The 72,089-nt window shown below is 43.3% G+C and overlaps 1 protein-coding gene, 1 long non-coding RNA gene and 1 pseudogene across 3 annotated transcripts; all 3 read right to left on the bottom strand.

The window, feature by feature from the left end:
* Positions 1-38,522: 38,522 nt before the first annotated feature.
* Positions 38,523-40,549, bottom strand: LOC140481966 (ADP-ribosylation factor-like protein 4C). Its single transcript, XM_072578737.1, has one exon. It carries the CDS (start codon positions 40,086-40,088, stop codon positions 39,510-39,512), a length of 579 nt encoding a protein of 192 aa, XP_072434838.1. The 5' UTR covers positions 40,089-40,549; the 3' UTR covers positions 38,523-39,509.
* Positions 40,550-47,040: 6,491 nt separating this feature from the next.
* On the bottom strand, positions 47,041-57,682 carry LOC140481965 (uncharacterized). 2 transcript variants are annotated; one of them, XR_011961640.1, is made up of 4 exons: positions 57,423-57,682; positions 56,303-56,432; positions 54,755-54,930; positions 47,041-49,812 (listed from the first exon to the last, which is right to left on the bottom strand). It is a non-coding gene; the product is annotated as an uncharacterized lncRNA (long non-coding RNA). The 2 variants fall into 2 exon arrangements; XR_011961641.1 differs by lacking the exon at positions 54,755-54,930.
* A 3,655-nt stretch (positions 57,683-61,337) lies between these two features.
* LOC140482527 (5S ribosomal RNA) lies at positions 61,338-61,456 on the bottom strand (annotated as a pseudogene).
* Between the last annotated feature and the right edge of the window lie 10,633 nt (positions 61,457-72,089).

Below are 72,089 nucleotides of genomic sequence, written 5' to 3'. Positions count from 1 at the left end.
CACCAAAAACATCTTCCCCTCCCCACCCCTCTCTGCCTTTTACAAGGATCTTTCCCTTCAACAGTCCTTGTTTGGCATTACTCTTCCCACCAACCACGCCCCCCCCCAAACACCCAGGTACCTTCCCCTGCAACCAGAAAAGATGCAAAACCTTCTGGTACACCACCCCCCTCACCTCCATCCAGGGCCCCAAACAGTCCTTCCAAGTGAAACAAAGGTTCACCTGCCTCTCCTCCAACCTAGTTTACTGCATTAGGTGATCCTGATGTGGTCTTCGCTACATCAGGGAAACCAAGTGTAAACTTAGGAAATGGTTCACCGAGCATCTCAGCCAGGCCTGGATGCGGCCAACCACACTTCCCAGTTACCACCCATTTCAATTCCCCTTCCCACTCCCTTTCTGACATGACCATCCTTGGCCACCTCCATTGTCATAACGAACCAAACCGCAAATTGGAGGAACAACACCTCATCTTCCATCTGGGCAGTCTACAGGCTGGAGATCTCAACATTGAGTTTTCTAATTTCAAATAATCTCCCTTCACATCCCCTAACTCCCTTTTCAGCCTCTCCCACTCCCTTCTACTCCTCCCAGCCACCTACCAGATTCACTACTCCCATTGACGATTCAGGTCATACCCTCTACCTGCCTTCACCTATCCCCACCTCACTACTCTGTCACTGCCACCCCCTTAATCTGCAGCTCCTCCCACACCCACCCCCAGTCATGAAGAAGGGTTCCACCCAAAACATCGACTTCTCCACCTCCTGATGCTGCTTGGCTTGCTGTATTCTCCCAGCCTCCTGCTTGTCTCCTTACCTTTCATAAAACCAAGTCTGTTTGATTAAGTCTGTTTGATTAAGTATTTCTAAATGCTCTAAGATTACATATTTTATAATAAACTCTAATATGTTAAGCTAACTGGGCTATCATTAACTGCTTTGTCTCCTTCCCTTTTCACATAAAGGCAGTCTTCTCTTCCTCTGGGACATTTCCAGAATCTAATGATTCCTAGAAGATCACTACAAGCACACCAATATCTCTGTAGCTACTTCCTTTAAAATCCTAGGATGCATCCTAGGTTGCATCCTAGGTGGCACGGTGGCACAGTGGTTAGCACTGTTGCCTTACAGTGCTAGAGTCCTGCATTCAATTCCCACCTCAGGCAACTGTCTGTGTGGAGTTTGCACATTCTCCCCGTGTCTGCATGGGTGTGCTCTGGTTTCCTCCCACAGTCCAAAGATGTGCAGGTTAGGCGAATTGGCCATGCTAAATTGCCCATAGTGTTAGGTGAAGGGGTAAATGTAGGGGATTGAGTCTGGGTGGGTTGCTCTTCGGAGGGTCGGTGTGGACTTGTTGGGCCGAAGGGCCTGTTTCCACACTGGAAGTAACTTAAGTATCTTCTCAAGTCTAGGGTATGTATCTTTAGCCCTATAAGTTTCTCCAGCATATTTTCTCTCGTGATAGTTATGGTATTTATTTTCTGTCTGTTTGCCCCCGGAATATTCAGTAATTTTGGAATGCTATTGGTTTCTTCTACTGCAAAAACTGATGTATCCAACTACTCCACTATTTTGTGATTCGCCATTAATAAGCAGGCCTCATTGTCTAAGGAGAAAGTGAGGACTGCAGATGCCTGAAGAAGGGCTCATGCCCGAAACGTCGATTCTCCTGCTCCTCGGATGCTGCCTGTCCTGCTGTGTTTTTCCAGCAACACATTTTTTGACTTATTGTCTAAGGAGCCTGCATTCACTTTGGCTTCTCTTTTCTTTTTTTATATTTTTAAAGAAGCTCTTGCTGGCCATCTTAATATTATTTGAAAGTTTACCCTCAAAGCTTTTCCCTCTTTATTATTTTTGGGGTAGCCATTTGTTGGTTTTTAAAACTTCCCCAACCTCTGGCTTGCCCCTAGTCTTTGCCAAATTGTATGTTTCTTTCTTTCAATCTGATGCTATCCTAAAGTTCCCCCGGTTAAACATTGTTGGCTTATTCCCTTCCTAGAATCCTTTTCTCACACTGCAACATGCCTTTAGTGAGCCATTAACTAATTTTTAAACGTATGCCATGTTTTTGTAATTGAACTCATCCCAGTCCACTCCAGCTGGATCTGTCTGATTTATTTGTAATTACTCTGATTTAGGTTTAATACCGTTGTTTCCAAACCAAGTTCCTCACTCAAACTGAAAGCTAAATTCTTCCATTTTATAGTCACTCTTTCCGAGGGGATCTTATACTCTGACATCGCTTATTAACCCTCCCTCATTACACATCAACAGATCCAAGTTAGCCTGATTGATGGTGGGATCCACAACATAATGTTCCAGGAAACACTTCATCTAATTTCTTTATCCGGTTGGAAGACCCAAAACCGTTTTCCCTCCCTACATTTCTGTGATAAGCAGATCAAGCTATACTATTCATTTTGAAAGACCATTGCTTGTGTGAATGGAGACTAAACAAAACAGAATTTGTTAAGTCATTCACACCCAAGTTACAAAAACTGTCAGAACAAACTCCCACTCCCCTAAAGGAAACAACAAGTAGACTTAAGGTAATATATGAAAATACAGACTTCCCCTTGGGACTCCTGATTGCAGTGGACCTGGAACAGGGTCTCCAGGCGGTGGAGCTAGGGACTCCTGGTTGCAGTAGTCCCTGAACAGGGACTCCTGGTTACTGACGTGGTGATTACGGCAGCTCCTGGTTGCAGTAGGCCCAAAGCCTGGGTCTGCTGGTTGTCAGCGAGGCAGCTCCTGGTTACGGGGCAAGTGTGGACATGTGATGAAGAAATGGTGCCTGAAGAGCGATGACCCGGACATTGGTGGGTTCAGAGCAGATAGCGACATAGCTGTCGTTGGTCAGCTGGTTCATGGTTCGGGATTCATGTTGGAGGTGACGGAACAAGGATGGGCTTTCTTTCAGCATTTTCCTTTTATTCTTGGAGTATTCAAATGGTGCTGGATTATGGTGACAGTTGAAGCTTTTCACTGCACTTTACTATGTTGTTCACTGTAGAATACAAGTGACAATAAATCATCATTGATTCACCTCAACCCTGATTGTTGGTCTCAGACTGAATACATGATTTGGAGATGGCAGTGGACTATAACCTGCTGTTGTGTGATTTTTAACAAAGACTGAAGACACATCTTTAGAGAGATTGAATCTGTAACATTCCATTTTTCTCACAAAATGATTCCACGAACCCAGGAATTTTAGAAATTAAATCTTTTGTTCTGTTAAAGAAGTGACCTTGCCTGTAAGGTGTGAAAACAGCTACCTTTCAAGTGCAGTTGGACCTGAGCTAATTGTCACTTAACGCTGCAGCTTAGTCATAATCCATTATTTGAATTGCAGGGATAATAAAAACAGTGTGACAGCTGCAGTGATGGATTTTGAGATTTTTCGAAGGAATTGTGATGTAAGTCCTGAAGAATTGTTAAGATTTATTAAGATATTAAAAGTTATTTATGGGGCTTTGGGAGAAATTCCACTGCCTCTCAAGGGGAGGGGGTTGGGGGGTTCCAACTTTTGATTTCTTGTGCGTCTTGGAGACATTTTCACAGAATTCATATTCTAGATCACGTAAGATAGGCATGCCTCATACAGAATCAATTTCACCAACCTTACGAAGGTAACAAGGCATTCAATGAGTCCTGCATCTACTCTCTGTGCCCAAGGCAAAAATGAAACATGAGTAGTTGGCATGTAATTGTCAGCTCAATGGTTGTACATGATACATTGCTCTCCCAGCATATCAATCACTGTTACAGATCTCACTTTGAAAGATTTTACATCTCTTAGTCTCTACAGTACAGGTTGAGTGATCAATCTTGGCAATATAACATGCCTCCACATACTGTGCTGAGTGCCCCTTTATTCAAGTCAGCCACGTCATCACATCAGCACACATGCATACAGGTCTGCACACATGTAGAAGATATTTGCAATGTGGAATCCTCAGGGTACGGTGGAAATTAATCACTTCTTCAGCAAATACTGAGAAGCCATTATCACTTCTGAGGCATTCAGCAGTTGGCATGAGAAGTCAGTATTTAATGTATATGGAGTCACAGGCCATTTAAAACTAAGAACGGGAGCAATGATACACTATAGGACCAAATACACTAATATAATCAAAATATCCCATCACCTTTACCATGGCTGACACAGCTTGCAATAACACATGAACTTTCAAGCATTTTATATGACAGCAATTGTCCTGATAAAATAGTCTGCAATAAACCAGACACTGTGGCACTGCCATCTTTGAGTCAAAGGTCACCGGTTCAAATCAACTCCAGCAACTGGAGCACAATGTTCTTGGCTGACGTTCCAGTGCAGTGCTATAGGAGTGCTGAGCTGTCAGAGGAGCTACCTTTCGAATGAGTCTTTAAACAAAGGCTATTCCTTCCTTTTTAATTGATAGAACAGGTTTGACGACATATTTTAGAGAAGAACAGGGCAGTTCATCCTCATGTCCTGGCCATTATTTATTCCCATTCTAAATCAGTAAAACTAAACGATGTTGGTCATTATTACATTGACGTTTGTGGGAGCTTGCTGTGTTAAAATTAACTGCTATGTTTGCTATAATGTGAGAGCGACTGCACTTTAAAAGTATTTCATGAATTTTAAAGTGTTTTGGGTGTCCTGAGGAGAGGCATTGCTTAAATATAAGTCATGATTTGGAGATGCCGGTGTTGGACTGGGGTGTACAAAATTAAAAATCACACAACACCAGGTTATCGTCCAGCAGTTTAATTGGAAGCACTAGCTTTTGGAAGCCGCTCCTTCATCCACAACCGTCTGATGAAGGAGCAGTGCTCCGAAAGCTAGTGCTTCCAATTAAACCTGTTGGACTATAACCTGGTGTTGTGTGATTTTTAACTTAAATATGAGTCGTTCCTTCCTTGCACCTCACAGTAATCTCCTGATCATCAGTCACTGGGTCCAGATCCTGGAACTGCCTCCTTCACAGCACTATAGGTTGTGGACTGTAGCAGATCAGGAAGATAGCTCAGTACCACCTTCTCATGAGCAATTAAGCATGGGCAATAAATATTTTCCAGCAATACCCACATTCTGTGAAGTAAATGCTGGAAAATATTAAATGTGTGTAATAAAAGCTTCCGGGTATAAAAGGTGAAGTAGGTTCATGAACCTATATCCAAAACAGCAATCTCCCTAGCCCAAAAAAGTTGCTGAATGAATAATTACTTTTATTTTAGTTTATGTGGTGTATTAGTCTCTCACTGTCAAAATGCAAATTCTACACAACTAATGAAAACCCAATGGCAGCTTCACTAAGACTGACATCTGCGAAGAATTGGATGCCTTCCTATCTGCAACTGCCCTTGTACTGTCTCTGTAGAGAAGAAAGTGAGGATTGCAGATGCTGGAGATCAGAATTGAGAGTGTGGTGCTGGAAAAGCACAGCAGGTCAGGTAGCATCCGAGCAGCAGGAAAATCAACGTTTCAGGCAACAGCCTGATGAAGGGCTTTTGCCTGAAACGTCAATTTTTATGGTCCTTGGATGCTGCCTCACCTGCTATGCTTTTCCAGCACCACACTCGTGCTGTCTCAGTATGTCCATTAAAAATAATATTTTTGTTTTGGCCTGCGTATGCCAGAAGGTATGGTGGTGGCTATGGGACCTTGACTTCTGACTATGCCACTGTGTAAACACACATATTCTACATGACAGAACTGGTACCGGGGTCACCCCGGGACAATGGCAGGGTGATGTGGAAAGTTCAAACCCACACTAAATTGACAGATGGCATAGCATACTTATTAGTTTTGGAAGCCAAAGTGTCAAGATGCTACGTGCTGACGTACACAGAACTTACAGCCTGGAAACATTTGTCACAATGACTCTGACTCAGTATTTACCCTCCTTGAGAGCAAATAACTCTGCTGGCATTTATTTTATTGTGGGAAGCCTTCTGCTCACAATCCCTTAAGGGTTAGTCTTGTATCTATGGCCCTTTGCTTTCTACCCTTTAAACTGCTGCAAACAGTCAACTTCTGTCTCCAATCGTTCCAGCTTTTTATAATGTTAAAACTTCTATTATTCTGATCTGTACTCCCTGTTCTCCAAGTGAAGGAAAGCCAGCTTTCAAAGTCCTTCTTTGTATGTGTCAGTTAGTATTTGTGCGATCTGCTGGCAACCCCTGGTCTTAGGAAAGGTCAGAGGTTGAGAGCTGCAATTCCCCATCTTTATAGCAACGTATAGGAGCAGATGTTGTGCAGCGAGATACAGAGTGAGTCTTTTTGTTGGGAGTGCCTTTGAAATCACTTCTGTCAATTGGACTTTCAACCCTCGCCTGAAAAGATGTCATGTCAGCCCTTCCCAGGACTCTCCACCAAAAAAATTGCTCTTAAAACAAGTAATAAACAGACAGCTTCTGAAAGCACTTGTCAGTAATGGGTTTAGTTGAACTCAGTGAAAGCTTAATGTAGGAAAAGTAAGGCAAGACAACATTAATATCTCAGATAGAATCAGTAATCTATATTTAACTGCATAATGTACTCCACACAGGGCACAGTCATACATTATTCTAGCTCCTCCCTTGACAAAGTGAAGTACCAAGGTACCTCTTGTGAGTTACTAAAAGGAATAATTTTTTCCCTCAGGTAAAACAGGGCCTTTAATGTACATCAGATTGAAATCTATCTTCCCTGCAAATATTTTTTTCTGAGAAAAAATAATAAGATTTTGAATTTGGGCCGTACAAGATTCCTTTCAAAAAGCCTCTTGGTTGGTTTGATAGATGGTATAAATTATCAAGTGCAGGAGTTAGCTTCTGGGATTGTTATCACTGGTTTGTTCTTCACCAAAGTGGATTCAGGAAAGAGATAAGTATTGTGTTTTAAAGTAGTGCATTTTCACAAGACTAAGAAAGCTGTAGCCTCCTGAATGGAAGGGATGATGGATTAGTGAATCAGCTACCTCTATTGTTCTTCACAGTGGCTATGGATATTAGCCAATTGTTATCTCAACTCTGACAAAACAAGGCCAAGAGCCTAGGAATATTGTTACCCACATGAACCCAGCAGAAGAAAATACAATTGAGAAGGTGTCATCAGTTTGTTATAAGCACAATGATAGAAATCCCTAGGAGTTGCAGAAAGCACCCTTCCATTTCCTGTGTAACCTAAAAAAAAGTGGCTGGATATGCTGAATAGTAGTTAAACCAGGAGAATATATGATACATGCCTGGGCTTAAACTAGAAACTGAGACACAGGAGACAAGGTATTGTAAAAAAGATGTTACTTAGAAAGGAAGGCTTGTAAATTGAATCCACATCACTTTCAGACTTCAGTAAGGCATTCGATAAGGTTCCCCATGGGAGGCTGGATTGCAAGGTTTGGTCTCATAGAATACAAGGCGAACTAGCCATTTCGATACAGAAGTGGCTCAAAGGTAGAAGACAGAGGGTGATGGTGGAGGGTTGCTTTTCAGACTGGAGGCCTGTGCCCAGTGGAATGCCACAAGGATTGGTGCTGGGTCCACTACTTTTCGTTATTTACGTAAGTGATTTGGATGTGAACATAGGAGCTGTAGTTAGTAAGTTGCAGATGACACCAAAATTGGAGGTATAGTGGACAGCGATGAAGGTTATTTCAGAGTACAATGGGATCTTGATCAATTAGGCAATTGGGCTGAGGAGTGGCAGATGGAGTTTTATTTTAAAAAATGCAAAGTGCTGCATTTCGGAAAAGCAAATCAGAGCAGGACTTATACACTTAATGGTAAGGTTGTAGGGAGTGTTGCTGAACAAAGAGACCTTGGAGTGCAGGTTCGTAGCACCTTGAAAGTAGAGTTGCAGGTAGATAAAATAGTGAAGTTTGGTATGTTTTCTTTTATTGGTCAGAGTATTGAGTAGAGGAATTAGGAGGTCATTTTGTAGCTGTACAGGACTTTGGTTAGGCCACTTTTGGAATATGGCAGGCAATTCTGGTTTCCTGTCTATCGGAAGGATGTTGTGAAACTTGAAAGGGTTCAGAAAAGATTTACAAGAATGTTGCCAGGGTTGGCGGATTTGAGCTGTAGGGAGAGGTTGAATAGGCTGGGGCTGCTTTCCCTGGGGTGTCAGAGGCTGAGAGGTGACCTGATAGATGTTTATTAAGTCATGAGGGACATGGATAGGATAAATAGAGAAAGTCTTTTCCCTGAGGTGAGGGAGTCCAGAACTAGAGGGCATATGTTCCGGGTCAGGGGTGGGGGGAAAGATATAAAAGAGACTTAAGGAACAACTTTTTCACGCAGAGGATGGTGCATGAATGGAATGAGCTGCCAGATGAAGTGGTGGAAGCTGGTACAATTACAGCATTTAAAAGGCATCTGAATAGGTACATGAATAGGAAGGATTTGGAGGGATATGGGCCAACTGCTGGCAAATGGAATTAGATTAGGTTAGGATAACTGGTCAGCGTGGACAAGTTGGACTGAAGGGTCTGTTTCCATGCTGTACATCTCTACAACTCTATGAATATGCTTATTACTCTATATTGTACTGGGCTATTTGATAGACTTGCTGCCATCATCCTTTTTCCTGGCAGGAACACACAGAGCTTGCTTGGTCAAGTATGGTGCAGGAAAGCCACTTGGCAATCAAACAGGAAGAAGCTCTTGTCTTAAAGAAGAAGGAGTTCATTTCATGATAGCCATTAGGTTCAAAGTGATTGCCTTACTTCTGATAGCCTTTGTTACAAAGAGGAGGAACTGGATGTTGATTTCAACTCCTTCAAGATCCCCACTAAATTTACATGTAAATTTATAGCGGGGGTACTAAAGGCATTCATCAGCATTAACTCTTTCAAACCTTTATTTCTTTATCCAACAAAAGGCAGTGCCAAAACCAAGCAAGTCAAACAAACCCTGAACATGAAGTTTGTTGTTATTTTTCATATTACCAAGGATCAAAGCAAAATTAAATGAGCGAAATGAGGGCTTTGTACAGCTGATCATCTGTTCATTCATCAAATGTATAATAGAGAGATATGCATTTGTATAGCACCCTTCACCTTGAAATATCCTAAAACATTTTACAGGCAAGAAATGGCTTTGGAAGTAAAAACAGAATATGCTGGAGAAACTCAACAGGTCTGGCAACATCTGCAGAGAGAGAAACAGAGTTAACATTTTGAAGCCAAGTTGGGGACTTTTTCACTGAAGCGTAGGAGGTTGAGAGGTGACCTTATAGAGATTTATAAAATCGTGAGGTGTATAGTTAGGTTTGATGGTATGTTAGTGGAGACCATATTTTTAAGGTAAAAGAAGAGGGATTTAAAAAAGACATGCGGGGAAAATTTTTTACACAGAGGATGATTCACAGGTGGAATGAATTTTCTGAGGGAACGGTGGATGCGGACACTGTCACAATGTTGAAAAGGTACTTAGATAAGTACATGAATCGGAAAGGTTTGGTGGGATCTGGGCCATGAGCAGGTACGTAGAACAAGTTTCGTTTGGGATTATGTTTGGCGTGGACAATTGGACTGAAGTGTCTGTTTCCATGCTGTATGACTCTATTAACTCTTCTTAAGAACTGGAAGTGTAGTCCCTGTTGTAAAACAGTATAGGATGCACAGCAGCCATTTTGTGCACTTTCAATTCCCACAAGCAACAACCTGACAACAAACAGATCTTGTGATTTATTTTAATGAAATTGGCTGAGGGATAGATGTTGTCCACAGATGCTTAAAGAGAGAATTTACGGATTAGATAGCTCAATGATTTGCAATTGGCTACACCTTATTAAATATCATCAGTGCATGCGTGAAAAGGTTAGAGAAACATGTGATGCAAGTACAATGGATAAGAGAGTATTTTGATGTTTTAAAACTTTTAATTCCAAGATATGTTTTTAAAAAGAGAGCTTCTACAAACAATAAAAGAATGTGGGTGTAAATTCAATGCTGTCTGGCAAAGTTTGATATGAGGCCCATGAAATGTTGCACTAATAATACCTCATGGAATCTTTAATGGAGAGAGAGAAACGTAACAGGAACAAATAACAAATGGGCTGATAATCTCCTCCCTGGCAGCAGAAAGCCACCTCATTGCAAATTTTTTTTTAAGTTTTGTTCTTTTTAAAACAAAGTAATTAAAGCTAAGTGCAACCCAGGGCTATGTATGCTTCTTGAAGATCTACTAGTGGTAAAAGATATGCTGGTGAACTGAAACACCTGTGTACAAGCCAGTGTACCAGTGGGTTGTGAAGTTCATACTTGATGAATAACCCACTAGTCACCCCTGCATTGTAATTATTCTCTCGTACTGTAAATGCTATAAGCCAACTAGTCAGAAAACCAGTTGGAAGGAAAGAGGACTGGAAGGTCTCACTTACCCTGGGAGCTGCCAGTCAACCAGTATCAAAAGGAAATGGGACAAGAGAATTTTAGTTAACATGAAAAAAATCCAAAAATACCGACAACAAATGTTTAACTATCAATATTTACTTCCCAAACAACCCAGGGAGCCTGATCCAGACATGTTTTAACTTGCAAATCTTTCTGGCCTCACTTCTTGTTCCTAATCCATCTGTGTGTTGTATTCTGAAATAACTAAAAAACTCACTCTCCCGTTTACTCTAGAAAGCCTGGTCAAATTAATTTCTGCTAAAACATAAATGAATTCAGTATGGGAGAAACCTGTTCATGAGGGAGAAATTCTTTTCAAATGAGTCTTGTTGTGACCAACTGATGGTGCAGGGAAATAAAGAAGGTAAGCCAGTTCATCCCTCCTCACCCAGGGGCTTATTAACTTGGGGTATCTATATGAAACTGGAATAACTTGTGGAACATTTCTTCAGCTCTGGGCATAACTAAATACGTTGAATCCAATTTGGGTCACATGTGAGACCTACTGTTACATCCTTGCATTATGTTATTGTGTTATTAAATAATGGCAGTATCTTTTTTCTGAGTCACCAGTATTATTGTATCTATGGGATCATTAAAAGGCAGATCCCAACTTGAAGAAGTGAATTTTACGAAATTCCAAATAGAAATAGATTCAATTGGATAGAGGTCAGCACAAAAAGGTTTCATTATTAGAATAACTTTTCCTTTACACATAGCTATCTCGCTGTTTAAAATTTATTCCTCAAATTGTTGTATCGCTAGATAGGCCAACATTTGTTACCCATTTCTAATTACCAGTGAGAAGGTAGAGGTAAACCATCTTTTGGAATTACTGCAGTCCACATGATGTTTGTGCAGCCACTGTGTCATTAGGAAGAGAGTCCCAGGATTTTGACCCAATGACAGTAAAGGAGCAGCAACATGGTTGCAAGTCAGGATGGTGTGTGGCTTGAGGTGGTGCATGTGGTGGTGTTCCCATGAGTCTACTGGCCTCATTGATCTGGTTGGTAGTGGAGGTTTAGGGTGCTGTCACACAACCCTGTTGTGTTGCTGCAGTGATCTATGTAGATAATACATTTATGCTGTCACTGTGTGCCATCGATAAATTTGGTGACAGTCAAGTGGCCTGCTTTGTCCTGAATGATGTTTAACTTCCTGAGTATGAATGGGAGTTGCATTAATCCAGACAACTGGAGAGTATCCCATCATGTTACTGACTTGAGCTTTGTAGATGATAGATTAGCATTGGAGAGAAAAAGAGGTGAGTTACTCGCCACAGAGTTCCTAGCCTCTGACCAGCTCAGGTAGACACAATATTTATGTAGGCAGAAGTGAGTACTGCAGATGCTGGAGATTAGAGTCAAGAGTGTGGTGCTGGAAAAGCACAGCAGATCAGGCAGCATCCGAGGAGCAGGAGAGTCGACGTTTCGGCCAAACACCCTTCATCAGGAATGAGCTGGGAGCCTTGGGGGTGGAGAGATAAATGGGAGGGGGGTGGGTCTGGGGAGAAGGTAGCTGAGAGTGCGTTAGGTGGATGGAGGTGGGGGTAAAGGTGATAGGTCAGAGGGGATGGTAGAGCAGATGGGTAAGAAGGAAGATGGACAGATGGGACGGGTCATGAGGATGGTGCTGAGCTGGAAGATTGAAACTGGGGTAAGGTTAGGGGAGGGGAAATGAGGAAACTTGTGAAGTCCACATTGATGCTCTAAGGTTGGAGGATCCTGAGGCAGAAGATGAAGCGTTCTTCCACCAGGCATTGGGTGGTAAGGGAGTGGCGATGGAGGAGGCCGAGGACCTGCATGATTGATTGGTGCGGGTGTCCCAGAGATGTTCTCTGAAGCGCTCTGCCAGTAGGTGATCTGTCTCCCCAGTGTAGAGGATTATGCAGCAGGAGCAACGGATAAAAGAAATGGCATTGGTGGAAGTGCAGGTGAAACTTTGATGGATGTAGAAGGCTCCTTTGGTGCCTTGGACAAAGGTGAGTTGGGGGTGTGTGAGCGCAGGCTTTGCAATTCCTGCAGTGGCAGGGGAAGGTGCTGAGAAGGGAGGGTGGGTTGTTAGGTGGCATGGATCTGACGAGGTAGTCTCAGAGAGAACTTTAAAGACTGCTCCCTCCGCGGCTACTTGGTCAGGTCTATGCCCCCCAACAATCCACCCTCTCTTCCCAGCACCTTCCCTTGCCAATGCAGGAATTGCAAAACCTGCATCCACACCTCCCCCCTCACCTCTGTCCAAGGTCCCAAAGGAGTTTTCCACATCCATCAAAGTTTCACCTGCACATCCACCAATGTCATTTACTGTATCCGTTGCTCCCGATGCGATCTCCATTACACTGGGGAGATAGGACACCAACTCACAGACCACTTCAGAAGACACCCCCGGGACACCCGCATCAATCAACCCCACTGCCCCATGGCCGAACATTTCAACTTCCCCTTCCACTCTGCCGAGGACATGCAGGTCCTGGGCGTCCTCCATCACCACTCCCTTACTACACAATGCCTCGTGGAAGAACACCTCATCTTCCTCCTCGGGACTCTCCAACTCCAGGGTACCAATGCAGACTTCACCAGTTTCCACATTTATCTATTTCCAGCTTAGCACCATCTTCATGACCCATGCCACCTGGCCATCTTCCTTCTCACCTATCCGCTCCACCCTCCCCTCTGACCTATCACCTTTGCCCCCACCTCCATCCACCTATTGCACTCTCAGCTACCTTCACCCCAGCCCCACTGCCTCCCATTTATCTCTCCACCCCTGAGGCTCCCAGCATCATTCCTGACGAAGGGCTTTTGCCCGAAACGTCAATTTTCCTTTCCTCGGATGCCGTCCAACCTGCTTTTCCATCACCACACTCTTGACGATATTTATGTAACTTGCCGAGGAAAATATCCGGAAAAATTTAAGCTCCAAGTTAACATAAAATCTAAATATCAGTCTGTTGACTATTCTGTAATTAACCTTTGCTTGTGATTCCTATTTACTATGCCCTGTCTTGAACCAAAGCAGACAAGCAGGAGGCTGGAAAAACTCAGCAAGCCAAGCAGCATCTCAAGGTGGAGAAGTCAATCTTTCAGTTATAACCCTTCTTCAGGAATGGAGATTGGGTTAGGGGTGCTGCAGGTAAAGCGGGGGAGAATTATGGGTAGGGAGAGGAGCAGAATGATGAGGTAGTGATAGGTACATACAGGTGGTGGGTATGACCTGGTTGGTCGATGAGAGGAATGATTCCGGTTGGTTGCTGGAAGGAAGGGTCGGTAGGAAGGATGGGAGGAAGGAGACAGGGCAAGAGAGGAAGTTGGGTGATGGGTGGGAAGGTTATTTGAAATTGGAGAGCCCAGTGTTGAGTTCGCAGGGCTGTAGGCTGCCCAGGCAGGAGACAAGGCCTGACCTCCCAGTCACCACCGATTTCAATTCCCTTTCCCACTCACTCTCTGATACGTCCATCCTCGGCCTCCTCCATTGCCACAGTGGATCAGACTGCAAATTGGAAGATAAACACCTTTTCACCTGTCCATCTTCCTTCCCACCTATCCGCTCCACCATCCCCACCGACCTATCACAATCACTCCCCATCTGCATCCACCTATCACTTTCCCACCTACCCTCCCCCTAGCCCCACCCTCAACAGCCTATCTATCTCTCAGCCCCCTCTCCCCTCCACATTCCTGATGAAGGACTTAAGCCTGAAACATTGACTCTTCTGCTCCTCGGATGCTGCCTGACCTTCTGTGCTTTTTCCAATGCCACACTTTTCGACTCTTCCTGGTTCCGCCCATCGGGAAGTTAATGTGGCCTGATCGCCCATGTGTATAAGCTGGCACTTGCGTTTAAGTATAGTTTGCCCTAATCTCCCTGCTTTGAACTAAATATGCCATCAGCTCATTACGCCTTGAGCAGTCACTGCATTGAGTATAGGAGTTGGGAGGCCATGTTGTGGCTGTACAGGACATTGGTTAGGCCCCTTTTGGAATACTGCATTCAGTTCTGGTCTCCCTGCTATAGGAAGGATGCTGTTAAACTTGAGAGGATGCCGAAAAGATTTACAAGGACGTTGCCAGGGTTTGAGAGTTTGAGCTCCAGGGAGAGGCTGAATAGGCTGGGACTATTTTCCCTGGAGCATCAGTGGCTGAGGGGTGACCTTATAGAGGTTTATAAAATCATGAGGGGCATGAAAAAGCCAACGTTTTTTTCCCATGGTAAGAGAGTCCAAAACTAGAGGCAGAGGTTTAAGGTGAGTGAGGAAGGATTTAAAAGGTGCCTAAGAGGCAACCTTTTCATGCAGAGGGTGGTACGTGTATGGAATGAGCTACCAGAGGAAGTGGTGGAGGCTGGTAGAATTACAGCATTTAAAAGGCATCCGGATGGGTATATGAATAGGAAGGGTTTGGAGGGATATGGTCCAAATGCTGGCAAATAGGACTAGATTATTTATGATATCTGGTCGGCATGGACGAGTTGGACCGAAGGGTCTGTTTCTTTGCTGTACATTTCCATGACTCTGTGACAAGAAGCAACAAGATCCATTCTGCAGCTCCTTTCAATGTCCTCTTACTGTTAGTAGTTCAGAAATCTACTCACACCAGGACAATTCATCCAATTTTATCCCTATCTGTATCCTTGCAGGAAATGTTGACCTTCCTGCTTTAATTCCTTAACCATGCTAGAATCAGTACTAATCAGTGCTTCTCCTTAACATGTGACACAGGTGTTTTGTCTCAAGGGAGAACTCTCAGATATATCATGGTTGTTTTGCACTTCAGCATATTCCAAAATACCGCACAGCCAATAGAATGCTTTCAGAAACAGGAGAGTGGGACTAATTGTAAAGCTGTTTCAAAGAGTTAGCACAGGTGTGATGGGCAGAATGACCTTGCTATGTGCTATAATATGATTCTATGAACTAGAGTTACTGTTGCTATTTAGATATTGGTGCTAGCACGCACTGCATAAACACCTTGAGGCATTATGGATATCCATTGGAATTCACTTTGATACGTGTCATGATGTGTGACACTTGTGAGGCTAGTTAGTCCTGAAAGGAGGGTACAACTTGACTAGTGGTTGTAGGCACACCTAAATATCGCTGTTATGCGATTCTGTAAGGTTGACAAATGATCCCTTAGCCTTGAATAGGAGCGTGAGAATTAATTAGGCAGGCATATAATTCACCAGAATGTGATTGGAATCTTTGTAATTCTTCTCACCATGCCCAATTGTGGCTATAATAACCCCAGTATAACCCCAGTATAAAATTCAAAGATAGCATAATGCAGTGAAATAATGTATAATTCAAGCCAACAAACACATCTCATCACAGAACAAAGTTTATTCTCAAGATGTGAAAGAGTCACCAAGACTGTAGAGAAAGTTAGCTCATGAACCAGCTAGATTGTGGGGCAGGGGAATGTGATTTCTATCACTAGTCAGTCCCTCACCCTCACATGATGCTGCCTGGCTTGCTGTGTTCTTCCAGCCTCCTGCCTGCCTCACCCTCACATTACAATTCGTACTGCATCCATGTTCATCACTGCAGGGTTAATATTGGATTAGTTGAATTTTCTAAAAGAGGGCTTGTCAGAATTATTCAATGTTTAGCAAACAAACCTAAAAGAACGCTTAAGCCTGTATGTAATTTTCATCAATATCCTGGTACCTTTCAGCAACAAAGGCTCTCTATCATGCCTTTCAGAACCGCCAAATGCCCCAAAGCAATTCACAGTCAGTTTCGTATTTCTGAGATAGTTTCTGTTATAATGTGGGAAAAGTTTGAGTAAATTTGCACACAGAAAGCTCCCTTAATAAGCATCAATGTGATAATGGCCAGATAATCTGTTTTTAGTAATAATGATTGAGGGATGAATATTAGCAAGGGCACACCCAGCTACTTTTCTGCATCCATCTCAGAGGGCAGATGGGGCTTCAATTTAATACCATTTCACAACTACTTTTACATAAGGAATTATATTTTCACATTAAAGTCTGGTAACAGATAGGCTAGTGTATTTAGTCCAATGCGCACCTAGCCATGTATTTGACAACACACCTGTGAAGCACGCTGGGTCATTTTACAACATCAAAGGTATCAGATTGTTGCTATGACCAGATACAGGTGCAAACCAAAGACTTGTAATGTCATCGTGGAATTATTTTTCCTGATGTGAATGAAATAAACTTGCATTTAGATTGCACCGTTTGTAAATCCAGACTAACCCAAAGTGCTTCACAGCAAATAAAGTACTTTAAAAGTCCAGGTATTGATACACTTTAGGAAACACAGTTTCAATTTGTACACAGCAAACTCCAACAAGCAGCAACAAAACAACTGACCATAAGACATAGGAGTGGAAATTAGGCCATTCAGCCCATTGAGTCTGTTCTGCCATTCAATCACAGCTGATGTATTTCTCAACCCCATTCTCCCACTTTCTCCCCATAACCCTTAATCCCCTTGATACTCAAGAACTTATCTACCTCGGTCTTAACCACACTCATTGACCTGACCTCCACAGCCTTCTGTGGCAATGAATTCTATAGATTCGCTAAAGATTCTATAGATTCTGGCTGAAGAAGTTTCTCCTTATCTATATTCTAAAAGGTCCTCCCTTTACTCTAAGGCTGTGCGCTCAGGTCCCAGTCTCTCCTACCAATGGAAACCTCTTCCCAACCTCCCCTCTGTCCAGGCCATTCAGTATTCTGTATATTTCAGTTAGATCACCCCCTCATCCTTCTAAACTTCATTCAGTATAGACCCATAGTCCTTAAACTTTCCTCATATGTTAAGCTTTTCATTCCTGGGACCATTCCCATAAACCTCCGCCAAACACGCTCCAGAGCCAGTACATCCTTCCTGAGATATGGGGTCAAAAACTGCACACAATGCTCCAAATGTGGTCTGACCAGATATTTAGAGAGTCTCAGAAGTACATCCCTGTTTTTATATTCAAGTCCTCTCAAAACATATGCCACTATTGTATTTACCTTCCTAACTACTGACTCAACCTGTAAGTTTACCCTGAAAGAATCCTGAACTAGAGCTCCCAAGTCCCTTTGCACTTCAGACTTCTGAATTTTCTTTTCATTTAGAAAACAGTCCATGTCTCTATTCTTCCTACCTCGGTGCATGACCTCACACTTTCCCATTTTGTACTCCATCTGCCACTTACTTGCCCAATCTCCTAACCAGTCCAAATGCTTCTGCAGCCTCCCGCCTCCTCAATGCTCACTGTCCCTCTACTTACCTTTGTATCATCTGCAAACTTAGCGAAAATGCTGTCACTTCCTTCATCTAGACAGTTCATACATTAAAAGAAAAGTTGTGGTCCCACCATGAAGCCTTGCGGAATACCACTTGTTACCGGTTGCCATCCTGAGAGGACCCTTTCATCCCCACTCTCTGCTTTCTGCCACACAGCCAAGTTTCTATCCATGCTAGCACCTTACTGCTAACACCATGGGTCTGACTCTTACTCAGTAGCCTCCCGTGCACCATCTTGACAATGGCCTTTGTGAAGTCAGGTGGATAACCTTCATTGGCTCCCTTTGGTCTAACCTGCTCACTACTTCATTAAAGAATTCCAGCAGATTTGTCAGGCATGACCTCTCCTTGATGAAACCATGCTGACTTTGCCCTAGTTTACCACACACTTCCAAGTATTCAGAAATCTAATTTTTCACAACGGATTCCAGGATCTTACCCATGACCGAGTTTAGGTTATTCGTTCTGTAATTTTCAATCTTCGACCTGACTCCCTTTTGAAACAGGGCTGTCACATGAGCAATTTTCCAGTCCTCTGGGACCCTCCCTGAATCTAGTGATTCCTGAAAGATCACTAACACCCCCACTATCTCTTCAGCTATCTCTTTCAGAAATCTGGGATGGAGTCCATCTGCTCTAGATGATTTATCCACCTTTAGGCCATTTGGTTTTTCTAGCATCTTCTCTTTGGTGATGGCCGCCATACTCAGCTCTACCCCCTCACTCTCTTGTATTTTTGGGAAATTACTCCTGTCTCCCACCATGAAAACTGACACAAAGTAATTATTCACTTCCTCAGCCATTTCCCTGTACCCCATTACTACCTCTCTAGCATCATTTTCCAGTGGCCCAATGTCCACTTTTGCCTCTATTTCTTCCTTTATAAATCTGAAGAAACTCTTACAGTCTTATTTTAATATTACTGGCTAGCTTACTCTCATATTGACCAGAAATCTACTTTGGGTATTGATTGAAGGATAAATATTGGCCAGGTCTCTGAGAAAATGCCCCTGTTCTTCTTTAGACAGGGACTACATTTTTACATCCACCTGGGAAGGCAATCAGCTCCTCAGTGTAGCATCTCATGTGAAAGTACCTCTGACTGTGCAGCACAGCCTGAGTTACACTGAAGTGTGAACCAAGAATCTACAACCCTCTAACTGCACAGGGAGAGGGTTCTCATCAAACTAATCCTATTATTTTCAGGGCTGCATCAACAATTTATTACTTTGATCTGAGCAACTACTTGTTCTTTTTCAAAAATACGTCTTTCTATTGTAAAGGTTTGCACAGTGTTTTAGCCCATGTGTTTCTCCTGTACCTTCATATCTGAGATTTCACACCGTGTCATTTACTCAAAGTGCCAGTGACAAACAAAACACTGAAAGTCTCTGGGTCTCCATGTTGCTTGTGGCCAGCTACTGGGGAAGATCCAATAGTCAGAAAACTCAACTTCTTAAAGTAATTCAGTAATACATTGCAACGCTAGTCTTTATTGGCAATTCCTAGTGGCCCTTGAGAAGGTTGTGGTGAGTTGACCTTACTGAACCATTGCTGTTCATGTGGTGCAGGTAGATGCACAATGTCATTAGGAAGAGAGTTTCAGAATTTTGAATAGCAATTTATTGTCACGTACATTTTTACAAAAAAAATGCAGTGTAAGGTTTATAAATTGCCATACCACAGTACCTAAATTAATGACAGAAGTCATAACGAAGAAGGAAAAAATGTAAAAGTGCATCACAGTTTCAAATGATGACTCTGGGGTTCAGGGTACGCTGGAAAATCAGGCTGAAAACATCACACAGGACTTGGCCAAGACCTCTACACTGGGACAAGAACACCACTGATTGAAGGAACTACAATACAATTCCGAGATAAAATGGTGTGTAACTTGGAAGTGAACTTACAGGCATGGTGTTTGGATGCACCTGCTGCCGTGATCTTTCTGGGTGGTAGAGTTGTGGGTTTGGAAGATGCAGTTAAAGGAGTGTTAGCCAGTTCCTGCAGTGCATCTTGTAGATGGTACACACTACAGAATGTTGCTTTAGTCATGGTGGGTTTAAATATGGTAATGATATATTGTTGACTGAATATATGGATGGTCCCCTGATGGAAGTGAAGACACAGCAAGAGTCTCCTCATGTTACCAAATGCAATAGTACAGGGGTTAGAGTGAGCAGTTAGTTATTATCAAACCTGTTTGAAAATGCTTTTGGACATGGCCATCTAAAAGGGATTCATTCTAAATTCTACTTTTCAGAATAGGATGCAGGGTATCTGGAAAATAAACTAAAAGGTAAAGATAGTCCTGCTCTCTCAATAGACAGACACCAACGGTGGTGATTTTAAGCTGAGGGTCACCATGCCTCAGGGTTAGACAGGGTAGGTTGTTGAGAGGTCAGGACATTCGCGGTGACTTCAGCAAAGAAATTGAATCCATGCTGTTGGCATCACTCTGCATCACAAACCAGTCATTCAGCCAACTGAGCTAACCAGTTCTCCAAGTTGCAAGTAGCAACAAAACAATAAAAATGTTCCATCCCTACCAGCATCCCGTCACTGTCAGCAGAAAATAAAGCACTCACAGACAAACAAAAGAGCTCCAACAAAGTAAGCCCGCCCTTAGGGAAACTTTGTTCTGCAAATGGAATATTTATCACAGTTGACAAGGACAACAGTGTTAAAAAATCCATGGGTCCTTAGAAGGTGAAAAATGCTTGCGCTCATTCATGTGAGCAGTTCCAGTTGTGATTTACCCAGAGGACAGGGAATGAGCATGAAACCAGAAATCTCCAAGCAACTACACATCAGGGCAATAACTGAAAGGAGAGTAGTATCAAATCAGTTATCTTTACTTTGCATGTGTGACCCAACACTCTCCTTGTTTTATTGATTAACCTAGTTTCATGACAATTAGATGAATGCCTTCTATTTTACCGAATCTGGGTCCATTAATCATCCTTGGAAACATAGTAATGCATCTCCGATAATCATGCATTGTGCTTCAGTAAACAGCACAGGGCTGCCATGGAAACTTCCTTGGGAAGGCCAGAGTTTATTCCCAAGTAATATATGTTTTCCAAATGACAAGTTAGGAAGTGCCTAATGCAGTTACATAATTTGTGAAGCCATTTGGGTCAAAAGCACTTTGATTCTCAATTTACTGTCCTTGTTTTCAAAGCCATCTGTACTCTCATTCCTTCCTATCCCTGCAATCTTCTGCATCGCAAAACCATTTGAGAAACCTGCACATCTCTAATTCTGGTCTTTTTTGCACACCCATTAATAGATAATAAAACCAAGAACTGCTGGTAATCTGAAAAAAACCCAGAAGTTACTGGAGAAACTCAGCATGTCTAGCAGCATCTGTGGAGAGAAAGCAGATCAACATTTTGGGTCCAGTGATCCTTCTTCAGAACTAGTAGTAGCTAGGAATAGATGGAACATATGCTGAAGATAGGGGTGGGAGTGGGGGTGTTTTTGCCAGCAAAGGAGTAAAACGATAGCCAAAGATAGAACCCAGAGGGATAGAAAGACAGTTAGGCAGACAAAGAGATGGATAATTGTAAGCCAGGGAAAAGAGAAGCTGAACAGAGACCATTAGTGGGTGCAAATAGGGTCTATGCTGAAAGCAGCCCAGGTGATGACGAGGCCTGGTTTGGGGATGGGTAAAGGGCATGGAATGTGGTGCTCAGGCCACTAAATTATTGAACTTAAAATTGAGTCTTGAAGGCTGGAAGGTCCCTAAGTAGAAAATGAGATGTTTTTCCAGCTTGTGGTGAGCTTCATTAGAGCTCGAGATTGAAGTATTGGCCACGGAACAAGGTGGCATGTTGAAGTGGCAGGCAACAAGGAGCTCAGGGTCATTTTTGTTGGACAGAACGTAGGTGCTCTGCAAAGCGGTCATCAAGTCTATATTTCACCTCACTGTAAACGAGATTGAATGAAGTGCAGGTAAATCGCTGCTTCACAAGCCTTGGAGGGTGAGGAGGAAGGAAGGAAACAGGCAGGTATTACACCTTCTGCAGCTGCATAGGAAGGTGCAGTGGGGCTGAGGGTGGCAGGGGAGGGGGACGGGTTGGATTGGGGGGGAGGGTGAGTGGGCATGGTGGGATGTTGCATGTAGAGGAGGAGTGAGCCACAATTGATGGTCATGCCTTGAGCTCCATGCATCCCAAGCATTGTAATTCCCTCAGTTAGCTGCTGGACCTGTCAAAATGTTAATCTATGCCTTTGTGAGTTGCTGTCATATTTTGATTTCCAATATTTCTTTAAAGGTGATCACAGTGTTTTATTATGGTAAGAGCGCTATGCAGATGTTGTTATTTCATATTTTGATAAAATAACTTTAGAACCCATGGTGGCACCTGTGTATGTTGGGCATCTGCAAATAGGCTAGAAGCAATGTGCATTTAGGAGGAGATAATCATTTTTGGAGGGGTTGGGGAAGGGGTTTTGGTTCCTAAATTACTTACCATCAAAATTTATGAATGAAAGTGGAAATAGATCTTCAAACCAAATATCTGTTAGTAGCTTATCATTCACAACCCCACCCCTGCCCAAAATGCCAAGAAACACTTTGATAATGTTAACACATTTGTATCTCCATAGTTTATTTAACCCGTGAATTGTCCTAAGATGTTACCCCTGAACACAGTCATACAAGGAGATATTTAGACAGGTGATCCAAAGCTCGGTCAGAAATCGCATCTTAAAGGAGGAAGAGAGGCTGAGGCAATGGAGGAGCAGAGAGAGATTTCTAGAACTTGAGGCTCAGGCAACTGAAAGCACAATGAAAACTGGTGAAGCAAAGGAAATCAAGGATGCAGAATTGTAACACTCCATATCAGGACTGAAATAAATGGAGATGGCACGTGAATCCACCCTGAAATCCCCAAATCGTCTAGAGAACCAAACAATCAAAGAAAAATCTTCCACGTGAATAGAGTGGAAGGAAATGGTTAGGAGATGTTCCTCCAATCACAGGTCTCTCCTGTGCTTCTTGCTGATAGGTTCATCGTGAGAGAGAAGGCATCTGCATTTGGAGGTGTAAATTGAGAGGCAGCAGCATGCTCTGCCAGAGGAAGTGAGGAATGAGGACACTGGGCAAGGCCTATGGCCAGCGAACCGGTCAGGAGGGAGTTTGGAATAAGAGACTGCAAAGTGGAGAAAGGAAGGAGCTGCAGGAATTGGTGGGAGAAAGCTGAAGAGGGGTGTGAGGATCTACAAAGTGGGGGGAAAGGCTGCAAAGGGGCTGTGAGGAGCTGTAAGAGAAAGAAGTGAGGGACTGCCAAAGGAAAGAGAGGCTGCAAAGGAGAAAGAGAGACTGTAAAATTGTGAGAGGGATAGAGGGGATGCAAAATGGGAGAGGGACTGCAACATAGAGAAGAGGGGCTAGAAGAAAGGGAATATGGGAATGAAAAGATCAAGGGTGCCAGGTGAAATGAAGTAACAATATGAAAACGATTGCCTTGAAATGACACAAAACATCAGGACAGAGCTGAATTTGAAGGCTTGCACCTATCAAAGTGATGCACAGTATGCTGAGGAGTGAATTTTATTACCATATTTTGCATCCAATGGAATCAGCACATTTTTTCCAAATCTAATATAATGAATTAAGTGCTTAAGAAATCTTTTTCCTACATGTCTGAACAATTGTCCCTCACCCACAGGAGAATACTTTCTCCTTTCATCAATCCACCCTGTTCACTCACGTTTATTGTGCTGATTTGGGCGGGCAATGTGTTTTGCTGCTTGGGCATCTCTCAAAATGTGTACGCGCAGAAGTTTCCACTTGTGCAATGTGACCATTTTGATGGTGTCAGAAGACACAGCCAGGACAGAATAGGAAAACCGAGGGAATTAATTCCTTGAAAATTAATATGGAGTCTCCAGATTAAATCTGTGGGAAGAAAGGAGTTATTGTATGGGGAAAGTGTAATGGTTGCACATTTAGTAAACACTGTTAGGTATATAATTTAGTATTGAACAGGTTTATTTCACAAATAGTGTATGTCTATGTTATCACATCACAAAGCACTTTGCATCCCATTATTTAATTATTTAAATAATTATTTAACATGCAGTGAATGTGTTAGAGACAAGCATGCATTTTTATCCCCGCAGTGACTGCACCAGGGGAGGCTTGTTGCATTTAGGCTAACGTAAGTCTTCTTTAAATCGTTGCTTGTTGCACAAGGTGTCTTATGGTATTTAAATACAGTGGTGTGTCGGAAATGAATGTTTTCTTTGTGTGTTGTGGCTTTCAGTTTCACGACGTGGTGATGAACACTGGGGATGTTGATTAATTCTTCTAATTCTGCTTCGGTGTATACCTAAATCCCTCGTGTTTTAACAGAGGTATAGATGGTATTGTAATTAAGTAACTATGTCACCTATTGGAGAAATCAGTGAAATTTAAGAAGGAGCCCCTGAAAACCAAACTAAAATCCTCCAAAATCAATAAGTAAGCCTTGAGAAATCTTAAGATTATAATGGAGAGAATATTATACATGGAGAGAACATTTTCCCTACACTACGTAATCGGTAGGGAAATGTGAATACTCTGAATTTGTGGCTATTTTCCCAGTCTGCCACAGTACTGTAATTCCAGTGGTTTTTGTTTTGCGCATTTATGGAATGAAATTTGCTAGCTCGGCTGGCATTTACTGCCCAATCCCTAAATGCCCTTGAGAAGGTAGTGCTGTGTTGCCATCTTGAACTGCTGCACTTCATGGCTGTAGGAAGACATACAGTGAAAGTGGGAAAGATTCCAGGATTTTATCCCAGCAATAGTGAAGGAAAGATAATTTAGTACAGATTGTTCTGCTGTAACGCGGGTTTGTTCACATGAATTCACGATAACACAATTGACAAATTGGTGACACTATTTCTAAAGCTCAAACTTTTAAACCGCATGTAGGCCATAACGTGATTACATTGCCAACACGTTAAGCACTGATTAGATTAGATTACTTACAGTGTGGAAACAGGCCCTTCGGCCCAACAAGTCCACACCGCCCCGCCGAAGCGTAACCCCCCCATACCCCTACATCTACCCCTTACCTAACACTATGGGAAATTTAGCATGGCCAATTCACCTGACCTGCATATCTTTGGACTGTGGGAGGAAACCGGAGCACCTGGAGGAAACCCACGCAGACACGGGGAGAATGTGCAAACTCCACACAGTCAGTCGCCTGAGGCGACTGTTTCAAATTGGAATTTTTTCTAATGCAGGGCTACACAAGAACACAACCATCATGTTATAAAATAATTGACTATACCAAAGCTTTTACTTTGAATAGATTTAGAAGTTAGAATTTTTAAGAAACCACCAAACTAGGTCACATCCTCCACATTAGCAAAAGTATTACTTTCTGATTTAGCTTAGAAATTTCACATTACCTCAAATGACAATGTGAAAATGATTGTCTTGAAATTAGACAAAATATCAGGCCATTGCTTAATTTGAAGTTTTGCATCTATCAAAGTAATGGACAGAATGCCTGGGAGTGGAAATTCCTTTTTGCTGTCTTGTAGACCAATGGGATCAGTGTATTTATTTTTCTTCACTGTCTGAACAGGTGTGCCTTAACCGCGGGAGAATACTCTCTACTTCTCTAATGTTCACATTTCTATTTCCCATTTCAGTCTGCCTTGTGGCATCACTAACACAGACTACCAATTTGGAGCAGCATTCATTACAAACTGGGTTGAGATCCTCCCAAGATGAAAACCATTAGAGTTCTCACAGATATTAGATGTGAAACAAAATATTTCAGGTCAACGACCTCTGCATCTGTCAAACAAGAAATGGAATTAATATTTGAGGATGGCAAACGCCTGAAACGTTGGCTTTGCTTCTCTCTGCACAGATGCTGCCTGAGCTATGATTCGTTGTTGCATTTTCTGTTTTTATTTCAGCATTTATGTGGAATTTGTGGTTGAATGCTATCTATTCTATTAGTCAGGAAGGATCCATAGGTACCTGAAGGACACATAGATAAGTGATTAAGAAGGTACATGGGATACTTGCCTTATTAGTGAAGGTATAAGTACTGAAGCAAGGTTATGCTGGAACTGTATAAACTGTTTGGATCACAGTCAGGAGTACTGGTCATTATAAGAAGGAGGTGATTGCACTAGAGAAGGTGCAGAGGAGATATGTCGAGACTGGATTATCATCCAAGCTGTGATATAGATAAAATCATCATCGTCCCAGTGGGTTGCCCTCACATTAGTGGGAGGGAGAGAGAAGACAGGTGGTGGTTTGACCTGAGGATCACCACACCTCAGGTGAAGGGACAGATTGAGAAATGTGACATCAGCCAGCAGAGTAATTGAACCCAGGCTGCTAGCAATACTCTGCATCACAGATCATCTATCCAGCCCACTAACCTAACTAACTCCCTCAGCCTTGAGCTGTGAGGAAAGATTGAATAGGCTGGGGTTGCTTTCCTTGGGGTGTAAAGATTGAAAAGTGACCTGATAGGAATGTATTAGAGTATAAGAGGGTTGGATAGAGTAGATAGGAATGTACTTTTTCTATTTGTGGAGGGGTCAATAATCAGGGGCATGTAATTAAGGTAAGAGCAGGAATGCTAAGTGGACAATTGAAGATAAAGCTTTTCACTTAGACGTGGTGGGAGTCTGGAACTCAGTGAATGAAAAAGTAGTTGAGTCAGAAACTTTCATTAAAGTATTTTTTAGTCATTCACTTGCACTGTCACAGCCTCGAGGGTTCCACAAGCTGGAAAATGGTCTGAAGCTCTGGTACAGTCATGAGAGCCAGGGCACTTTCAATCGCTCTCACTTTATCTTCCAATGGGCATAACCTGGTCTTGGAGCTGAAGTAGGTCATTTGTGGTGCCTGGAACCCACATTTTTCCCTTCTAAGGCATGCATCCACCCAGGGGAAGTGTCTAAGGACTATGTTCAAGTTCTCCAAGTGCTCTTTATTGGTCTTTCCTGATATTAGCACACCATTTAGACAAATGGTGATCTGGGGTAAAGTTTATAAAATGTACAGTATTGTTTGCAGAGAAATTGCACAGACTGATGCTATCAGGTGGCAGTCTCGTACATTGGTACAAACCCTCATAGATATTAATTGTAGCATATTTCTGGGAATTCTTATCTAACTGCAATTACAAGGATGCTTGGCTCATGTCCAGCTTCATGAAGGACAGCACCCCCCCCCTGCCAGCTTTGCATACAAATCCTCAATGTGAGGGGATTGGGTATTTATCCAGCTGTGAAAATGATTCACCATTTGTTTTAAATCCCTACAAAGGCAAACCAATACACTGGGCTTCACAACCAGATTCTGGATTAGTGGTGCTGGAAGAGCACAGCAGTTCAGGCAGCAACCAAGGAGCAGCGACATCGACGTTTCGGGCAAAAGCCCTTCATCAGGAATAAAGGCAGAGAGCCTGAAGTGTGGAGAGATAAGCTAGAGGAGGGTGGGGGCAGGGAGAAAGTAGCATAGAGTACAATAGGTGAGTTGGGGAGGGGATGAAGGTGATAGGTCAGGGAGGAGAGGGTGGAGTGGGTAGGTGGAAAAGGAGATATGCAGTTAGGACAAGTCCGGACAAGTCATGGGGACAGTGCTGAGCTGGAAGTTTGGAACTAGGGTGAGGTGGGGGAAGGGGAAATGAGGAAACTGTTGAAGTCCACATTGATGCACTGGGGTTGAAGTGTTCCGAGGCGGAAGATGAGGCGTTCTTCCTCCAGGCGTCTGGTGGTCAGGGAGCGGCGGTGAAGGAGGCTCAGGACCTCCATGTCCTCAGCAGAGTGGGAGGGGGAGTTGAAATGTTGGGCCACAGGGCGGTGTCGTTGATTGGTGCGGGTGTCCCGGAGATGTTCCCTAAAGCGCTCTGCTAGATTAGATTAGATTACTTACAGTGTGGAAACAGGCCCTTCGGCCCAACAAGTCCACACCGCCCCGCCGAAGCGCAACCCACCCATACCCCTTACCTAACACTATGGGCAATTTAGCATGGACAATTCACCTGACCTGCACATGTTTGGACTGTGGGAGGAAACCGGAGCACCCGGAGGAAACCCACGCAGACACGGAGAGAACGTGCAAACTCCACACAGTCAGTCGCCTGAGGCGGGAATTGAACCCAGGTCTCTGGCGCTGTGAGGCAGCAGTGCTAACCACTGTGCCACCGTGCCACCCGAGGAGGCTGCTAGGAGGCGCCCAGACTCCCCAATGTAGAGGAGACTGCATCGGGAGCAACGGATACAATAAATGATATTAGTGGATGTGCAGGTAAAACTTTGATGGATGTGGAAGGCTCCTTTAGGGCCTTGGATAGAGGTGAGGGAGGAGGTGTGGGTGCGGGTTTTACAGTTCCTGCGGTGGCAGGGGAAGATGCCAGGATGAGAGGGTGAGTTGTAGGGGGGCGTGGACCTGACCAGGTAGTCACAGAGGGAACAGTCTTTGCGGAAGGCGGAAAGGGGTGGGGAGGGAAATATATCCCTGGTGGTGGGGTCTTTTTGGAGGTGGCGGAAATGTCGGCGGATGATTTGGTTTATGCGAAGGTTGGTAGGGTGGAAAGCGAGCACCAGGGGCGTTCTGTCCTTGTTACAGTTGGAGGGGTGGGGTCTGAGGGCAAAGGCGCGGGATGTGGACGAGATGCGTTGGAGGGCATCTTTAATCACGTGGGAAGGGAAATTGCGGTCTCTATAGAAGGAGGCCATCTGGTGTGTTCTGTGGTGGAATTGGTCCTCCTGGGAGCAGATACAGTGGAGACGGAGGAATTGGGAATACAGGATGGCTTTTTTGCAAGAGGTAGGGTGGGAAGAGGTGAAATCCAAGTAGCTGTCAGAGTCGGTGGGTTTGTAAAATATGTCAGTGTCAAGTCGGTCATCATTAATGGAGATGGAGAGGTCCAGGAAGGGGAGGGAGATGTCAGAGATGGTCCACGTAAATTTAAGGTCAGGGTGGAACGTGTTGGTGAAGTTGATGAATTGCTCAATCTCCTCGCGGGAGCACGAGGTGGCGCCAATGCAGTCATCAATGTACCGGAGGAAGAGATGGGGAGTGGTGCTGGTGTAATTATGGAAGATCAACTGTTCTACGTAGCCATCAAAGAGACAGGCATAGCTGGGGCCCATACATATGTCCATAGCTACCCCATTGGTCTGGAGGAAGTGGTAGGATTCGTAGGAGAAATTGTTAAGGGACCAGTTCGGCCAAACGAATGAGATATTGGGGACATTTGGAGAGGAAAAAAAATGGAGGGCTTGGAGGCCCTGGTCAGGATTCACAACCAGTACAACTGGTGCCACCCATTCCGCAAACTGGATTGGTTTGATGATTTCTTCACTTTCCAGCCTTCTAATTTTTACCTCGACTGTTTTCTCAACTAGTTTCACCCCATCAAGCTTGGGCCTGAGCCTTTTAGTACAATCAGTGGTAATTGAACCAGCTGCTTCACATACGAGACCGGAACAGAAGTTGTACCGTTAAGCTGTGAAAGTTCCCCAGTCGTGGTTCTCAGTCTAGCCAAGGTCTTGTGCAACTTAAGGGTTGGAGTCCAGAATGAACTTCGTTAAAGACTTGTTCTGTGATCACTGAAATGGCTGTGTTGGTATCGCCCTTGATGAGAACAGAGTGGCCATTTAACCTGCCATTTATCTTGATTGGTTGTGATTTGGATGTTGCTAAGCAATTGAACTATTCCAAGCCAGATGTAGGTGATTTTCCCGGTTGCACACACTCCTGCATACCAACCTATGAGTTCTCTTGCTCAATTTAGATCTCGTGGAATTCTTTTGCTGTCTCGAGTCCACATACAAGGAGCAACCACAATGGCTTGCCAGTCCATATCCTGAAGAAAATTTTAACAATTCGGCCAATGCTTGGCTTTGTTTCGGGGTTTTGCTGTGGGCTGACCTAGAGTCCCTCTGTTCGGGATATGTCCTGAGTGAGGCTGTGCAATTACCTTCACTCAAGTGGTGTTGCCCAGGCTCAGTCAGACTGGCGAGGATCTTCACTTCCAATGGAATACCCTTAAACTCATATGCTCCACATGCCGCATTTTCCAATGGTAAAGCCAGTAGTCTTGCCGTTTGGATGTAGGTTTGCTTGCTGAGCTGCAAGGTTCATTTCCAGACATTTCATTACCCTACTAGCTAACATCTTCAGTGGGCTGCAGGCTGGTGATGTCATTTCCTGTGGTGATGTTATTTCCTGTGGTGATGTTATTTCCTGTGGTGAAGTCACTTCTTGTTTCTTTTCGCAGTGAGTGGTAGACAGGGTCTAACTCAATGTGTTTGTTGACAGACTCCCCCATCTAGACATTACCATGCCAAAGAAACCCAAACATATAAATAGAAAGCAGGGATTTTCAGCATTGCTTCGCCTGAGGCCCACTGAATATGTTACCTAGTAGGGTAATGAAACGTCTGAAAATGAATCTTGCAGCTCAATGAGCAAACCTACATCCAAAACCTCAATCTGAGCTACAAATCTCAAAACTCGCTATGTTGTAGTGCTTGCTTGAAGTCCAGTTAAGCTTCAGTTAGTAGGAGCTTTTGCATGATTACACCATTAATCCCACATAACAAATGGTCTCTCAACATCTAATTCAGGGTTAAACCAAAGTCACATTCCTTTGTCAGTCATCTTAACCCAGTCAAAACTCCTGATATGGATTCCCCTTGTTCTCAAATTGCCAAGTGAAACCGATAGCATTTCAGAATTAGGGAAGGGTTGGGCAATAATATTCCTTAACTAAATCTGGCAACTCTTGAAAGCTTTTGATATCTAGTGTGTGAGGGAAAGTTAGGTTCCTGACAACAGAAAAAAACTACAAATCCGCAAGGTGTCAGAAGAATTACTCATTGTTTTTCATCTGTCTCAATGTCATTTGCCTGGGAAAAATAAGTATTATTTCCAAATGCTGGGCACAGTCTTCAATGGCAGGATCAAACAGGCCAAGCTTCCCAAATGATGCCAGAAATGCTTATCCCAATTCAAAGATGACTATTGTGAGCAATAAACATAAGGAGTGTGTCTGTTTTCTCATTGCCACTTCACAGGGGCCAATATCCCATCACCAAGTTGCCCTTTATTTACATTTGGAGAGTACTTGACAATGATCCAGCTCCCTCTGACCCTCCCAATTTTATCTGTCAGCGAGGGGTCCCTGACTGGACCAGATTAACAGCCCCAATCCGGGATCTCATATTCTATTAAGTCTATCTGACTGAACTTGTTTCAATCAATACAGTAACTACCAGGATAACATCAAATCTGAATATCGGAATACAAATATCCATGGGGTCACTGATCATTCTGCAGTTAACCTTTGGATGTGATTCTTATTTATTGCGTCCTGCATTGACGAATGTTAAATGCAACACAACACCAACTGCGCTCACGAATCTTGATACCATCCAGGACAAAGCAACCCACTTGATTGACAAGCTATCCGCCATCTTCAACATTCACTTCTTCGATCACTGGTGGACAGTGGCAGGAATCTGTATCTACAAGGTGCACTGCAGTAAATCACCAGCGCTCCTCTGACAGTACCTTTTAAACTTGTGACCCAGCAGACACATGGAAACACCACAAGCTCCAAGTTCCCCATCAAGCCACATACCATCCTGACTTATAACTGATGCATGCTCCCTTCACTGTCACTGGATTAAAAGCCTTCCTAGCAGCACTGTGAGTGTGCCTGCACCCCAAAGACTGCAGCAATTCAAGAAGGCAGCCCACCACCATCTTCTCCTGGGCAAACAGCGATCGGCAATAGCCAGCAATGTCCACACTTTGTTTTCATGCCTGTGATTTTTTGTTTTCAAAGGTCAAGGTGCAACAGTTGAGATTCTCTCTTTCTGAGATAATTTCTGCCTGGCAAGTATGGCGTGAATTTTACTTACCATTCGTCAAACCAAGCCTGTTGGGCTGATATTGTTTTGGTCTTACTGTATTGGAAATGCACTGTTTGGCTTCATATAGTCCTGTGTTGTAGCATCACTTTTGGCACCTCTGACTGGATATTCGTAGTCATAGTCATAGAGATGTACAACACGAAAACAGACCCTTTGATCCAAACTATCCACGCTAACCAGATATCCCAATCAATCTAGTCTTACGACCCAGCATCCCTCCAAACCCTTCCCATTCACATACCCATCCAGATGCCCCTTAGAAGCTCATTCCATACATGCACCACCCTCTATGTAAAAAAGTTACCTCTCAGGTCCCATCCAAGTCCTTCCCACCTCGCCTTAAAAGTATGCCCTCTAGACTGCCCCACCCCAGGTAAAGGACCTTGTCTGTTTTCCCTCTCCATGTTCCTCTTGTTGAATACCTAATGAAGGTCAAATGTAGCACACCCACTGGCTCCCCTATATGCAATCTGGTTGAGACTTCCTCAGAAAGTCTCTAATAAATTAGTTGATTTCCCTTGTGTGAAGCCATGCTGACTCTGCTTGATGACAGAAGATTACAGATCTCTGTCAGATATGCCTGGTTTTAATTCCGGTGTGCCTTCCCATGCCCTCCATTGAACCAGGGTTGACCCCTCAGGTAAAACATGCAGAAAATATAAGTGGTCGGCCTTTAGTTATGAAATAATTTGGTATTTGATGATTCACAATTAACGTATGGGTTGTTAATATGAAGCAATAAACTGACTGATAACTTCAAATAAACGTTGTTCACCCGTCATTAAATCCATTAAAGTCATTCACATCAGTGTTCAGTGTCAGTCTTGGTTATATTGTTCGAAAAACAAACAGCTGTGGATGCTGGAAATCATGTAGAATCCTTCAGTGCCATTTGGCCAATCCTGGCACTCCAAAGGGCAACCCATTCAGACATACTGCCTTATCACATCCCTGTAACCCTACATTTCCTATTGCTAAATCACACATCTCAAGACATTACAGAGCAATTCAGCAAGGCCAATTTACCTAACCTGCACATCTTTGGACAGTGAGAGGATACCAGAGCACCCAGAGGAGATCTACACAGACACGAAGAGAACATGCAAACTCCACACCGACTGTCACCCAAGGCTGGAATCAATGTTGGGTCCCTGGCACTGTGGGGCAGCAGTACTAACCACTGAGCCACCATGCCATTTCAAATCTGAAACAAAAATCAGAAAGGGCTGGAGAAACTCAACAGGTCTGGTAGCATTTGTAGAGACTAGGAGAAAGTGAGGGCTGCAGATGCTGGAGAGTCGGAGTTGATAAAGCGTGGTGCTGGAAAAGGCACAGCAGGTCAGGCAGCATCTGAGGAGCAAGACCCTCCTCCTCATTTTGCTCCTTAGCTGTGCCTGACTGCTGTATCTTTTCCAGCACCATGCTTTATTAGCATCTATAGAGAGAAAGGTAGAGTTAATGCTTTGAGTTCAGTGACCCATCATCAGAACTGAGTTTCTTTTACTTTTTTTATAATTCCAGATTCGATGTTCAAGTCCCAGGTAGTTGCAAACAAAAGTCCAGGCTGACACTCCAGTACAGTGCTGAAGAAGTCGTGCACAATCACTCTTGGAGGTGTTGAACTTTAAATGAGATGTTAATTAAATCCCTGTGTGCCCTCTCAGAAGGATGTAAAAGATCCTTGGGGGGCGGCACAGTGTCTCAGTGGTTAGCACTGATGCCTCATAGCACTAGGGTTCCAGGTTCGATTCCAGCCTCCGGCGACTGTCTGTGCAGAGTTTGCACATCCTTCCCGTGTCTGCGTGGGTTTCCTCCGCGTGGTCTGGTTTTGTCCCACAGTCCAAACATGTGCAGGTCAGGTGGATTGGCCATGCTAAATTGCCCGTAGTATTAGGTGCATTAGTCAGAGGGAAATGGGTCTGGGTGGGTTACTCTTCGGAGGGTCGGTGTGGACTTGTTGGGCCGAAGGGCCTGTTTCCACACTGTAAGGAATCTAATCTAACCTAATCGCAAGGCCATTACTTCAAAGAAGGGTACAGGAATTCTCTTCTCCCTCTCTTCCAACCAGCATCACATAACTATATCATGTGATCCTTTATCACATTGCTGTTTGCAGGAGTTTGCTAGGTGCAAATTGATTGCTGTGGTTCATTACAACAAAAGTACTTGATTACCTGATTTGGAGATGCCGGTGTTGGACTGGAGTGTACAAAATTAATAATCACACAACTCCAGTTTATAGTCCAACAGGTTGAATTGGAAACACTAGCTTTCATAGCGCCACTCCTTCATCAGGTGGTTGTGGATGAAGGAGCGGCGCTCCGAAAGCTAGTGCTTCCAATTAAACCTGTTGGACTATAAACTGGTGTTGTGTGATTTTTAACTTGATCACCTGTAAAAATTATTTGGGATGTCTTGAGGTCATGAAAAGAGCTTTCTCAATGCAAGTATTTTTATTCTCCAGAACACAGGGAGCATTCAGAAAACTAACTCTTACCACCAACACTCTTACCCTTCTTTTGCTGGGGAGAAAACACATGAAAAAACTCAAGATACAAGTAGTTGCACACGTACTGTATGAATACAATGTGCCAATCTATTCAGGAGACTCTGGCAGTGTTTGTGTCTGCTTCACACTTATTCCTGTCGGTCACCTTTCCTGATGGATTTTCTGAGCTACTCTTAATTTTGAGAGCATTCTTGAAACACTTGAACGTTTGTTTTAACAAAGGTCTACATTCTGTGGGAATACCAACAATGATTGAAGAATTACAGCTGAACTGCCCAACGGTGGAGAGTCAGGAGCTATTTGACTGTGAGTAGTGCTGTTCACAGTTTGGGAGAAAGAATGTGAAAAAGTGGTTTTCTGTGATGGCTGATCACAGTCAGATTGGGGACATACATCACTCCCACCAATAGCTTGCATAACTAAATATAATAAAATGGACAGAATTTTGTTCAGGCATTGGGCTTCCCATTGAAGAACTGGTGAGATGCTCACCTTGCCTATTCCGTGAAAGACTCATTGGACCATGCCAATCATTTTCTTGGAATCAATAACCCCTTCCCTGGGGAACGAAAGTCCCCTCTAGAGAGAGCTGGCGTGAAAAGGCTAAAGTTCTTGTGCTCAGCAGCATCATGGAGGAGGCTGGAGCAGTAGAAAACCCCTGGAGTCCCAGGATCATGGAGGACCCAGGATAGAGATAAGTGATGTCTGGGGAAGGGTGATGTTCCCAGTTTGGAGATTGTGGGACCCAGATGGAAGCAAGGGCATGGGGATGGCACTTGACCATCCAATACCCAGTCCCTCAACCAGGCATCTGATTCCCTTTCATCATGGGACTGCCTGCAGAATGGCAACTATTAGAGACAAAAAAACTGCAGATGCTGGAATCCAAAGTAGACAGGCAGGAGGCTGGAAGAACACAACAGGCCAGGCAGCATCAGGAGGTGGAGAAGTCAATGTTTCAGGTGTAGCCCTTCTTCAGGACTAGGGGTGGGTGTAAGGGCAGCTGCAGTTAAAGGGGTTGGAGTGGGCAGGGTGGTGAAGTGGGGATAGGTGAAGACAGGTAGAAGGAACGACCTGGTTGATCAAATCTGGCTGGTGGCTGGGTGGAGTGGAGGGGAGGAGGAGGCGCTGGGAAGGAAGTCAGGGGAAGGGAAGGGAGGCTATTTGAAATTTGAGAACACAATGTTGAGTCCTTCAGGCTGTAGATGAGGTGTGGTTTGGTTCATTATGGCAATGGAGGAGGCCAAGGATGGTCATGTCAGAAAGGGAGAGGGAAGGAGAATTAAAATGGGCGGTGACTGGGAAGTCTGATCGGCCTCATCCAGACCTGGCTGAGATGCTTGGTGAACTGTTTCCTAAGTTTACGCTTGGTTTCCCTGATGAAGAGAAGACCACATCAGGATAACCTAATGCAGTAAACTAGGTTGGAAGAGAGGCAGGTGAATCTCTCTCTCACCTGGAAGGACTGTTTGGGGCCCTGGATGGAGGTGAGGGGGGTAGTGTACCAGCAGGTTTTGCATCTTTTCTGGTTGCAGGGGAAGGTGTGGTTGGTGGCAAGAGTGACTAGGAGGTCTGGTCGGCTACTGCGGTCCCGGCTGAGATGCTCAGTGAACTGTTCCCTAAGAGTGGCAATTATTGCCATCGGTGCATGGTGACAGACCCACTTGTATCTGAGTTAGTTTCAGGTCCAGAGGCCTATGGCCCTGAAGTCTTCCATCACTGACGTCTTAATTAGCAATGGGGTGAGAGGTCAAGCACGGGCCTTCCCAACTAGAACATAGTTCTGGTTGGGGCGGGGAGGTGGCAATGTTTGGTTGCATCACCACTCAACTAATTAACTACTTTTCCTACCTCCACTCCTGCCATCTCCAAAAGCAGAAGATTCCACCACCTCTTTATCTTCATTCACAATCTCTTGGGATTGAGGGTGACTTGCTTTCACAATGGGTGCTGTGATGGCTCATATGTTCAATGCATGGTACGCCTGTTCCACCATATCGGGGTTAGGTGGTGCTTGAAGGGTTGGGTAGGTAAGGTGTTTACACATTCTCTCAGAAGTCTCTCAATGTGCTCAGCTTTTTCCCAAATCTTGATCAGTCACAAGCCAGACTTTCCCATGAGTCACTGGGACTGTTTGACCTCTTCAGGGTTGTTTTTACGAAGTCCTGAAAGCATTTCTGCTAACCTCCTAGGAACATCCTGCCACAACTGAATTCTGAATTGAGCAGTCGCTCAATATAAAAGTAAAATATACAGTGAAAGCATTATACAAACACACAAGTGTACAATAAAAGCAAAATGGAAAAGATACAGGAATAAAGTTTGATAGAACAGAACAGATTTATGTTTGATAGGGATGTGTATTGAGATGATCATTTTTTTAAAAAGTGCTTCTATATATGGGTATTTCTCAAGTCCAGCAGCAGTGTTATAAAGCCAATGATGTAACATTGCTGCATCCTAAAGCTTTGATGCTCATCCATAAAGAGGAATTTGCAGATTTAATAATCCATTGACAGAAAGGACCAACTCTACAACAAAATGTCAATTGTCTTGTATTCCTACAGAAAGAACCCCAATGTAATATTGATTCAGCATGGGCCAACAAACCTGCTGATGTGCACTAATTAATTATATGATCTGTGTCTCCTGTGGGTGGTGAGCTAAGAACTGAACTACTTTTGTATACATTGAATTGAGTCAAAGGAATTAGGTACAGACATACTGCCTTGGGAAAATTTGTCAAGTAATGAAGGACAAATGTATTACTTCTGCAACGAAACTATGTTATCTGAAAGTGGCACACACACATGTAAATGCACATTCATGCCACCCCTACATATGCAAAATCAAAAGTGCATACATGTCTTTTAATCAATTCTTCCTAATCTATCGGATATGGATACTGTTTCCCACATTTTAAAGGGGCAGTACTTTCAGAAAATACTATGCTTGTTTGGGAAACATCTTTTTGGCTTATATCTCATTTTTGTCATCATGTGACATGCAAATACCCTGACTTTATGCTTCAATGATCAGTACATTGGGAACTGAGCTTTTCCAAAACAGATCAAAAATGTTTTTATTTCTTGAGAAAGCATCGACCTTTTCACATTATGAAAATGAAAATTTACAAAATTGTAACTGTCCTAATTGAGAGTTTGACAGGTGAGCTGAGAGTTGAATCTTGTAACTCTGTAAATCCTGACTGATTTGTGTGGCAGTACATACCCTATTCATGACCTGTTATTTATGCATCAGGATGAAACAGGTTTTGTTCATGGTCTGACTGGTTGGGCTACTTAAGTACAAGAATGTTTAAATTAGTGGCACTGACTACAAACAGCGATGGGTCTTGTCACAAGATGACACTTGTACTTATGGATTTTTGCTTCTTCTATTTAGTGTGGGAGGTTCAAAAGACAGAATTCTTTCATTATTAATATGGGGGTTGAGAGGAAGAGAAATTCTACAAGGAAAATATTCCATTCCTCCCCACACCAACCCCTCCCCCCGCCATGTAGTTAGACTGTGGAGGCAGATCTGTCATCTTCATTCAGTCTCTGTCTGCAGCTTAACTCAAGCAGATTTATTGGCAATTGGTTTGTGTGTTTTGTGGCATACAGCTCAGCTGGAGCTGAAACCCCAGGCCTTTGCTATTGAGTGGCACATGTGCTTGCCTTCCTTTGAAACCCCCACTGACACCAAATTGTCACTTAATTTCCTTTTACTGTTTTGAAGGGCATCCGTGCAATAATGAAGGATCTGCAACACATCAAAACAAAATGATTTCAGGGAATTTAAGGATGATGTGCCCTATTTACGGTGACTTTCTTAGGAGATTGTATCCCAGTAGCATGGCTTAAATCAGAAACCAGGGTGGTTTCTCTCCCCAAACAGTTGTCAGTTACCAGTTATTTTACCTTCCAACACTGCCATATCCTGCACAAAACCATCCATTTGCAGATCAAAAAATCTTTGGCACTGCTTCACCTGCAGTTCTAAAGCAAATCAAGGGGGTGGTGGAGTGGTATCACTTGCAATCCTACATCAAAACCAGTCGTTGCACCAGAATTAGAACAAAATTTCACTCCAGCTGCCATATTGAATGTCTCAGGACAATCCTAAAATAAGTGTGTTGTGTTCTAACTGTGTTGATCTAATATTTGCAAATGTTATTTCATCTACTGATGTGAATGCAGCACAAGTGCGTTGTTTCCTGAGAATACTGGAGCTCTGTGCTGGTGCAATTGTAATCTTAATTGCATTTTTTTTTACAAATTCTTAACTAGTAAAATCTTACAAGTCGAGGTGCAAAATTGCCATTGCAAAGTAAAATTGTATATAACAAGGTCAGAGGGGAGGAAGAGAAATGGAAAAGAGGGCAGGCCAGTGAAGATAAAAATAACAAGAGAAGAGTTGACCTCGGGCAAGGACAGAAAACACCACATGATTCTTTTATCGCAAGGGTTTGTTTTATTATCCCAAGATCATAATTCATCCTTACCGCCAACTGTATTGGTAAAAGACATTTTTAAAGTATCAAATGCAGATAAATACATAGAGTACATAATGAAATTAAGGTGAGGGCCAGCCTTACCTAAGTCAGTTTAATAATCGACTAAAAAATGTTAAACTTAAGAAGGTATAGCCAAAGAGGAGCTGCAAAAGATAAGGGCCTCCATTCTGCACATTAGCCGATCTTTGTCCTGCCCACTGATTCTCTCAAGTGGCCCAGGGAGCTCACAGGCGGCTTTTACAACAGGTTCCACAAAGCCGATCAAGAGCAGAATCTCAATTCTTTTCCTCAGAACACGTGTCTTTCCAACAGTCGAAGCCAAGTTGGGGCGGGGGGGGGGGGGGAGTGAAAGAAAATAAAACGCAGCGAATTGGACGGTGGATCCATTTTCTGGGAAAACACAAATACTGGAAGGGATTGTCTTTCCTTTTTTTTCGTTCGTAATCTATTCGAAAACGTCCCACGCTCGAGAGCAGTCTTAAAGTGACCAGGCAAAATCTCTTCATCTTCCCAGAATGAAGTGTGGCAGCGGCACAAGTCCTTAAGTGGCTGACCAGGAGGGGAAAGCAAGCACACACAGAGAGAGGGGGAAAAAAAACCCTCAGTGCATTCACAGTTCTTTCGGGTTTATTTTTTCCTTCTTGTGAAGTAAAAAAACCCCAAGTGCTGGCATTCCCCTCCCCAGTGCAGTGTGCTCAGCACCAACATCTAGTGTCCTGGGAATGGTGCAATTAAACAGGTTTCGATCCTGGCTCTCTGCACTCTTGCAACAGTCTAATCATGCCATCTGACGGTTGTCTTATTATTTATGTTAAATAAATATATATATAATCTATATATAGATCGATTTGCACGTTTACCTTTGGAGCTCTCAATCACAAAGTCACTTCCTTTTCCCCAAATATTTGTCTCCGTGTGCGCTCAGCGTTTCTTCTTCTGTCTCAGGGCTTTCCTCCGTTTCACAATCATCTCGTAGAGTTTGTCCATGCCCTCGGGCAGCCCTTCTCCAATGATGGCACAGGCGGGCTGCACATGCCAAGGGGTGGAGGGGCAGAGCTCCTGCAGCGCCAGTTGCCTCTCGATGTCGCCCACCGGCAGGGACTTGGGCAGGTCCTGCTTGTTGGCGATGACCAGCAGAGGGGTGCCCTGGTTCTCCGAGATCCTGGTGATCTTGTGCAGCTCGGTCTTGGCTTCCTCCAGGCGGTCCACGTCCACCGAGTCCACCACGTAGATGATGCCGTCGGTGCAGCGGCTGTACGACTTCCAGAGCGGCCTCAGCTTCTCCTGGCCGCCCACGTCCCAGAAGTGGCAGCTGATGCCCTTGGTGGTGCCGTTGCCGAGCCTGATCTTCTCGGTGTTGAAGCCGATGGTGGGCACCGTGTTGACGAACTCGTTGAACTTGAGCCGGTACAGGACGGTGGTCTTGCCCGCCGAGTCCAGCCCCAACATGACAATGTGCAGGGACTGAAACGCCGACACGTTGGAGAAACTATTGCCCATGTCTCGGGTTTTCTTTTCCTCCCCGACCCCCCCTCCCTTAACGTATGTGTGCGTGTGCTCCAAAGGATGGCACTTAGTCCTTCAGCGGGTATCGATTCCCGTCCCCCACAAATACTCAAACAGCAACCTCCCAGTGCACGGAACACTTCGACACCACCGCATCTGCAGTTTGGCAGCTTCTCACTCTCATCTCGGCGCACACGTCCCTCCCACCCCAAGCCCCCTTCAAAAATAAATAACCAACAAAAACCAAATTAAAAAAAACCAAAATCCGAGCAATGAAGTTACTGCGTCTTTCTGTGCGTGTCCCGGTTTAAATTGTGACAGGGGAGTTGCAAAGGTTCATTGAGGTGTCCCTGCTCTCGCTAATGTTGTAAAGCGCAGAGATCTTTCTCTCTCTCTCTCTTCCCCACTCCCTCTCTCTCTCAGACACAGACAGTAATGACACAGAACCGCAGTAGCATCCCTCCACCCCCACAACCCTTGTCAGGTCACTGTAGCTTCCGCCTACACAAAATCCCAAGTCGACTTTAGCGCCACCCCTTTCTTTACATACAGAGTTCCCGGCGCTCGTACCTCCCTGCAGTTCGCACTGTCCGTCAGGGCTAGAGTTCACTCGTCAGACGAAACGTTCACCCCCCCCCCCCACCCCCCAATCTCCTCAAAAAGAAACACTCAAGTGCACATTGGATCACTCAACAATGTGTTTGCAACCCGACTTGGAAGCGACGACTCATTTGTTTAGTTTTTAAAAAGTAAATATTTGGCAAACCTCTTCTGTTTTCCTTGCTAAACCCTTCAAGAGAGAGGTCATTGGACTAAAGCAAATGCCATCAGAAGATTGTCACCAAGGCAATGCTGTGTTGTAAGATTTGTGTTTATGAGCCGAAAGCAGGATGTTTCACTGGGACCATCCCAGTGACACAATTTGATAAGTGGGACTTTGTTCCTCTTCGAAACCTACATTCCTCCCTCCCCAACATCAAGAAGCAGGTGAACAGGTTATTGACCTCACAACTGTTCTCAGATCTTACTGTCCACTAAAACCTTACCACATTCGCCTCTACCAAAGTCCCTGGACTTCAAATAAACTCTTTGAATGTAAAAGCTTTTGAAGCCCTTTCACTGCTGGTCCTGAAGAAGGGTTACACCCCAAACATCAACTTCCCCACCTCCTGATGCTACCTGGCTTGCTCTGTTATTCCAGTCTCCTGCCTTCTACCTTCATTGCTGGTAGTAGCCTCACTGTGTTATGACGTTGTGATAGGCCTGAGTGAAATGTATTTTGTAAAATTCATGGCTTCATTTTTCAGACCCTTCCAGGTTCCATTCTAGAGCTGTCACCTTTTGAAGCATTGTCACGCTCCATTTTCCCCCTGGGATTACTACATTCTTTCAGCCACCATACATGTGTTTCTCAACCATTTCCAAAACCATTTTGGAGTACTGTCCCAATCTATTATTCAACAGTTTCAACTTTCTTGATCATGGCTTCCAGTCCTCCTTTCACCACCATAGAGTGGTACAGCGCAGAAGAAGGTTCAGTCCGTTGAACCTGTACCATTTATTTGAAAGATTGACATACGCCTACTCTCTGCCCTACACATACTTCCACGTTGAGTAAGCATCTTTGTTTGTGTTACAAAGCACTCTGACGAACAACTTACAAGTTAAGTAAGAGCAGAAAATGCAGGAAATATTCCATGGGTCTGGCAGCATCTGTGGAAGGAGAAACAGCTGAAGACCTGATGAAAGCAAATAGCTCCAGACCTGACACCTTGTGAATTTGACCCTGGTAGTTCCTGAGGAGAAAGACAGATCTTTGCTTAGCTCCAAGATTTGTTCCTGACCATTTATACAAACCCCTTGGTTATATTCCAATAAGCATCTCAGCCCTGGAATGTCTTTTACCTTTGTGTTGTGACATGTTGACTATTGCTCTCCATTTATGAACCATTGTTTCTTTTCCATTCAAATTCAGCATTAAACTACTCAGATAATAATTATTCTGTACATAGTGCATACATGAATATAAATTTCATTTTATATTCATTTCATACCATGATAAGAAATATTTGCTTCATTTTACATAAATCAGTGTATGGTTCCCCATTATAGTTCCAGAGGTGATGCCCCAAACAGTTCTTAGGCGAGGCAGGATAAACTTTTTTTATTCACCTGCCCCTCGGACTGTTGCAAGAGGGTTAGTTTAGAAAGGATCTCTCTCCTTTGGATACCTTTTTTTTATCAATTGGAGTTATGTTTTAAAAGGAGCCAATTTAACAAAAAAGTGAGATTATTAGATGGTAAGTGCAATAATAAAAAAAATATGCCACACATATGCACATTGGAAATAAGGAATTAATCCAACAAAAAAAGATCAGAGAAGAGATGAAGAGATGATGAGAAGAGTAGATGACAGGATGTTGTCGTCATTATATTGTGTCATATCAGCAGCATTGATATTGGTGGGTGAGCAGTTGCTTTCAAGATACTTGGCTTTGCAGGTCAACTGAAAGGTCTTTGTCCAGTTTTATATACGTTGCTGATTTCTGGCTTCCATCCAAGGGAGAGAGACATCATGCATTTTTACATGCAGAAATTACCAGAGGATTTGTCAGCTTTGACTCCCACATCACACACCTTCCTCCACTGGCACACACAAACAAGGATTGAGACTGCTTTATAATTCCTTTTCTTGTATATTCATGAAGGGAATAATCAAGTGCATTCTCTCGACACAGGTTGCGGTTTTTGCTCCCATCATGTTCACAGTTTGAGGGAACTCACTGGAGATTATAGTTTAGATTGCAGTGCATTTCCACCTTTCGAAGTCCTTCCCTTTGAAGATTTCTTGGCACTCATCAGATATGACATTCCATGATCTCCCGACAGACTTGGTATAATCCATGCAGGACCTCCAAGCAACAACTAATCATATTATGCTGTTTTCTTCTTTATATTAAAAAAAAATCACATATTGTAATTAAATGTTCACTAGGTCTGTGGGTGATCCAGGTTCATGATGTTTCACTTTAACAGTTGAAGCTGCCTATTTTGTCTATGTGACTGCCACAAACAAAATGTAGACTTTTGATGTGGATAAGTTATGTATTTTGGAGGGAAGATTAAGGAAAGGTAAATAGTATGAATAGCTCAATTTTAAAGAGGTGCAAAAACAGAGAAAAATGGGGTTAATACAAACAAAATTTTAAGCTGGATCATAGATTGAGATGGCTGTTAGGAAGATGCTGAGTATAGAAACAAGGAAGGTGTGTTAAATCATTATTCATGAAATTGTGTTCAATTCTGGAAATCATACTTTAAGAATACCATCGTGGCTTTGGAAAATATGATGAAAATTTCTGTTTTTACTTCATTAACAGGACGTGGGCATCACTCAATGGACCATCATTCATTGCACAACTCCAGTTGCCATTGAGAACATGGCAGTTTGCTGCCTTTTTGAACTAGGAGAAAGTGAGGACTGCAGATGCTGGAGATCAGAGCTTAAAAATGTGTTGCTGGAAAAGCGCAGCAGGTCAGACAGCATCAAAGGAGAAGGAGAATTGACATTTCGGGCATAAGCCCTTCTTCAGAAATGAGGAGGATTTGCCAAGCAGGCTAAGATAAAAGGTAGGGAGGAGGGACTTGGGGGAGGGGCGTTGGGAATGCGATAGGTGGAAGGAGGTTAAGGTGACGGTGATAGGCTGGAGAGGGGGTGGGGGCGGAGAAGTCGGGAAAAAGATTGCAGGTCAAGAAGGTGGTGCTGAGTCTGAGGGCTGGGACTGAGAAAAGGTGGGGGGGAGGGGAAATGAGGAAGCTGGAGAAATCCACATTCATTCCTTGTGGCTGGAGGGTTCCTAGGCAGAAGATGAGTTGCTCTTCCTCCAGGCGTCGTGTTGCCATGGTCTGGCGATGGAGGAGGCCAAGGACTTGCATGTCCTTGGCAGAGTGGGAGGGGGAATTAAAGTGTTCAGCCACGGGCCAGTTGGGTTGGTTAGTGCGGGTGTCCCAGAGGTGTTCTCTGAAACGTTCCGCAAGTAGGCGGCCTGTCTCCCCAACGTATAGGAGGCCACATTGGATGAAGCGGATGCAGTAAATGAAGTGTGTGGAGGTGCAGGAGAATTTGTGACAGATATGGAAGGATCCCTTGGGGCCTTGGAGGGAAGTGAGAGGGGAGGTGTGGGCGCAAGTTTTGCATTTCTTGCGGTTGCAGGGGAAGGTGCCGGGAGTGGAGATTGGGTTGGTGGAGGGTGTGGATAGAACATAGAACATAGAACATAGAACATAGAACAATACAGCACAGAACAGGCCCTTCGGCCCACGAAGTTGTGCCGAACTTCTATCCTAGATTAAGCACCCATCCATGTACCTATCCAAATGCCGCTTAAAGGTTGCCAATGATTCTGACTCTACCACTCCCACGGGCAGCCCATCCCATGCCCCCACCACTCTCTGGGTAAAGAACCCACCCCTGACATCTCCCCTATACCTTCCACCCTTCACCTTAAATTTATGTCCCCTTGTAACACTCTGTTGTACCCGGGGAAAAAGTTTCTGACTGTCTACTCTATCTATTCCTCTGATCATCTTATAAACCTCTATCAAGTCACCCCTCATCCTTCACCGTTCCAACGAGAAAAGGCCGAGAACTCTCAACCTATCCTCGTACGACCTATTCTCCATTCCAGGCAACATCCTGGTAAATCTTCTCTGCACCCTCTCCAAGGCTTCCACATCTTTCCTAAAGTGAGGCAACCAGAACTATACACAGTACTCCAAATGTGGCCTAACCAAAGTCCTGTACAGCTGCAACATCACTTCACGACTCTTGAATTCAATCCCTCTGCTAATGAAGGATAATACACCATAGGCCTTCTTACAAACTCTATCCACCTGAGTGGCAACTTTCAAAGATCTATGTACATAGACCCCAAGATCCCTCTGTTCCTCCACCTGACTAAGAACCCTACCATTAACCCTGTATTCTGCATTCTTATTTGTTCTTCCAAAATGGACAACCTCACACTTGGCAGGGTTGAATTCCATCTGCCACTCCTCAGCCTCTCAGATCTGACATGGGAATCGCGGAGGGAGTGGTCGTTCCGGAACGCTGATAGGGGTGGGGAGGGAAATATATCCCTGGTGGTGGGGTCCATTTGGAGGTGGCGGAAATGACAAAGGATGATCCGATGTATCCAGAGGTTGGTGAGGTGGTAGGTGAGGACTAGTGGGGTTCTGTCCTGGTGGCGATTGGAGGGGCGGGGTTCAAGGGCGGAGGAGCGAACTATCGCAGTTTATATGCTGTAGGTAGGCTCACAATATCATTAGGGAGCAAATTCCAGGGTTTTGACAGAGCAACAGTGAAGGAATGGCGATATATTTCCAATTCAGAATGGTGAGTGACATGAAAGGAAACTTGCAGTCTATGATATTCCCATGAATCTGCTGTCCTTGACATTCAATATGGCAGTGGTCGTGGATTTGGAAAGTCTCATCCAAAAGGCCTTGGTGAATTTCTGCAGTAGATCTTGTAGATAGTGCACAGTGTCGATATTCAGCATCAGTGACAGAGGGACTGAATGCTTGTGGACAAGGAAGCTGCCTTGTCCTGGATGGTGTCAGGCTTCTTGATTGTAGTTGGAGCTACACCCATCCAGGCAAGTGATGAGTATTTCATCACACTCCTGACTGTGCCTTAGATTGTTGACATTCTGAGGAGTCAGGAAGTGATTTACTCACTGTGGTATTCCAAGCCTCTGACTTGGTCTTGTAACCATGGCACATACTAGAATAATGTCAGGGATAGGGAACTTCAATAATGCGGAGAGGGCTACTTCACACCTTATTTAAACAAGTAATATATCCAACCCAAAGCAGAAAGGTGTAGAACATTCCTTGCAATATCATTGTAGTAGCAATCCAAATGAATGGGATAAATTTACGCTAGTGTTTTAAGCAATGCATAATCGTATATTTTTCAACTGAATATTTAAAAAGGGCCCTCAGAAATGCAAGTTGTTACAACACTGCTAAAAATAAATTAACTTATATTATATGAAAACTGCAATCTAATAAATGCTTCACTATTCTAAATTCTCACCTGTCAGTGGAGTGTTCAAACTGAGGCTAATAAGATGCTAATAAGATGCAACCTCTCTTTTTCTCCTTCCCCAATGTAGAATGTTGCTTATTGAAGCTGTACTAGGGCACTGACTCCATGAAAAGACTCCTGAATCACCTATCGAAGGGTAATCTGAAATGTGGTGTGCATCTGTGCAAGTGATACAGTTAATAGGTCTCAGTGAGATTTCCCTCATGCTGTTTGCTTGTAAATAAATTGGAAGGGATAGGGCATGTGAATATTGTTTCATGAACATCTTTTCACTATAAACAGAGAATTGATTAATAAAAAAAGCTGCTTTCCATCTTGCATCCTTCTTCACAGTCAGAAACATTTATTTTTATTGATGTCTTTCAGTATTATCTCCACTGCTGTTTTATATAGACGATTGAAGTAACAGGTTTTTTTTGGATTGCATAGGCACAGTTGACAGCCCCATCTCACCTGTAAACCTCAGAGTATTTGAAGCTTTGTTGACCTATGATAACCTATGTGGAGACTAGGCTGCATATACAATTGTAGAGCTCAGGTAATGTTGTCTTGGCATCGATAACTGCCAAAAAAATCCAGTTGAAAGTAGGAGAGGCTGATCTCCAGTGTGACAATAAGAGATTATTATGTGCTTTAAGAGATTATTATGTCCTTTTTTTTAAAGACAGGTTTTAAAACAGGCGTCAAAAAGTATGGCGCTGGAAAAGCACAGCAGGTCAGGCAGCATCTGAGGTGCAGGAGAGTCAATGTTTCAGGCATTATTCTAGTGTTTTAGACTCTGATCTCCAGCATCTGTAGTCCTCACTTTCTCTTTTAAGGCAGATATGCTGAGCTGTCTATCTGAAAAGCCAATAAAGTAAACAACTTGTGAGGCCTTGGGTTTTTTTTAATAAAAGTTAGAACAATACAAGCAGCCTGAATGGGTGGGGTCAAGCTCCCACAGAACCAGGATTTTTGATTTGTTAGTTTCTTCAGTAGCAGTTGTTGCTGGGGTCTCAACAGGGATTTGAAGCTGCAGTACATCTCTCCTGATTTACTCTCCTCCCTCAGTTTCAGCTAAAGGCTGGGAGTTCTCTTCCTGCTGCTGGAATTGCATGTGAGACAATCTGTTTTCTGAAATTGCCTTTTGCCAAAAGCTTGTTTATGGGCTAATACTAATTTGGAGCAGTTACAATTTACTAGTCAACTAATTCATTATTCTGTTATGTTTTCTAATACAGTTCTATTCCAATGTGTAATTTTTTTTTCTTTTATTGCATTTTAACTATAGTGTATGAATAAATTATGTTTTGCTTAACATTGAATAGTTTAACCAATTGACTTGCATCCAGAAGCAACACCTTACATTTACTTTTAAAATAAGTTTAAAAATAACTAGAGTCTATGTTACCTTCTTAATATATTTTGAGGTCTGGTCCATAAGATCAAAAATGCAGTCAATCCAAATTTTCCTTTGTCATGTTTAAAAGAAATAGCAAACTGTGTTAAAATATAGTTCCAGTCTCATTTTACTTAAACGCATTAGATATTTAACTTGATTAAAATGTGTTTCTGTCAGCTGAGAAATTACGGTTTATGAAACGCGCCTTCCTGTTTTCCCAGTGTAAGCTTGCTGTCAGATTGTGTGAGACCTTTGAATTGGACCTACAGCTGAAGTGTGACACCAAATGAGGGAACCATTTCAGTTGCCTATTCCCTAAACTTATAGCAAACTGTATTTCCCAATACCAAGCCCATGAGTACATTTAAGTTTGGGATTCTGAACATTTTTTTTCTGGCTTTTGGACTTTGTCCAGCTATGGGGAAACCAGAACTCTATGCTGATCTGTTATTTATGCACACTATTGTTGCTGGACCAGGCCCATGGGTTGCACTATCCCCCTTGCGCAGCCATGCTCCATTCGTCAGCCCAGATTACAACATAGTGTTAGGGAGTAAGGGAAACCAATGTGTCTAGAATTATTAGCACAATGTGGATATGAAACAGATCACAATTTCAAGACTGGGGATTGTGATTCCCATATGCGATCCCTGTCCAATATAGGAAATTGAAAGGCAATGGAAAAAATGAGACACTTTCTTTTAGCTGGTATAACTGGGTGTTTCCAAATTTTCTGTATTTAAAGGACGCAGTGAGGGCGTTCCCATAATGACAGTAGTATTTACAATGTCTTAATGTATGATCTCACTCAGCATTGAGAACATTATGGAGATTATTTTCTATTATTTGTTAATAGAACACAAACTGCTAACAATAGATGCTTTTTAGTGTCTACCTTATTTCTTATTGTACAATCACCTATCTTGTAACAATTGTTACTTTAGCTAAGATAGCTCTTGTCATCAGTCCATGACAACTCCTATACTGAATTGACAGCAATAGAGATATTAATTTGTTTAAAAGACACTGAAACATTGCAACGGATGCACTGATCCTCCAAGAGAATTCACCCACACCATCTTCACTTTGTCCCCATCAGCCCTTATTTCCCATGGCTAATCCACTCGATTGTGCATCCCTGGACACTACATGACAACTTAGCATGGCTCATCCACCGTACCTGCACATCTTTAGACTGTCAGAGGAACCCATTGGAAACCCACGCAGACGCTGGGAGAATGTGCAAGCTCCACACAGACAGTTGCCTGAGGCTGGAATAAAACCCAAGTCCCTGGCACTGTGAGTAACAATTACATTGTTGCTTATCAAAAAATTATCAAACATAACTTCCCTTTCATAAATCCATACTGACTCTGTTCAATTGTCTCATGCCCACTTTAAACTTTATGATTAAGAGAAGGACACTGATGAAGCAGCTGAACATAATTGGGCCTTGGACAACACCATGAGTAATTCTTGTAAAGAAATTTGGGAATTAAGACGATTAGCCTGTAGTTCTCTAATTTCTTTGTCCTTCCTTTCCTTGTGTCCTTAATTGCACTGAGTCCCTCCCACTCATTACCACTGAACAGCCTTCTTTGCAAATCCTTGAATGTCTCTCTATTCTCTAGCTCTGTAATCTTCTCCAGCCCCACAACCTTCTAAGATATCTAATTCTGGCCTCTTAGCATCCTGATTTAATTGGTCTTGTACTCAGGCCTTAAACTCTGGAATTCTCTCCAAGTACCTCGCAAAATCACTACCTCTCTTCTTCCTTTTAAATAGTCTTTGAAACATCCCTCTGAAGTGCCTTGGATCATTTTGTTACAGTAAAGGCACCATGTACATATATGTTGCTGTTGTTGTAGAAGCTTTTGAATAGTATGGTCATATTTTCTACTTCCCAATCCACAGGGATCACTCTGGAATCAAAGGAATTCTGGAAGGTTAAAAGCCAAATGACTCATTTTCTCTGTAGACAGCTTTTCTTCAAAACACTCTAGGCCATCAATTCCAACAGCTTGTCTGATATTTAATCCCGGTTGAGAGTGTGGTGCTGGAAAAGCATAGCAGGTCAGGCAGCATCCAAGGAGCAGAAGAATTGACATGTACAGTTGGATATTTCCAATAGCATGGCCTCTGGATGTGAGTAGTTGGTTTACAGATTCACTGGCAGGTGTTGTCCAGTTTCCTTCAGTAATTCAGTAACACATTAAGACCTGAAACTTAAACACACAAAGCAACAGATTCATGAACAGCTTCTTCCTCGCTGTAATTAGACTTCTGAATGGACAGCTCAAATTTTAATTTTAATGTTGATCTCACTCTTTGTGCACCTTCTCTGCAGCTGTAACATATATTCTTTCTTCTCTTCTAGCACCCTAAATTTTGTGTGAGATGATGCGACTATAATTCTATTAGTATTCAAATAGTGATGGAAAATGATGGACTGGATCTAAAAGTTGAAGTTCTAAATTGGAGGAAGGCTAATTTTGATGGTATTAGGCAAGAACTTTCAAAAGCTGATGGGGGCAGATGTTCACAGGTAAAGGGCTGTGTGGAACTCTAATGTATTTATATTTTAAAAGGAGCCAATATAGCCAGGCTTCCTTGATTTAAGAGTGAGATTATTGGTTTCTAAAATGTGAGGAAAATAAAACACAACACACTTACACACAGATTAGCAATGGGAAGTGAGAAAAAGAGAGGATGTTTTTAAAACATTGCACAGATCCATCTTTGATTTGTCTCTGTAGTAGGTGGAACAGGGGTGAAATGATACTGCTGTACAGTTGGATATTTCCAATAGCATGGACTCTAGATGTGAGTAGTTGGTTTACAGATTCACTGGCAGGTGTTGTCTGGTTTCCTTCAGTAATTCCGTAACACAGTAAGATCCAAATACTTAAACAAACATACCAACAGATTCATGAACAGCTTCTTCCTCACTGTAATTAGACTTCTGAATGGAGCTCTCAAATGTTAAATTTAATGTTAATCTCACTCTTTGTGCACCTTCTCTGCAGATGTAACATATATTCTTTCTTCTCTTCTAGCACCCTAATGCACTTTGTGTGGCATGATGTGACCATAATTCTATTAATTTTAAAATAGCGATGGAAAAGGATGGACTGGATCTAAAAGTTGAAGTTCTAAATTGGAGAAGGGCTCATTTTGATGGTATTAGGCAAGAACTTTCAAAAGCTGATTGGGGGCAGATGTTCGCAGGTAAAGGGATGATGAGAAAATGGGAAACCTTCAGAAATGAGATAACGCAAATCCAGAGACAGTATAGTCCTGTCAGGGTGAAAAGAAAGGCTGGTAGGTGTAGGGAATGCTGGATGACTAAAGAAATTGATGTTTCGGTTAAGAAATGGAAGGAAGCATAAGTCAGGTACAGACAGGATAGATCAAGTGAATCCTTGTAAGAGTATAAAGACAGTAGGAGTATATTTAAGAGGGAGATCAGGAGGGCAAAAAGGAGACATGAGATAGCTTTGGCAAATAGGATTAAGAATAATCTAAAGGGTTTTCGAAATACTTTAAAGACAAAAGGGTAACTAGGGAGAGAATAGAGCCCCTTAAAGATTGTATGGAGCCACAGGAGAGGGGGAGATAATAAATGAGTATTTTGCATCAGTGTTTACTTTGGAGAAGGACATGGAAGATATTGAATGCAGGGAAATAGATGGTGACATCTTGAAAAATTTCCATATTACAGAAGAGGAAGTGTTGGATGTCTTGAAATGCATAAAAGTGGATAAATCCCCAAGACCTGGTCAGGTCTACCCTAGAACTTTTTGGCAAGCTAGGGAAGCAATTGCATGGCCCTTTGATGAGATATTTGTATCATCGATAGTCACAGGTGAAGTGTCAGAAGACTGGAGGTTGGCTAACATGGTACCACTCTCTAAGAAACTTGGTAAGGAAATGCCAGGGAACTATAGACTGGTGAGCCTGATGTCAGTAGTGGGAAAGTTGTTGAAGGGAATCCTGAGCGACAGGATTTACATGTATTTGGAAAGGCAAGGACTGATTAGGGATAGTCAGCATGGCTTTGTGCATGGGAAATCATGTCTCACAAACTTGATTGGGTTTTTTGAAGAAGTAACTAAGAGAATTGGTGAAGGCAGAGTGGTAGATGTGATCTATATGGACTTCAGTAAGGCATTTGACAAGGTTCCCCATTGGAGACTGGTTAGCAAGGTTAGATCTCATGGAATACAGGGAGAACTAGCCATTTGTATACAGAACTGGCTCAAAGGTAGAGTGTGGTGTTGGAAGGTTGCTTTTCAGACTGGTGGCCTGTGACAGTGGAGTGCACATGGATCAATGCTGGGTCCACTGCTTTTTGTCATTTATGTAAATGATTTGGATGTGAACATAGGAGGTAGTGAGTTTGCAGATGACACCAAAATTGGAGGTGTAGTGGACAGTGAAAAAGGTTATTGCAGAGTACAATGGGATCTTGATCAGATGGGCCAATGGGCTGAGGAGTGGCAGATGGAGTTTCATTTAGATAAATGTGAGGTGCTGCATTTTGGAAAAACAAATCAGAGCAGGACTTACACACTTAATGGTAAGATCCTAGGGAGTGTTGCTGAACTAAGAGACCTTGGAGTGCAGGTTCATAATTCCTTGAAAGTGGAGTTGCAGGTAGATAGGATAGTGAAAAAGGCATTTGGTATGCTTTCCTTTATTGGTCAGAGTAGTAAGTATAGGAGTTGGGAAGTCATGCTGCGGCTGTACAGAACTTTAGTTACGCCACTTTTGGAATATTACATGCAATTCTGGTCTCCTTCCTATCGGAAGGATGTTGTGAAACTTGAAAGGGTTCAGAAGCAATTTACAAGGATGTTGCCAGCGTTGGAGGATTTGAGCTATAGGGAGAGGCTGAACAGATTGGGGCTGTTTTCTTTGGAGCGTCAGAGGCTGAGGGGTGACCTTATAGAGGTTTAAAAAATCATGAGGTGCATGGATAGGGTAAATAGACAAGGTCTTTTCCCTGGAGCGGGGGACTCCAGGGCTAGAGGGCATAGATTTAGGATGAGAGGGGCAAGATATAAAAGGGACCTAAGGGGCAACTTTTTCACGCAGAGGGTTGTGCGTGTATGGTATGAGCTGCCAGGGAAGTGGTGGAGGCTAGATAGTTGCAGCATTTAAAAGACATCTGGATGGGTATATGAATAGGATGGGTTTAGAGGGATATGGGCCGGGTGCTGGCAAATGGGACTAGATTAGGTTGAGATAGCTGGTCATAATGGATGGGTTGGACCGAAGAGTCTGTTTCCCTGCTGTACAGCTCTGTGACTCTATGACTCTATCTGGATGCACTGCATGCAAAATAAAACTTTTCATTGTAACTAGGTATATGGGACAATAATAAATCAAATCAAATCAAATCTTATTTCACTGTGACTTTGGGTGGTGACTTGGTTCCAGCAATAGAGAGAGAGACTGAGAGACTTTCCATTCTTTTCCTTTATACCTGCAAGGACAGCCTGTCTAGTAGATGTTCTTAGCTGGAGCCTTCACAGCTCAATCTTGCTCAGTGGCACTGGACACACACACAAACACACACAATTCTTTCTACATATTTGCAAAGGATCCATAACATTTGCATTTGTTCCAATTTCACATTATACCCACCATCTGTGGATGAATCTAACAGGAGATTTTTTTCCATCTTTAGTATTGTGCCTCTTTGAAATTCCTTAACATACTTCGAGGTGCAACATTCCCATAACCTCTCTCAAAGCTGTGTTCAATTAACACAGGAATTTTCCAAACAGTCACTGAATTGCATTCTCAGTTACCTTTGGCTTGTACATTCTTCTTTCAAAAAAGCCTGCCTTACTTAAAAGTCTAATAAGGAGTTAAGCAATGATCTGTGGTCATGGCAAAATGAATCACAAAAGGTAAGTATGCAGGTTCAGCAAATAATCAGGAAAGCCAATTGAATGTTATGTTCTATTGCAAGGAGAACTGAATGCAAGAGTAGTAAAGTTATGCTTCAATTGTACACTGCTCTAGTGAGACAAGATCTGGAGGACTGCATCTAATAATGGTCACTGTGCTTAGGGAAGTTTGTTAATGCATTGGAAGCAATTCAGAGAAAACTTACTAAACTAATACCTAGAATGAGTGGATTACCTTATGAGGAATGGCTAGTCATGACAGAACTGTATTCGGAGTTTAGAAGGTAATTTTATTGAAATGTATAGGATCCTAAGTTGACAGGACGGGGTGGATGTGGGAGTATCTAGAACTAGGGATCTCAGTTTAAAAGCAAAGTGCTGCAAATGTAAACAGAGATGAGCAAACATTCTTCCTCTCAGTGGGCTGAGAGTCTTTGAAATTCCCTTCCTGAAAGGCAGTGGCTGCAGATACTTTAAATATTTTTAAGGCTTAAGTAGATAGATTAACAGGGATTGAAAGATTATTGGGAGTATGCAGGAAGGTAGAGTCGAGGTTGAAATCAGATCAGCCACAATCACATTAAATGGTGGTTCAAGGGCCAAGTAGCCTATTGTCATTCCTTGCTCCAATGTTCATGATTTCGCCTGTCTCTGTCTCTCAGGAACTCACATTTGCTCTCAGTGATTTTCCCCTTTTTATCGACCTGCAGAAACCTTTACTATCTGTTTTGTGTCACTAACTATGTCATTCTCTTTTGTCCCTCATTATCAATTGCTTGATTACCATATGCTGAATTTTACAATCCCCCAGTTCTCTTCTACAATCACTGATGAACGTAAATACCAATCGAGAAAGCCTCATCTAAAAGAAATCAACACTTTTGACTTGGTGTATGGCAAAGTTCACTGTTCAATTTACAAGGCACTCATCCTCTGAGCATCAGTCAGCCTCATCCATCATCACAACACTCACTGTGTGAAATGAGATGTAATCCTAACTGTCCTCTACCATACTGAAGGATGAACAAAACAAGCAGTGGTAAGATATGCTACCAACAGTCGGGCTGAAAAAATGAGACAATGCCTCATCCTGTACAAGATGTTAAGCCATGCCTTATGAAAGAGAGGGAGGTCAATTCAAAAGGAAATTGGTTAATTTCTTTCATATAGCTATTAGTTGTTACAGGGTTTCAATGGTTGTAGTACACAATGTGGCATAAAGAGAAATGGAGAAAATTTCATACACCACCTTGGCCAAGCAGCTTATTTCCTCCCTCTCTAAGCACCATGTGCTGAAAGGGCACTAGGAAGCATGGACCTCTGTGCTGGCCTAATGTTATCCTTGGTGAGATATTGCAGTGAGTTGTCGTGTCTTCTGCAATTGGCTGACCAGGAGTCTCTCCCACTCTGTCCAGTCACCTTGGCCTACGGGGAAGGATTTATGAGTTAATGGTCCACTTGTCTGGCCACATCACAAATACATCTTCCTTGTCCATCAAGTCCTGGACAGAAACACTAATTAAACGAGCCTCTAGGCTTAACACAGGGATTTTACAATGACACCACAAGACCTCCACAGTTTATTTAAGGAATTTGAATGAGACTGTTTGTAGTTCTCAGAGTGTCAAGGTTAAAACTTAATGCAAACAAGGAGGCTGTGGGATTGCTGCTAAGGCAGAGAGATGTGGCTGGAATTGTGAGGGATTGATGATGGAGTTGGGGAAATTAATGGGACAGAGTCAACATTTTGCATGTTCACGCGGTATGAAAATATAGGTAGTCAGCTACAATAGCACTAATGCCTCTGAGATGAGAAGTAACATGTTTAATAATTTCTAAAGAGACTCATATACATAATCCATGCTGACAATTCTGCACTATATTGAGAGAGTGTTGTGATGTTGGAGATGCTGTCTTATACAAGACAAATGGGGTGGCATGGTGGTTCACAGCACTAGGGGCTCAGGTTCAATTCCACCTGTGAGTGACTGTCTTTGTGTAGGTTTCATATTTACACTATGTCTCTGTGGGTTTATTATGCATACTCCAGTTTCCTCCCACAGTCCAAAGATGTGCAGGTTAGGTGTATTGGCCACGTTAAATTGCCCATAGTGTCCACAGGGATGTGCAGGCTAGATAGGTTAGCATAGGAAATTCAAGGTTACAGGAATGGGGTGGGATGCTTTTTGGAGGGACAGTGTGGGCTTAATGAGCTGAATGGCCTGGTTCCACACTGCAGGACTTCTATGATTCTAACAAGTCAATCTTATTGGTACCCTGATCATTATTTATCCTTTGGCAAAGATCCCTTTTGTTATACTGCCCGAGGACACTTTGAATGGCTTTTCTCATTTGACCACAATGATTTGAAAATGATATATTTTTCGATTTGGTGAGTAACTAGCTGTTTACTCACTGTGATCATGAAGGAATATATCGGTTTTCTTGAGTTTAATAAAGAAAAAAGTTTTTTTGTTACATCAAAACAAATCTAAGTGAAATAATAAATGGCTGTGAGTTTCCTACACACATTCAAAGTTCACACACAAACAACTACAATTTACAGGATAGGCTGGCCAAATTAGTGTCGCTGAAATAAGTAAAAAGAAAATGCAGTATGTAATTCAGTGACTCAAATGGCATCAGGCCAAATTCGATGATCTTAGGGCTTTCAGTTGAAAACTGTAAATAATGAATTTGTTCTTTTCTGGGAGAGGTTAGCTCTGGGTTGAATGCTTAAAAGCAAACTTCACCTGCAGCATGGTGATCATATTCAGCAAACAGAAATAAAGCTTACCAGGTTGGTTGGAGAGAGGGAGGGAAGGAGGGAGGCTGGACTGCCACTCCCCAAACCATTCCCCAATGCCATCCCTCACTTGGGATCTTCTCTCTAACTCGCTTGTCTTCAGTTCTGCTGAGAAAACATGCTGAAAGCACAAAAAGGATTGCTTTGTCATGTGATATGCCTTCTTCAAAATCTAGGGCTATCTAAATAAGATCTTTGTCGCCCATTCCCAGGGTGACTTGGTTAGCACAAGTCTTGAAAGCTACCTTATTCAGAGTCCCATTGTCAAACTGATTAGTCATAATGGACTATCTCAAATAGGTGAATACATTATCTGCCAGTGGGACAAGAGAAGTGAGTCCTACACATTCCCCTGAGGCCATACCATTGATGAGTTTTGCAAACAGACTTTCTCCGGTCCAATAAATAGGAGTGGAGAATATATAGGCATATAAATTGGTGTAACTATATCTGGCTATATCCTCAATTCATCTTTATGTTTCCATAAAGTCTGTTTTTAAAAAGCTCAGGATAAAAATCATTGTTTGACATAAGCACTTCTTGACACCTTAAAGAACAAAGAAAATCAACAAATATTTAAATTTTGTGGACATTGTGTGTATATTGATTGCCATGTTTCTCCATAGTGAAGCAGGGACTATATTTAAAAATGAATTGTTTAGATATGAAGCAACTCGGGGCGGTCTGAATTAATGAGAGGCGATATATAAATGTAAATTGTTTCTCCAAATAAGCCCCAACTTTGCAATCAGAGGTGGGGTGGGAGTATCCCACTGAAACATAGGAGGCCCCTGTTTGAGCCCGTGGAAAGGTAAATTGTTGGAGCAAAATGCATTGGCTTTTTTAATATATCTTCATGGAAGTGAGGACAGGCAACACAAACACATAGTGCAAGAAGTGGAACTTTATTTCATCCCATGGGGTTTAGAATTAATTCTCCCAAAGTTAAAGAAGTCATTTGGTTCGATCCCAAGGAAACAACTCACTTGTTAAAAAGACCTTTTCACTCGCTTCAATGTTAGTTTCTTGTACCATGCAGAATTCACATGCCCAGTTATTTGAAGGTCAGTGTTGAATAAAGTACATTGTGGATCTCCCAAAACACACTCACCTGCAATACGGCTTCGCATTTCACTGAACCAGGACAGTGAATTCAGCTGAGAACAAAGCAGGCTACTGTGTTCTACATCGAATCAGTACAATTTACAGAGCATGTCAGCTGACACATGGATAGCATTACCATCATTATTCTGTACAATACTTCTGGTATCTGGGCAGATGAGTTGTGGAAAATTCACACACAATCAATTCGTTTGCTTGTTAGGGCCCATCAGACTGAGTACAGCCCTCATGCTAGCTGAAAGCTTGAAATGTAAACAGTTCTCGTCAACGCAAAAGTGATTGCATTATGCAAGTGTATTATGTCAGTGCTTACGTTCTCTGACTCTCCTTTTTCCTTCAGGCTGTGCTGCGTGTAATGGCACAGCTCCACAGGTTGCAAGCTTCACTAAAGTGCGTAATCTTAGTGTCAAGCTGTATCCTGTTCTTACCTCCAATACTTTAGTCAGGCATCACCACGTCAGAAACAGGAACTGTTTCAAGTTTATTTCCCTCTCTGATTCACCAGTGTCGAGGTCAGTTGTGGTGTCAATTCAGGTAATACCAAGACATTGGACCTAGCATATTTCGACATGGTCTCTAAATTTTACCAATGTGCCCCATAATTCTTATTGCTTGTTTGGTTTCTCGGCTTGCCTGGATATCCTGAACATGGTAAATGCACTGAACAGACCACTGCGTCAGAATGTCTCTTGCTCGTCTTCTGGAATGCGTTCTCTACTCGTGATGGAACAAGGGCGGCCTCATATGTGTTAAGAAGAGCTACTTGAAGAAGGTCAGATTTGACCTCAACAAATGTGGAGAGTGAGCACTGGACCACCAAAAATACTATGAATGAATTTGCCTGTGTGTCCTACAATACCAAAGTGATCAAATCAATACAAACACAAGCCAGTAGCAATAGAGTACAGCCCCAACTTGATTAAGAATAAAATTATAATCGTTTTTAATACTAAACTGATCTTTAATACAATGGCCCCTCAGCATTACAATACTTCCTGAGTCTCCTGCAGATCTATACAGTCACTCTTTCCTTTGCTCTGTCTATGGGTCTGAAAAGCTACTTTTTACCTCTGTCTCTCTGGACGATCAACTAGTCTCTGCATCTTGTCATCCTGGTGTCCTTGGAGTGCCTCAGACAATTCCAGGGATTTTGAGGCCGGTTCCAAGACTGAGGCCTACAGGTGAACCCTGTTTCTATATCTTTTAGATGGTTTTCTGGAACTTTCTGTAGTTCTGGTCAATCAAGGAGGTATGCATAATAGTTTGAAACAAGAGTCAAAAAGTGTGGTGCTGGAAAAACACAGCCGGTCAGGAAGCATCCGAGGAGCCAGAGAGTCGACGTTTCAGGTATAAATTCTTCATCAGGAATCTGGGAGGGGCCCATGGGGGCTGAGAGATAAATAGGGGTGGGGCTGGTGGGAAGGTAGCTGGAAAGGTGATAGGTGGATGCAGATGGGGGGTGATGGTGATAGGTTGGAGCAGAGGGTGGAGTGGATAGGTGGGAAGGAAGATGGACAGGCGGGAGAAGTTCAAGAGGGCAGTGCTGAGTTGGAGAGTTGGATCTGGGATGAGATGGAGGGAGGAGAGATGAGGAAACTGGTGAAATCCACATTGATCCCATGTGGTTGGAAGGTCCCAAGGTGGAAGATGAGGTGTTCTTCCTGCAGGCATCGGGTGGCTTGGATTTGGTGGTAGAGGAAGCCCATGACTTGCCTGTTCTTGGCGGAGTAGAAGGGGGAGTAGAAGTGGTCGGCCACAGGGCAGTGGGGATGTTTGGTGCGTGTGTTTCCCAAAATGTTCCGCAAGTTGAGGTCCTGTCTCCCCAGTGTAGGGGAGACCACATTGAGATCGGTGGACATAGTAGATGAGGTGTTTGGAGGTGCAGGAAAATCTCTGCTGGATGTGGAAGGATCCTTTAGGGCTTTGAATGGGGGTGAGGGGTGAGGTGTGGGCGCAGGTTTTACATCGCTTGAAGTGGCCAGGGAAGGTGCCAGGAATGGAGGGTGGATTGGTTAGGTGGGGGGGATGGGCGTGGACCTAATGAGGGAGTCACGAGGGGATTGGTCTCTACAGAATGCTGATAGGAGTGGGGAGGGAAATATATTTCTGATGGTAGGGTCTGATTGTAGGTGGCGGAAATGTTGGAGAATGATGCGTTGTATCTGGAGAGTGGAGGGGTGAAATGTGAGGATGGAGTGGGTTCTGTTCTTGATGCACTTGGAGAGATGGGGTTCAAAGGCAGAGGTGCGGGAATTAGAAGAGATGCACTGGAGGGCATCATTGACCACATGGGAGAGGAAGTGGTCCTTGAAGGAGGAAGTCATCTGGGATGTACTGGAGTTGAATTGTTCCTCCTGGGAGCAGATACAGAGGAGGTGGAGGAATTGGCGATAAGAGTAACCTTTCTACCGAGGGGAAAGTGAGGACTGCAGATGCTGGAGATCAGAGCTGAAAAATGTGTTGCTGGAAAAGCGCAGCAGGTCAGGCAGCATCCAAGGAGCAGGAGAATCGACGTTTCGGGCATAAGCCCTTCTTCAGGCCCAAAATGTCGATTCTCCTGCTCCTTGGATGCTGCCTGACCTGCTGCGCTTTTCCAGCAACACATTTTTCAGCTTTCTACCGAGGGGGTGTAGTCCAGGTAGCTGTCGGAGTCGGTGGCTTTGTAGTGGATGTCCGTGTGGAGTCGGATGCCGCAAATGGAGATTCGGAGATTCAGAGATCCAGGATGGGGAGGGAGGTTTCTAAGATGTTCCAGGTGAGCTTGAGGTCATGGTAGAAGGTATCTGTGAAGTTGATGAACTGTTCAACCTTCTCATGGGAGCACAGCAATGTAGTAGAGGAAAAGGTGGGGAATGGTGCTGGTGTAATTGCAGAAGATAGACTGTTCCGTGTACCTGACAAAGAGGCAGGCATAGCTGGGGCCCATAAAGATGCCCAGGGCTACCCCTTTGGCCTGAAGGAAGTAGAAGGATTCGAAGGAGACGTTGTTGAGGTGAGGACCAGTTAAGTCAATCGAATGAGAATGTCAGTGGAGGGGTACTGGACAGGGGGCCAACCACACAGGATCAATGTGGATTTCATCAGTTTCCTCATCTCCCTTGCCCCCATCTTATCCCAGTTCCAATCCTCCAACTCGGCACCACCCTCTTGAACTGTCCTACCTGTGCATCTGCCTGCCCACCGCTCCAAACTCGGCTCTGACCTATCACCATCTCCCCCCCCCCCCACCACTTGCATCCACCTACCCTCTTCCTGACTACCTTCACCCCACCCCCACCCCCCTCCTATTTATCTCTTAGCCCCCTTGGGTCCTCTCCCTCCCCTGACAACGTTCCTAATGAAGGGCTTATGTCTGGTGTGCAGGTTTTGTGACTTCAGAGTTTCACTTAGCCAATGTACCCAGCGTCCCTTGCTGTTTGGCAAAGTTAACAATCTAATCTGTGTTTTAGCAGCCATCAGGCTGCTACAACCCACAACGGTGAGCCCTGTTCCACCACAGTATAAGTGGCTTTGAAACAAAACGGATAATGAAGAGTCAAGATGAGCCGAAAGAAACCTCAAGCTCAACGAGTTGACCTTCTCTAAAGATATATTTATTATTCATAGATGAAACATGACAGAGTTCATGGATGTATTGAGCTGTAGCTCCATTCTCGTTAATTTTTTTTAAGATTCCTGACAATGTGGAAACAGGCCCTTCGGCCCAACTAGTCCACACTGACTCTGAAGAGTAACCCACCCAGACCCATTCACCATATTTACCCCTAACTACACCGTACCTAACACGCAGACACAGGGAGAATATGCAAACTCCACATAGACAGTCGCCCGAGACTGGAATCGAACCCGGGTCCCTGGTGCTGTGAGGCAGCAGTGCTAATGACTGAGCCATCATGCCCCCCTAAGCCTACTGCACCTGGTATTCCCAGGCAGAATCCCATCCTAGCACTAACCAGGCCTGAGTCTGCTAAGCTTCCGAGATCAGACAAAATCGGGCGTTTTCAAACTAGTATGGCCGTAGGCATCATTCTGGTTAACATTTGAATCAACCTATTATGACACACAACTAGAACAGGTGGGACTTGAACTTGGACCTTCTAGCCCAGAGGTAGGGACACTACCACTGCACTCTTTGTAGCTCTATTTTATTCTCACTTAATAAAGCTAATTGTAACTGAACCCCATTAAATAAATTGCAGAACCTATAGACCCATCATCAGTCAAGTGACTATCTGACAACTAATTGCCAATGTGGACTCTGGATTTTGGAGAAGTTTTTGCTTCTGTATAATGTGTCTCCTTTGTCCTTATGTATCTGTTTCCATTTGCGCTGTCTTGCACTGACTTCAACCCTATCCCTTGCAGCCTCCCTATTTCTCTTTTTCCCTCTGACATTTCTTTTTCTCTCTATCCGTCCCTCCCTCCATTCTAGGAGTCCTTAGCAAGCATCCTCCTTGCTGCCAGTTTTTACATTTATAGCAGTAGTTTGGGATTGATGGGACTGATCATCGAGCAATAATAAGCCATTAAAGATCATTACAGATCTGAAGAGTTGTTTATTCAATCAGCAGTTCAAATCTGATCCAGCAAACGGAATCAAGTTTCCTTGGGTTTCAGGAGCCTGAAGTTGAGATGATCGTGTGGATCTTGTGACTGCACTTGTCAGCAGCCAGCCTCGCAGCACGATCCTCTGGGCAATAGTCTTCTGTAAAGGACTGTGGTCAGGTTCCTGATACTGATGGTGCCAGTTACTCTGAAGCCTAGGCAATGTGGAGAGATCATCCAAACCCCACTGTCTTCCAGAACAGGGCTGCATTGCAGCCTCTGAAATCCGAAAAAATTGTAAGGATGCAAGGGAAGCCTCACCACAACATGGGACATGAGCCACAATGGCTATTTATCATCCATTTATGCCCCATCACCAGGGCATGAACCCTCCAGCTATGACAGCTTCCCTCACCCCTCACCAGCCTCCACATAAAGGCAGCAGGGTTTGAGTGATTCCCAAAACGCATTTTGGTATGTTAACCACTTTAATTGGCTCTCCATCTCCATGTGGCAGACAGACAATCCTATAACCAGGAGAAAGTGAGGCCTGTAGATGCTGAAGACCAGAGTTGGAAAGTGTGGTGCTGGAAAAGTACAGCAGTTCAGGCAGGATCTGAGGAGCAGGAGAGCAACAAAATGTACATTCCTGACAAAGGGCTTATGTCCAAAACATCAATTCTCTTGCTTCTTGGGTGCTCCCTGACCTGCTATGCTTTTCCTGCACCACACTTTTCAATCCTATTACCTGTCCAACCCCGGGACTGTTTAATTCCAGGAAGCACAATTGATCATGTTCAGAATATGGAGGCTGTGCAGTTTTGAATTTGTAATCACTTGAAACAAGCAATCTATGAGCGACAGCAGCACAAGGGGAACACATTTGCAGGCATTACTCAGTACCTTGTTGAGTAGTGTGCAGTCAGGCTGAGAGACTGCTCACTTTGAATGATCTAATGGATGCCAGGTTTCCTGCTAGTTTTAGTGGTGTCTGAATCATTTACTGCTTTATCTGTTTGTTCAGTCATAGAGTTGTAATGCTGCAGCACTTGGGTTTCGCATCTAAAGAAATTTTGCACAAATCTTTGGAAATGGCTTAAAAAAAGACAGGCTTCACTACATAATGTAAGGTCGACACCATTTATTCACAGCTCAGTTTCTGCTGCATTAGGAAAAGCAGTTCCTTCTCTCGAGCCTTCATTTGATTAAAGGGAGCATGGAAAGAGTCTTTTAAAAAGTTGCAACACAACCGGTTTAGTTGAGCCTCTCCTCCCTGTTAATGATCCTAAATGTCTTCCCAGTTTGACAGCTCTGATAACCTGATTCTGACCCGAGTAGCAGGCAATGAAAACCCACAAGCAGCATTCCTAGTCAGTGAGCCAACATGTGCATTGAAACTGTGAACATTCCCAGTGTCAATCCACCAATCACATGGACTAGTCTCCCCAGATTACTGACACACAGCCTTTCCCAATTGCCATTGTTAGTTGACCCTCTTGAAAAAAAAATTATTCTTAGATGAAACATGACAGAGTTAACAGATGTAGTAAGCTGTAGCCCCATTCTACTTAATATTTGAATCAACCACTTATGACACACAACCAGGGAAGGAGGACTTGAAGTTGGGCCTTCTAGCCCAGAGGTAAGAATACTACCCTGGCACCCGTTGTAGCTCTATTTTGTTCTCACTTAAGTACAACATACTGAACCCCCATTAAATAAACTGCAGAATTTAGAGAGAAAACTGAATGCACTGGGGGGTGAATTTAGTCCCTGCCAATAGATTGACATGGATGCAGGAGATTCTTTTTCCAAGTACTGATTCTTTAACTAATGTACTCCATAGGTGGAATTACATTTGACAGAGAATTTTAATCCCTCCCTTCATGAAACAGACCTGATCTATTGTTTGCTTTTTGGCCTACATTCTGGTCTGGCCAGCACAATGATGTGATCAAATTTAGAGGAACTTTCTTTTGTTGTCCAAAATAGAATGCTATCAGGAAAAGCCATTATTTCGTCATCCATGGAGCAAATGACAGTGCCATGTTGTGCTTTTAATGACCTGCTGTTTCCCTCTTTCCGGGGAGTCCCTGCAGCCAAAAATCTGGTGATCATCCAACATGGAACTGAGGGGATAGAAGAGCAGAACTCACCCCATAGTGTTAACTCCTGAAGGGTTGCTATGAACTGTGAAACAAAAATACTTGTTGCTGTGGCTTGTAGGGTAGCACTGTTGCCTCATTGTGAAAGGCAGTGGGTTTAAGCCTCCCTCCAGAGTCTCTAGCACTGAAGCCTGGACTGATGCACCAGTGTAGTGCTGCACTGTTGGAGGTGTTGTCTTTCAGTTTGGATGTTAAATCAAGGTCTGCCCTCCCAGGTGTTTGTAAAAGGTCATGTGGCATTAGTTTGAAGAGGAAACATGGTGTTCTCCCTGCATGCCTGTCCAAACGTTATCCCTCAGCAAACATCACAAAAGCAAGTGATCTGGTCAAAGTCACCATTGCTGTTTATGTGAGACTCCTGGGTGCAAGTTAGTTGCCGTGCTTCCTACTGATAGTCGCTACCTCTGCCAGGAAATCTGCTGTCTGATTATGTCACACTTATCTGTCTTTCACTTCCTCATACATCTCCTGTGGCTCATCTGTAAACATTCTGTGACATTCCTCATCCAAACCTTTCTCTGCTGCCCTCTACCTTCAGACCAGAAGAAAGCTGAACAAGAGTAGGCCATTCAGCCCCTTGAGCCTGCTCCTCAATTTAGATTAGATTAGATTCCCTACAGTGTGGAAACAGGCCCTTAGGCCCAACAAGCCCACACCGACCCTCTGAAGAGTAACCCACCCAGACCCATTTCCCTCTGACTAATGCACCTAACACTACAGGCAATTTAGCATGGCCAATCCACCTGACCTGCACATCCTTGAACTGTGGGAGGAAACCGGAGCACCCAGAGGAAACCCGCACAGATACGGGGAGAATTTACAAACTCTACACAGACAGTCACCCAAGTCTGGGATCGAACCTGGGACCCTGGCACTGTGAGGCAGCAGTACTAACCACTGAGCCGCTGTTCTGCCCTAAATTCATCTTATGATACTGGATTCCGACTGTAAATATTTCACGCACTGTAGGTCATTTTAGGACATCATGGGTCATGAAAGGGGCAATTCTTCCTTTCTGTTTGTGGCTCTAAATGAAACATTATTTAACTATGCCAGTTAAATAGGTGTAGGCAGAAAAGCCATTGTGGATTATAGTGAATGGAACAGGCTAACATGATTCATTCTCTGAAACAAACCATATAAACTTATTGAGTTTCTCTTCCAGACTGATGTGTGCAAATGGTCTGCAGATAACAGCATGTCAAATCTAAATGAGGCAAATCCTGATATCCTCAGGGGGATATAAGTTATTAGTACATTTTTCCTCTTAAAGTAAATCAGTGGAGGTGAACAGGGGTATATTGGAAAACATCCAACAGAGTGCAACATTCATTTCAATATATCCACCCAAGTAATTAACAAAAACAAAGGGCTGCCTGGGGCAATTGACCGGATCCAATACCAGTAAAAAGCTGAGGATAATTGGTTTTATCTAAAGTAAAGATTGAGGGAGTTAGCCAAATCTCTCAATGCTTAAAACCCATTTCAGAGTACCCAAAACAGGATTGGAGAGATGATAATGAATCTACATCATTTCAGCTCCGTCAGGTCACTAAAGCAATGGGTATGTTTGACTGTCTGATGACTGCAGCCTAGGGAACAGTGATGGAAAGGAAAACATTGTCTGTGCTCCAACGTCTGCATCAAGTGACATTGTTGCAAAGGTGGAGGTTAAAGGAGCAATAATGTGTTATCCTCCATTTTGAGAATCAAAAATGCATGTCTGTGATTTCAGTGAAGTGTTTTGGAATGTTTTTTCAATATTAAATAAAACTTTCTATCTCTCTCTCTCTCTTTCCCTGTCTTTCTCTATATCTCTCTTTCTATACCTTTTTCTATCTATTTCCCCTCTTTATCTCTATTTCTATCCGTTTCGCTCTGTCCCCCACTCTATTTCTCTCTAACTCCCTCTCTCTGTACCCTTATCTATTTCTATATCTCTCTATTCCCCTCTCTATTTTACTCTATCCCTCTTTCTCTGTATCCCTATCTATCTCTCTCTAGTCCTCTCTCTTTATTTTACTCTATCCCTCTCGCTCTCAATCCCTATTTCTCTCTGTCTCTTTATCCCTCTCTCTATTGCCACTCTCTATCCCTGTCTCTTTCTATCTCATTCTCTATCACTCTCTATGCCTGCCTCTTGCTACCTCAGTTTCTCTCTCTATCTATACCTCTATCGCTCTCCAGCGATGTAGTTGACTCTTTACTGCACTCTGAAACAGCCAGACGGAGGCTGTCAATAGTGTTCTAGAAAGTGCTCTCTCTTTCTCTTCTCTCTCTCGCTTGTCTCTCCCCCACACATTTCCAAGGATCAGTTAGAGATGGGAAAATGAGACTGGGCTCACCAGCAATGACCCCATTATTATATATAGAAAATGGAAGAAAATATAGTCTTATATGAAATGAGCCTTTGGATTGGATGCAAATAAGATTTACAAAAGATGACCACAGTTTAAGGTGAGAGGTTTAAGGGGTTTAAGGACAGAGCAGAAAGATTTAGATTAGATTAGATTACTTACAGTGTGGAAACAGGCCCTCCGGCCCAACAAGTCCACACCGCCCCGCCGAAGCGTAACCCACCCATACCCCTACATCTACATCTACCCCTTACCTAACACTATGGGCAATTTAGCATGGCCAATTCACCTGACCTGCACATCTTTGGACTGTGGGAGGAAACCGGAGCACCCGGAGGAAACCCACGCAGACACGGGGAGAACGTGCAAACTCCACACAGTCAGTCGCCTGAGGCGGGAATTGAACCCGGGTCTCCGGCGCTGCGAGGCAGTGTGGACCTGAGGGGTAACTTTTTCACGCAAAGAGTGGTGCATGTATGGAATGACCTGCCAGAGGAAGTGGTATAATTACAACATTTAAAAGGCATTGGGATGGGTATATGAATGGGATGAGTTTAGAGGGTTATGCAACAAATGCTGGCAAGTGGGACTAAGTCAGATTGAGATGGCTGGTCAGTTCAGACGGGTTGGACTGAAAGGTCTGTTTCCATGCCGTGTCACTCTATGAGTTCATATATGTGATTCATCAATGGAATGCATAACAGGGTGACAGCCCCTCATCGGCTTCAATTGCTCGCACTCGGTGTTAGACAAATGAGGATTTCAAAGCCCACGGCAGGACTTTGAAAAAAAGTACTTGAGAAAACATTTTTAAACCATGAGTTGTTATGGAATGCACTGCCTTGAAATATGGTGGAGGCAGCTTCAATTGAGGAATTAAAGAGAGCACTGGATGGTTATTTGGACTGTAATGGGATGGAGGGATGGGGAGAAGGCAGGAGATTGGTACTGAGTAATCCCCTGGAGGGGAACACCACCCCTGCTCATGACTCCTACCCCAAACCCACTCCACTACACCCACTCCAGTTACAGGCTCCGCCTCCATTCCCAGCTCCACACCTCCATCAGGCCCTAGCTCCCAGCCCTGCTGAGTTTTCACCATTCCCCCAGACCTCCACCTCACTGAGTACGAACGATCAGTCCTCAGCAAAGGACTCACCCACGTATCAATTAATTTAATACACGCCGTGACATTGAACACTTCTTCCACCACCTCTGCCTCAGTGTGTACTTTCACAATCAGGATTCCTGCTCACCTCTCTCTCTTTTCTCTCTCTTTTCTCTCTCTCTCTCTTTTCTCTCTCTCTCTCTTTTCTCTCTCTCCTCTCTCTCTCTTTTTATTCTCTCTCTCTCTTTTTATTCTCTCTCTCTCTTTTCTCTCTCTCTCTCTTTTCTTTCTCTCTCTCTTTTCTCTCTCTCTCTTTTCTCTCTCCTATCTGTCTCTCTCTTTTCACTCTCTCTCTCTCTTCTCTCTCACTCACTCTTTTTCTCTCTCTCTCTCGCTTTTCTCTCTCTCTTTTCTTTCTCTCTCTCTCTTTTCTCTCTCTCTCTTCTCTCTCTCTCTCTTTTCTCTCTCTCTCTTTTTCGTGCTCTCTATATCTTTTCTCTCTCTCTCTTTTCTCTCTCTCGCTCTCTTTTCTCTCTCTCTTTTCTCTCTCTCTGTCTCTTTTTTCTCTCTCTCTCTTTTCTCTCTCTCTCTATCTTTTCTCTCTCTCTCTTTTCTCTCTCTCTCTATCTTTTCTCTCTCTCTTTTTTCTCTCTCTTCTCACTCTCTCTTTTCTCTCTCTCGCTCTCTTTCTCTCTCTCTCTTCTCTCTCACTCACTCTTTTCTCTCTCTCTCGCTTTTCTCTCTCTCTTTTCTTTCTCACTCTCTCTTTTCTCTCTCTCTCTCTTTTCTCTCTCTCTCTTTTCTCTCTCTTTTTTTTCTCTCTCTATATCTTTTCTCTCTCTCTCTCTTTTCTCTCTCTCTTTTCGCTCTCCTCTCTCGCTTTTCTCTCTCTCTCTTTTCTTTCTCACTCTCACTCTTTTCTCTCACTTTTTTCTCTCTCTTTTCTCTCTCTCTCTCTTTTCTCCACTCTCTTTTCTCTCTCACTGTCTCTTTTCTCTCTCTCTCTCTCTTTTCTCTCCCTTTTCTCTCTCTCTCTTTTCTCTCTCTCTCTTTTCACTCTCTCTCTTCTCTCTCTCTCTTTTCTCTCTCTCTCTGTTTTCTCTCACTCTCACTTTTCTCTCTTTCTGTTTACTCTCTCTCAATCTTTACTATCTCTCTCTCTTCTTCCTCTCTCTCTCTCTCTTTTCTCTCTCTCTTTCTCTTTTTTCTCACTCTCACTCTCTTCACTCTCTCTCTCTTCTCTCTCTGTTTTCTCTCTCTCTCTTTTCTTTCTCACTCTCATTCTTTTCTCTCACTTTTTTCTCTCTCTTTTCTCTCTCTCTCTCTTTTCTCCACTCTCTTTTCTCTCTCACTGTCTCTTTTCTCTCTCTCTCTCTTTTCTGTCCCTTTTCTCTCTCTCTCTTTTCTCTCTCTCTCTTTTCACTCTCTCTCTTCTCTCTCTGTTTTCTCTCTCTCTGTTTTCTCTCACTCTCACTTTTCTCTCTTTCTGTTTACTCTCTCTCAATCTTTACTATCTCTCTCTTCTTCCTCTCTCTCTCTCTCTTTTCTCTCTCTCTTTCTCTTTTTTCTCGCTCTCTCTCTCTTCACTCTCTCTCTTCTCTCTCTGTTTTCTCTCTCTCTCTTTTCTCACTCTCTTTTCTCTCTCTCTCTTTTTTCTCTCTCTCTCTCTTTTCTCTCTCTGTCTCTCTTTTCTCTCTCTCATTCTTTCTTTCTCTTTTTCTTTCTCTCTTTTCTCTCTCTCTTTTCTCTCTCTCTCTTTTCTCTCACTCTATTTTTTCTCTCTCTCTTTTCTCTCTCTCTCTTTTCTCTCCCTATTCTCTCTGTCTGTTTTCACTCTCACTCTCTCTGTCTCTGTCTTTTCTCTCTGTCTCTTTTCTCTCTCTCTCGCTCTCTCTTCTCTCTCTCGCTCTCTTTTCTCTCTCTCATTTCTCTCCCTCTCTCTTTTCTCTCTCTCTATATTTTCTCTCTCTCTTTTCTCTCTCTCAGTCTCTGTCTTTTCTCTCTCTCTTTTCTCTCTCTCTCTCTTTTCTCTCTCTCTCTCGCTCTATTTTCTCACTCTCTCTCTTTTCTCTCCCTCTCTCTTTTCTCTCTCTGTTTTTTCTCTCCCTCTTTTCTCTCTCTCTTTTCTCACTCTCTTTTTTCTCGCTCTCTCACTTTTCTCTCTCTCTCTATCTCTCTCGCTCTTTTCCCTCTCACTTTTCTTTCTCCCTCTTTGTCTTTCCTCTCTCTATTTTTTTTCTCTCTCTCTCTCTTCTCTCTCTCTCTCTTTTCTCTCTCTCTCTTTTCTTTCTCTCTCTTTTTTCGCTCTCTCTATATCTTTTCTCTCTCTCTCTTTTCTCTCTCTTCTTTTCTCTCTCTCTCTTTTCTCTCTCTCGCTCTCTTTTCTCTCTCTCTTTCTCTCTCTCTGTCTATTTTTTCTCTCTCTCTCTTTTCTCTCTCTCTTTTCTCTCTCACTCTTTTCACTCTCTCTCTCTTTTCTCTCTCTCTCTATCTTTTCTCTCTCTCTCTTTTCTCTCTCTCTCTATCTTTTCTCTCTCTCTTTTTTCTCTCTCTTCTCTCTCTCTTTTTTCTCTCTGGCTCTCTTTTCTCTCTCTCTCTTCTCTCTCACTCACTCTTTTCTCTCTCGCTTTTCTCTCTCTCTTTTCTTTCTCACTCTCTCTCTCTTTTCTCTCTCTCTCTTTTCTCTCTCTTTTTTCTCTCACTCTATATCTTTTCTCTCTCTCTCTTTTCTCTCTCTCTTTTCTCTCTCTCTTTTCACTCTCCTCTCTCGCTTTTCTCTCTCTCTCTTTTCTTTCTCACTCTCACTCTCTTTTCTCTCACTTTTTTCTCTCTCTTTTCTCTCTCTCTCTCTTTCTCCACTCTCTTTTCTCTCTCACTGTCTCTTTTCTCTCTCTCTCTCTTTTCTCTCCCTTTTCTCTCTCTCTCTTTTCTCTTTCTCTCTCTTTTCACTCTCTCTCTTCTCTCTCTCTCTGTTTTCTCTCACTCTGTTTTCTCTCACTCTCACTTTTCTCTCTTTCTGTTTACTCTCTCTCAATCTTTACTATCTCTCTCTCTTCTTCCTCTCTCTCTCTCTCTTTTCTCTCTCTCTCTTCTCTCTTTCTCTCTCTCTCACTTCTCTCTCTCTCTTTCCTCTCTCTTTTCTCTCTCTCTTCTCTCTCTCTATCTTTTCTCTCTCTCTTTTCTCTCTCTTTTCTCTCTGTCTCTTTTCTCTCTCTCTCTCTCTGTCTTTTCTCTCTCTCTTTTCTCTCTCTCTCTCTATCTTCTCTCTCTCGCTTCTATCTCTCTTTCTCCCTCTCTCTCTTCTCTCTCTCTCTTCTCTCTTTCTCTCTCTCTCACTTCTCTCTCTCTCTCTTTCCTCTCTCTCTTCTCTCTCTCTCTATCTTTTCTCTCTCTCTTTTCTCTCTCTTTTCTCTCTCTCTCTTTTCTCTCTCTCTCTCTGTCTTTTCTCTCTCTCTTTTCTCTCTCTCTCTCTATCTTCTCTCTCTCGCTTCTATCTCTCTTTCTCCCTCTCTCTCTTCTCTCTCTCTCTTCTCTCTTTCTCTCTCTCTCACTCTCTCTCTCTCTCTTTCCTCTCTCTCTTCTCTCTCTCGCTCTCTTTTCTCTCTCTCATTTCTCTCCCTCTCTCTTTTCTCTCTCTCTATATTTTCTCTCTCTCTTTTCTCTCTCTCAGTCTCTGTCTTTTCTCTCTCTCTTTTCTCTCTCTCTCTCTTTCCTCTCTCTCTTCTCTCTCTCTCTATCTTTTCTCTCTCTCTTTTCTCTCTCTTTTCTCTCTCTCTCTTTTCTCTCTCTCTCTCTGTCTTTTCTCTCTCTCTCTCTCTATCTTCTCTCTCTCGCTTCTCTCTCTCTTTCTCCCTCTCTCTCTTTTCTCTCTGTTTTTTCCTCTCTCTTTTCTCTCTCTCTTTTCTCTCTCACTCTGTCTTCTCACTCTCTCTCTCTCGCTTCTCTCTCTCTCTCTCTCTTGCTTGCTTCTCTCTGTCCCTCTCTCTTTTCTCGCTCACTCTCTTTTCTCTCTTGCTCACTTTTCTGTCTCTCTCGCTCTCATTTCTCTCTCTTTTCTCTCTCTCTCTCTTTTCTCTCTCTGTCTCTCTCTGTCTTCTCACTCTCTCTCTCGCTTCTCTCTGTCTCTCTCTCTCTTGCTTGCTTCTCTCTGTCCCTCTCTCTTTTCTTGCTCTCTCTCTTTTCTCTCTTGCTCACTTTTCTGTCTCTCTCGCTCTCATTTCTCTCTCTCTATTTTCTCTCCCTCTCTCTTTACTCTCTCTCTCTCTTTTCTCTCTCTCTCTATCTCTCTCGCTCTTCTCACTCTCTCTTTTCTCTCTCTCTCTACTCTCTCTTTTCTCTACACTCTCTCTCTCTTTTCTCTCTCACCTTTCTCTCTCTCTCTCTCTCTCTCTATTTTCTCTCTCTCTCTTCTCTCTCTCGCTTGTCTCTCCCTCTTTTGCTACTCTCCCCCTCACTTCTCTCTCTTCTCTCTCTCATGCTTC

Source organism: Chiloscyllium punctatum, chromosome 10, assembly GCF_047496795.1.
Source record: "Chiloscyllium punctatum isolate Juve2018m chromosome 10, sChiPun1.3, whole genome shotgun sequence".
NCBI classification, from domain to species: Eukaryota; Metazoa; Chordata; class Chondrichthyes; order Orectolobiformes; family Hemiscylliidae; genus Chiloscyllium; species Chiloscyllium punctatum.
This window is presented reverse-complemented; position numbering and strand designations above follow the sequence as displayed.

Coding starts and splice junctions, on each gene's coding strand:
- LOC140481966 (XM_072578737.1), bottom strand. CDS start 40,088: ATGGGCAATAGTTTCTCCAACGTGTCGGCGTTTCAGTCCCTGCACATT.